General features: G+C 32.6%; 4 protein-coding genes across 4 annotated transcripts; 2 read left to right on the plus strand and 2 right to left on the minus strand.

Moving 5' to 3' along the window:
- Positions 1 to 7,252: 7,252 nt before the first annotated feature.
- Positions 7,253 to 33,326, minus strand: LOC132743058 (neuronal acetylcholine receptor subunit beta-3-like). Its single transcript, XM_060731570.1, has 14 exons — positions 33,115 to 33,326; positions 18,918 to 19,060; positions 17,990 to 18,034; positions 16,926 to 17,035; positions 16,329 to 16,434; positions 15,580 to 15,704; positions 14,775 to 14,890; positions 13,774 to 13,965; positions 12,717 to 13,160; positions 9,427 to 9,597; positions 9,008 to 9,169; positions 8,479 to 8,555; positions 7,913 to 7,981; positions 7,253 to 7,495 (listed from the first exon to the last, which is right to left on the minus strand). Exons 1-14 carry the CDS (start codon positions 33,170 to 33,172, stop codon positions 7,253 to 7,255), a joined length of 2,061 nt encoding a protein of 686 aa, XP_060587553.1. The 5' UTR covers positions 33,173 to 33,326.
- A 6,533-nt stretch (positions 33,327 to 39,859) lies between these two features.
- On the plus strand, positions 39,860 to 41,812 carry LOC132743060 (uncharacterized). The gene is made up of 2 exons (XM_060731573.1): positions 39,860 to 40,087; positions 41,068 to 41,812. Exons 1-2 carry the CDS (start codon positions 39,894 to 39,896, stop codon positions 41,795 to 41,797), a joined length of 924 nt encoding a protein of 307 aa, XP_060587556.1. The 5' UTR covers positions 39,860 to 39,893; the 3' UTR covers positions 41,798 to 41,812.
- A 314-nt stretch (positions 41,813 to 42,126) lies between these two features.
- Positions 42,127 to 46,989, plus strand: LOC132743059 (ankyrin-1-like). The gene is made up of 2 exons (XM_060731572.1): positions 42,127 to 44,777; positions 46,959 to 46,989. The coding sequence occupies exons 1-2, from the start codon at positions 42,127 to 42,129 to the stop codon at positions 46,987 to 46,989; spliced, it is 2,682 nt and encodes an 893-aa protein (XP_060587555.1).
- A 4,292-nt stretch (positions 46,990 to 51,281) lies between these two features.
- LOC132743054 (acetylcholine receptor subunit alpha-1-A-like) lies at positions 51,282 to 55,407 on the minus strand. Its single transcript, XM_060731567.1, has 4 exons — positions 55,282 to 55,407; positions 54,001 to 54,116; positions 52,965 to 53,165; positions 51,282 to 51,927 (listed from the first exon to the last, which is right to left on the minus strand). Exons 3-4 carry the CDS (start codon positions 53,131 to 53,133, stop codon positions 51,461 to 51,463), a joined length of 636 nt encoding a protein of 211 aa, XP_060587550.1. The 5' UTR covers positions 53,134 to 53,165; positions 54,001 to 54,116; positions 55,282 to 55,407; the 3' UTR covers positions 51,282 to 51,460.
- Between the last annotated feature and the right edge of the window lie 1,843 nt (positions 55,408 to 57,250).

A 57,250-nucleotide genomic window follows, 5' to 3' on the forward strand; every position in this document is an offset into this window, starting at 1 on the left:
ACATGAAAAACACAAACTTTACAATGTTTAAATAAAATGATGCAAATACTTTGGCAATGTTTCTCAAGTTTCACTCTGTTCAAAAAGCTTAAATTATCATATTATTAGGCTAATTATTTTTTTTTCAGCAGCTACTTAATTTGATAATCAAAAATGTCTTGGCTGAAAATCAGCAAATGCTTGGGCTGAAAATCAGCAAATGCCTTCCTGTAGTTGCTGAAGATTATGGGAGTGTGGCTTTCAATTAAAATAAAATGTAAATACACGTGTATTTTATAATCAATGTTTATTTAAGTCTAATAATGGTTGAAATTGACTAATAAACCCAATACAAGAATCAAACAACTTTTAACTGACAGTATAGCTGGATGCTGCAAAACTGACCGAGTGGAAAGAATTATTTTGTGTAATTGCTGATAACACTGGCAGTAGAATTTATGTCCAACAAAAAGCTGTTAAAACCATTTAGTATGTTTTTGGCCAAATAAAAAGATATTTCATTAGTAAATTAGTCCATGGAAATCTATTATTAATTGTTTCAAATCTTTTTACAGCTCAGTGTAAGTATATTAGTATAAGTACCTACTTTAAATAAGCGCTTGCTCACACAGGTTGTAAGGAAGACAGTTCAGGATTTGACCAGGATGGGTGGCTGTGAAATGCTTGCAAATTGAAAAATATAGCTTCGAACCTATGTTCAATTGTGGCAACCTATGTAACAATTGTGGGCGTTAAAAAAATAGGACAATTTCTAACACGTTAATAATTGCCATTGCTATTCTAAATGGACAAATAAGCTGCTGTTAACATTACTTAAGATGTTTAAATTTGCCAGTTTCTTGCCTTGTCGGAAAGAATATGATGAATTAAATTGTTGCTAAGTTTTTTTTATCGCATGGAAGCGTAAGTGTGTTTACATTTCATGCGATTTAACCTGATTAATGTAACCAATTATTAAACAGTTGGTTGAATTGGAAGGATGTCGAACCCATTGGAGTGCAATTGAAAGTATCTGCTATGGGAGTCCATTGCAGGTCTTCACGATTTCTTGATGGTCCAACGATTGTATTGTGCTATGTTTCGGGCCGCGTTGGTGGGTGGCTGCCCCCCGGGGAACCTCGCCCCACTTTGCGGACCTCCAAACTTTCAGAAACCTAATATTGAAATTGGTGAAAAAAAACGTTGGGGTTATGGAGTTCAATTATTATTTGAGATGATGCTGAAAATGTAGCAGCGAACGTTGGCAATAACCTTTTTTACTAAAAATATGTATAGTATAAAATCATTTTTTTTATTTTTTGTGGGAAATTGAAGGGTAATGAATTAAAAGCATTTACCCAAAATATTAAACATGTTTCAAAATGAAAAATTACTGCCAGTTTACATGTTTTGGGGTGGAGAGGGTTGTGGGTGGGTGGCTGGATTCCAGCGCGCCGAACACCTATGGCAAGAGTGGTTCAGGAAAGCTATATTTGAAAAGTTGATGTGTTGATGCATAAATTTAATTAGTTCAGTTGATTGAATGCAACTTATTGTATACATGTAGTCTAGGCAACATTATGAAGCAGTTTGGAACGTTATGTGCTAAATTAATCTCTCGAAAAAATGCCCACTGTCACAATGTTTAACATTTAGCTAGCACATATTTGGAGCAGTTTGAATGCTTTTGCTTAAATTCTTGTCAAAGAGAAATGCACTTGAACTCGAGATCCTTGATGGTTACTACCCCAAATTATTGTGTTTTCAGAATAGTGTCATATTTGATTAATGAGCGCTGAGTATATGCATTATTTGTTGGAATGCTGCTTTATTTGCTAAGTTAATTAAACCTTCTGGCAGTGTTGTATTATAAATCATAGAATGGCTGGGCACCGACTAATTTTTTTTCAAGTATTCAAATTCGCCCGGAAGCCAATAATAGTATCGATATTCGGCGAAGCCAAATATATAATGTATATTGCGACGAAGCCTTCGGCACTGGAAACGGGAAATTTCCCGTTCACCATCCGGAAGTCTAGTGGTGGCCGCGAATAGGACAATTTTTTGATAGCTGGCGATTACTGGTTTTCTGCTCCCAGAAACCAATTTCGCCGCAACAGTGTCAATGTTTGTTTGTCTGCTGGCGAGGATAATTGTGAAAATTGACTCATTTTGTGAATTGAAGAATTGAAAGGGAAGCTAAGTATTGCTGTGATTCAAATTTTTTCTAGAAACATACTGTTCCCAAAAAAAAGCTATTACAGTTTGTTCCATTTGCTTGTTTTGATTTTGTGTCATTGTTTTGCTTTGCTATGGATTGCCCTAAACAGGTTTTGTATGCCCGGTATCCAAACCTTTTGGCTTTTATTAATGGAGTCGTGCCCATAAAATGCCAAAGATAAACTAAGACATTACTCAGTGAGATAAATTACATATGCCACTATGTATGACTATAAAATAAAATTAGTTAAAGTATGATATTGTTTTGTTGTTGTCCCAAATAACTATCCTTTACATTTTATTTTTGAACTATCCTTTACATTTCATTTTATAATGACAAGAACTTTTCTTTACATTTAAGTTTAGAACTATCTTAGAATGACAAGAACTATGCTTTTCATTATATTTTGGAATGGCCAATGAGATTCCCAGATTTCATTTTGTTATTCTAAACAATGACCAATGAAAACTCTTCTTATATTCAGCTCTTATGATTTATACAGGAAGTGAAACTGATGTTAGACCGGCTTTTGGCCAGTTAATGTTATAAATATTACCTTAGTTAGTATGTATTTTGGGGAAGAGGATATCAACAGAAGCTTTAGATCTACATTCTTTGATTTAAATGAAACATTTGTCAAGATGATTGCTTACACTTAAAAGTTCTTCTCGGAATCTGATTTTAATTAAATACTAGAAAATTATTTCGAGACAGAATGAAAACTGTTTCATGTTTCATACAATATTTATCTATCTTCTTTGTTTCATTACAGCTAGGATCTTATTAGAATATGATAAAATAAACATTTAAACAGATCTCTTAAGCAGATAGAACGTAACTATAGCGAGATAGTCGACCCCGGCTTGAAAATGTTTCTATTATGATATACTATGCAAAGTTTAAATGAATTCTATGAAATAGTGGTCAAGTTTTAAAACTGCTTTTAGATATATTTCTATATTGAAAACAGTAGCGGGTGCTTTTGGCAATCACAGATTTATTATACAATAAAGTATATTTACATGTACATTATCAACTAGATTGTCGCAAATACACACTTACTTTTACTTATGAACAAATCAAACTCAACAAATTTGATAAAATCATGGCACCATGCTGAATGGAATAATTAGAATCAGGGATATATATAAGATGGCTGTTGTCCGAGGAAATGTGGCCCAGTTCATTCTTGTTGGCGCCTCCCATAGCAACGGATATGACGTCATTACTCATCTGATGTAGCGATTGAATTGCTACGTCTTCTTTGTTTTGACTAAAGAAATGAAACGAATGACCTTCCGATATCAGAATGACGACATCCGGCACAGAAGGTCGGTTGCCTTGATAAAAATAGTGCAGAATAGACTCTACGGCTGCTAAGTTGTTTGCGTAAAGAGCCCAATGGTCGACGTATATAGAGTTAACAGCTGATATTAGACTTGCTTTGTCAGCATAACTGTAATATAAGCATCAAACTATAAATGTTTATATCTTATAAAAAGAGTGTTTAAAGGAACTCAACTGAGGTCCAAACGCATAAAATATAAATTTTAATGTCCTACGTTGATCAACAAGGGCACTTTAAAAACAGAAAGATATGCAAAGGTTAATTAAGAAATTTCCTGAGTCAGTTTTGAGAGAAAAGCGTTGGAACGGTTTTCAATTTTTGATCATTTCAAACAATAAGAATAATTATACTGGAGAAACGTAACGAGGAAATGATTTGAAAGTTTGCAAACAAACTGGGATTACTTGTTTAAATATATATCAAATGGATCGTTAATCTCGAAACATTATTTCCAGTTATATCATGTCCGAAAACCTCAGTGGAGTCCCTTTAAAAATAGAATAGATAATCAGAGCTTGTTATCCCGCAAAACATTTAAATGATGGGAATAAAGGGTTATGGATATGTTAGCTTATTAAATTAGATCTAGCTAATTTTTCACCTTTTTTGTTAAAACCGGGTTCACTATATCATATTTTTCAGTTATCATTTGCTGTTAAAATGTGTAAATAGAAAAAACGTTCATATGACAATTGGATGTTCATAATTAAAATGCCTTTATTTTCCATGAAATTTTTTTTAAATGTATCAAAAAGTTAAAGGGTTGTCTTATTGAATAAGAAAAATAAGTTTTCCAATTCAATCGCATACGTAACCCTTAAATCTAATGAAAATTTAAAACCAAAAATAGGGCCACGATATGCAAGAAATAGTCCTGAAGCGTTAAGTCACGCAGTAACATACGTGATTGTGTGTGGAAAGTTTGACGAATAACAAAAAAAAAACGAATTAAAAATTCATATAACTTCAATATGTTTCTTTGAATTGTGAAAAGTTTTAGTTTTCTTAAACTCTTAGCGCATTTGTTTTGAAATATTTTGGATCATCTCGAGACATACACCTTAAAATACAGATTGTTTATACTTCATTACAGCCTATAGAGCACTTGGGTTTAATTCTTTTTTTCAACAGGACAAAATGCAATTAAACTGATGCCCTTTAAATCAATAACTGTGACTAAATAATCATAATTATAGTCATATGTACATGTATGTTCAGTACAACAGATAAATGAATGATTCAGAATAATACTATCCGTCCAGACTACAAGTTATATTCCTTAAAGCTTCATGCCTATAGATCAAGCCAAAAATATCAACTCTTGAGAAAAATGTTAGTAGTTAAGAATTTGATTAAGTAAAAATATTAACAATTCAAGTATACATTTACTTGCTACATGCAATGAATGACTGTTTTAAGTATTTATAGAATATTCATGATCTATTTTCATTGTATCATTGGGCCTCCGGCATACAATGAATCATCATAAAACCCCCGATTGCATGCCCAAAATTAGTAAGCATTCATGAATTACTGAACTTCAAAAATTTATGAGGTCACCTTTCCGTTGATACTAACATTTAAGACATGAATAGTGACATGTTCGGGGTCCGTACTCTCAGTGCCTGAAAGGGCGGATGGAGCCTCATTAAGCCTAGACTACATATACATACATACAAGTACGATACGCCACTTTAACAGGCATAAAGATTAACACTCGTTAAGTCACCAAAGGCACGGGGGGAATATAGAGCTAGGCGAGCGAAAATTAAAAGTCAATCGCCCGGATTAATTGTATTTGAGTTATTATAATGGAAAAAAAATTTGACATAATCATTAAACAACAGTTTTGTGTTGTTAAATTCGAAGTTCCAACGCTTTGGCTAAATTCCAAAAAAAGCCCCCAAAAACAAAAGCGTGTTTTTCGTACCAAAGAAGATTGATATTAACTAGTTAAAAAGACTGTATTTCCCCCAAATAAGGGCCCATTTCCGCACTTTTGTCTACCTTATGATAATTCCCCCTTTAACCGTAATAAAGAAATACATAAGGGTTTTTTATGAATCGGGTTTGTTTACATCGAGTGCTTTGAAAATAAATAGTTTAAAGGGGAGCGGTGGCCGAATAGTTAAGGTATCTGCCTCATGGGTTCGAGCCCTATTCGGGTCACGACAATGTTTCTTCATATGACACCAGTACTGGTTGGTTCCAGAAAAAACGACTCGAAAGTGATGAGTTGCAAGAATTTGTTTTGCAATCGATCTTAAAGGCCCATTATGCTCTAGAAATCTTTTTTTTTTCTCTCTAAAGACCTTTTTTTCTTTTGGCATCATGTTACAGTCTCCAACAAATTTTGTATAGATATATTTGCATTTTGTATCAGTAAAAACCTTTATATATACTTTATATACATTTTGGTACTTTTACGACACACTACCACACATTCCGGGTTACTTTTTTCAGTTGTTAAACATCAAAGATGCTCTAAATTTATTCTTATTTAATCATTATTAAATACGTGATTAACATTTCTAACGAATTAAAAAGATATGGATATCTGAGGCATAATGCGCCTTTAGATAATTATGTTTCAACTAAATATGATAATATAATACAATATAATATAGTGAATTGGTATTTTGTATGGAAGTTAAAATACTTTTTTGTTTATATTTTGCTACCATTACGACACATAACTGCATTTTCAGCGCTATTGTTTCAGTTGTTAAACATCTCATATGCGTTTTACGCATTATTTAAACATTATTAAGCACATTTTTGACATTTCTAAAGAATTGCAAATATAGATTTCTGAGCCATGATGTGCGTCTAAGAGAATCCATCTTTAACAGAAACGACTACACTCAGAGGAACTTATAACCCGACACTTACTTTTTCAATATAAGTTGGTTATTTGTGAACGGGTTTTATTAAACTTTGGATCATACAAAATTAAACATAATCATACTGACTACTTAGAATTTTATTTACAATTCATTGACAAGAAAATAGAGAAAACAACAAAACAAATATGCTACTGCAATATGAAAAATCACAAAATGGTTGTAAATATCGGAACAAAATGAAAAGTCTCTGAATCTCAATAAATCTGTATGTTAACCAATTCTAATACTTTGTGTGTCATCCCAATTGCTTCAACAACGTGTAAACACAAGTCTCATGCCATGGAAATGGAGAGTAGTTTCTCATGAAAGCTTGGGTAATATATCTCCATTCCTGAATAAGAGCTTGCTCGAGTTCAAGCAACTCTTGCCTCCCAAGTCACCAGATCTAAACATCACACTTGAGGGCTGAATTGAACAGGCATAGGAGAAAGCAACCAGAAGCCTCTACAATTTGGTGGAAATCGAGCAAGCTCTTGTTCAGGAATGGAGGACTATGAGACAGAGGTGTTTACGTTGCCAATTGGGAGGACATACAAAGTTTAAGAACTGGTTAATATACAGATTTAGCAGTAGCATATTTGTTTTGTTGTTTTCTCTATTTTCTTATCAAAGAATTGTAAATATAATTCTTAGTAGTAAGTATGATATGTTGAATTTTTGTATGGTCCAAATTTGAATAAAATCCGTCCACAAATAAACTATTTATACAGAAAAATGTAAGTGTTGGGTTATAGTGCCTCTGAGTGTAGGTGGACTTGAATTACAAATAACGAAAAATATATTCGTAGTTACTCAAAATTATAAAATTGTGTTACCGTATGTATTTTGAGTGACATTTACACCGGTTTTAATAGTTGACTTGGGACTTGTTGTAGATGTTGTTGTTGTTACTGTTGATGTTGTTGTTACTGCCGGTGAAACGGCAACTGGACTATTACATAAATCTGAATCGCAGCAAACAACGCTGTTTGTGGTATCACGTGACTGCATTCCGAACGCATCCGAGTACTTCCGGTTTCTTTTTCGTCCATTTGGGCATGTCTGTAAGGTAAAACTGTTAGTACTTTATCAATTAATTTTGTTGTCAATATTTCTAGCTGTAAAAGAACAAATAATTGGTTTCCGCCTCTATAATTATTTGAAAATCTTTATTTGCACAACATCAAAGAAATAATAATGATAAACAAAAATTATAAAACACGTTTACATTAGATGTTATAACAATGTGTTGACTATGTATGTATATTGTTGGAAAAATGTTTATTCATGAAAGCGAATATACGATTATAGTTGTACGTTGTTTAAATAGGGTATTAAAGTAAATAAATCTAAAAGGTCAATATTTATTTCAAGGTCAAATACATTTTATCAACGACATTACCAGAGTACTTTTCGAAGGCTTGAATTTATTTACAAAATAAAAAGCTGACCGATTTGTTATCATTTTTGAAATCTCACCGTTTTAGGACCACAAGACATACTGTACATGTTTGTATTTCCAACTCCGCTTGTTTTCAACAAACATACCTGAAACATTGAGACCATTTACGTTTTCTTTTTGTTTTGAGAGACTGCCGCAACGTTTCATAGAGGAAAAATGAAACATAAAAATCAATACGCAGTAATTTCTTAAAACAATGGTATACTGTCCATCACATGATTAATCTGAAAAAAAAAAAAACAACAGCGTTTTGTTTCGTCCCGAAGGCAATGATTTTCATTTTCAGTATGCTCTAATCCTCCAAACCGTTTAACCCTCAAGACTTTGTAAGTGAAGTATTTACAAAAAAAGTCATACGTTCATAAGTGTTAGATCCATTAGATACGGCGTTTCTGTCAGGTTTGAGATATTTTGACGATGTGTGGCAAAAATTGTAATTATTGCCGTATCACCCTGTACTACAAGTGCTCGTTTTAAACAAAATTAAATCAAATTGTAAATCAACTTATCAACCATCTACTGAATATTCATTTTCACTATTGCAAGTATACTTAAAACTTAAAATTTCTGATATTTCTGATACCTCTCCATTTGCGCACGAGACGGTGTTACATTGGTTGACGTCAGGCATTGTTACGTTACAGTTATAACACGTTAACGCTGTAATGTAAATATGATTTTGTAGCAATGTTATATATAATATTTCTAAAAATTTACTTTGAATTATTAACAGGTTTTCTTTTTTTTTGATAACAGTTGTTTTTATAGTTTCTATAGAATATCAAAATAACAGCATATACCTCGGATCAACCGGCCTGTTTCTAGTCTGTGTCAAGCTTCATGTGAAAGATAATGTACGATATCAAATGAATAAAATAGTTCGTAACTTTCAAATGATAACATATGTTGAGCTAAAGAATATTTCGACAAAGAAATAAAAATATTCAAAACAAAATGTTCATGAAAAATATATCAAGGCTATAGAGAACAAGGTGTCTTTACCACGTGACATCTTGTGATGTACGTAGGGTACGGAAGACGGTCCTCGTTTTATTTACTATTTACGAGAACTCTGTGTCACGTGGGTTGACTACCCTGCTTTGTTCACTTACGGCACAATTTGCAATATGCGGGACAAGCATTTTGAGCTAGCATCTGGTCGGTACAGAGGGCACTGTTCTGTTTGGCCATTGCTATACAGGCGGCACTGTCTAGATCCTGACATGAAGTTTGTGCTTCTACACCAAACACGATCATAGCAAACAACGGGACAACTGAAATATTCATCAGTCATCGTGAAAAGTGATAAAATGTTTTCATATATTTTGTTCTCGATTTAAAAAATCAAATATTAGAGAATAAATAAATACATTGTATTTAAAAAATTATCATCCAAATCCTGACATCCATTTATCATAATCATCATCATCATCATCATCATCATCATCATCATCATCATCATCATCATCATCGTCGTCGTCGTAGTCGTCGTCTTCTTCTTTATGATCATTAAAATCATTATCATTCTCACTATAACCATCACCTTCATCAAAATCACAATTATAATCTGCATCATCATCTTCATTATCGACTCTATCAAAATTTCGCGTTTTGATGATGATGATGATGTTCTGGTTATGAAGAAGAAGACGATGTTGTTGTTGTTTAAACATGTACCGATAATGGAACTGATAATGATGTACTGATGAAAAACAACAACTACAACAAAATATTAAAATACAAATCAAACAAAAGCATAGTTTACTTACATGTAAATACATAAAAAGACGCCATTGTTGTCAAAATGTTTAGCGTCAGTTGTGGAGTAGTACTATTTACATACACTATCTACATGTCGTGATAAGAAAGGTATTATAAGGTTCAAAAATACGAACAAGTTTTATCTACTTAAAGACTCTTTATGCCTAAAAAAATCCTTGACTTTTAATTGTTTTGAAATGTCAAACATGTGTTTGTTTGTTTGTTTCAATAAAGATGTTTTATAACTGAAGAAACAGCGATCAAGACGTGAAGTAATGTGGCACATGTAGTAAAGGGTCAACAAAGTAGTATTTTGACTTCCATACACAATACTAATATATATTCACTATATATATACTAATTGCCAAAAGAGCAAAGAAAGCATCAAATGTTTCAAGATTCTCAAAAAATATTTTCTGTCCTTTCATGTCAAAAATCCTCAATGGAGTCAATCTAAATTGAGTAGTCAAGATAATTTATCACAGACGGTACGGTACACATTATATCATTCACTGTTTTGTTATAATATATTTAAAGTAATGACATGGAGCACATTTCCTTGATTTTAAAGGCTTCGAATCTGGTTTGTTTCTAAATATCACCAGTGCACAAACAGATTATAAATGTGAGTGGCGGCCAAGTGGTTAATGTGCCTGACTCCCAACCCAGGGATGGGTTCGAGCCCCACTTTGGTCACGAGCATGTTTCTACATATTGCAGAACTAGTTAGTTCCAGGAAGCGGACTCGAACGTGATTAATATAAGTTGCAAGAACTTGTTTCACAATCAAGCTTAAATAAATACGTTCAATAATAATAATAATAATAATAATAATAAATTACAAACGCAAAAATCAGAACCAATAACATTTATTGTAGATAAAACAACATGGTATAGAGGAAAGTCAAACAAACAAACAAACATAAAAATACACATCGAATGTTTAACACCAGAAATTCAAACTTGTACATCGAGAAAAAAAACATTCGTAAACAAATTAAACAAATTGTCAAATATGAAAAAGTTCTAAATAATCATGTAATTAAAACATCTTTAACTATCACCTATTTTAGCTAATCTTTGAACGTGCGTCATAGTTTTTATATTAGCAAGTTTTTCTCGTCGCGCATAAACAATCTCGCTAAATGAATGCTTACATTTGGTATTTTGTTTTCTTTTCGTGTTGTCTTACATGTGTATTAAATTAGTAAGAATTCATACAAAAAAGGTTCAATTTAGTTCAGGAATTAATGTTACAAGTACATGTTTGGAAATTGAGGCGTAGAATGATACAAATAATATCACTCCCAAAAAAGAGACTGAGTGTAAAGCAAATATCGGTATTTTCATATATCAAAATTAACCATAATATATCTTTAAATGCATTGTACAAAATCTATTGAAGACAAGAATAAACAATACAAAAACTAAAGTAAACTGTAAAAATCACAAAACACATTGCACATTTTATCACCAACTCTTCAGCTACAAAACAACTGTGCACTTCGTAGAAGTAATAAAGTATCGGTTACTATACTAAAGCCAAATTTTATTTCATTATACAGCAAACCTGTGTTAAAGACCACTTCTGAATTAAGATCACCCTGTAAAAAGACCACTCTTTGACAACCTTTCATCGATTATAAAGACAAAAGTTACCTCAAAATAAAGCTCACTTGCATATAACGGCTATAGTTGAAACCTTTCTTTGATGGTCTTTGTTCACATGTTTCACTGTATATACAAACATCATATACCGGTAATTGCAAAAGTTTCTATTGCACGCTTTGAACAAAGAATTGAACGATATTTACATGATCAATCTACGAAAAAAAATACATACTAAAAAATAACAAAATTGTTATGACAAGAACTGACTGATTTCAACTAAACAAATATTAGTTTCGTCCTTTAAAAAACGTCATATCCATCACGGATATATATCATGGATTTATATTATGTGTCAATTAAAGACCCTGTTTTACTTATTCATTTTAATATTTCATTTACTTATTCATTTTTATGTTTCATTTACTTATTCATTTTTATGTTTCATTTACTTATTCATTTTTATATTTCATTTATTTATTAATTTTTTATGTTTCATTTACTTATTCATTCTTATATTTCATTTACTTATTCATTTTTATGTTTCATTTACTTATTCATTCTTATATTTCATTTACATATTCATTTTTATGTTTCATTTACTTATAATTCATTTTTATATTTCATTTACTTATTCATTTTTATGTTTCATTTACTTATTCATTTACATACGTCGTTTACATATTTTTTTTACATATCAATATTATATGCACCATTTACATAATAATTTTATATGCGTGATTAAAATATTCTTTGTATATGCGTCTTTGTATATGCGACATTTCTTATTCATTTTTATGCGTCAATTATTATTCATTTTCATGCATCATTTACATATTCCTTTATATAATAATTTTTATACGTCATTTTCATATTCATTTTCATGCGTCATTTACAAACGTCAAGAAAGAGGAGAGAGAAAAAACGGAAATATCAACACAATACATCCGGGCATCCGGACGCATGAACAGACAGACCCAGATCTATAATATGATCACGACAAAACCAACATAGTGCGTTTGCGACCAGCATGGATCCAGACCACCCTACGCATCCGCGCAGTCTGATCAGTTTCTCTACTTGTTATAGGGTTTGTAAGCGAACAGCATGGATCCTGATCAGACTGCGCGGATTCGCAGGCTGGTCTGGATCCATGCTGGTTGCAAACGCATTACGTTGGTTTTGTCGTGACGCGGCTCATATAATTTTTTCATTTCAATGAAACGTCTACTGTCAAACTTCTCACTATCAGTTTCTGAAGAAATATCGAATAGTTCCGTTTGGGAAAAGATTTAATTAGTTAGACAGGATTGTGTAGCATAGTCCACGTAGATATATGTAGCATTGTCCATGTGACACAGTTATGTGATAACGTGTAAACCAGTATTGTAAGTTAATAAGGTACTGTATTTTCTTAAGTCGTTTAATGTTTAGAGGCTGCAGCTGACCCACCCACTGAAAGTGCGAGGACAAATGTAAAGTTCATTATGATAGTGGTGAGGAGGAAAGCGTAGAAGCAGAATTTGTCAAACACAACTGCAATGAATTTCCATGTAATTTCTCTTTCTTCTGCATCTTTCAAATCTTTTAAGACCTTTTCAAGGGCATGTGTGACGTCCTTTTCATCATTCTTTTGTACATTCTTCTTTTCGAATCTTTTATTTGCAATATCGGGCTTGAAAGATTTGACAGTTATGCGTTTTGGTTTATGTGTCTCCACCTCACGTGCTCCGATTGTGGTCATTTGCCAACATAACAGCCTCGCCATGAACTGTCCAAAGGCGAACATCTTCGTGCCCCTAACTGGTGCGCCTTCTCTGTGTGCGATGTGCAAGACAACAACTGTTGAAAGAATACCGCAAGCAGCCACTATGAGAACCAAACCGAGCCATAACGCTGAAATAATTGAATACGTTGTATTTCAATATCTAATGACAGTAGGTTTCATCATTATCAATACATGTTACATATATAAAAACGTTATTAAAGTTATTGTTGAAGATTACATATATAAATACACATTTATTTTTTTTAAATAGAAATTGTTACTTTTTAAAGTTTGTTCGGGCGAATTTTTCTTTAATCCGCCCGGATTTATCAAGTCCGAGTGGACTTACCGAAATTTCCATTGGATTTTTTACCAACATTATCATTTATTCCAACGGGAATTTCGTTTTCTTTCAAAAACCTTTAAAAGTAAAAGAAAAATTTCAATAATTTGCCTTTTGGTGACTTTCTGAATAATTTTGAAGAACTAAGCATGAATTCAAATCCCAATTACATGATACAAATATATTTTGTAACCTTAGTGTTCTTGTAGAAACAAACATAAGTAGTTTCTTTCCTAATTGTTTCTAGAATTTTTATAAAGAGTTGCTCACTTATGTTGTCCATTTTGTTGTCCATTTAATTTTATTTGTAAGCAAAAAATTATAATTTTGGAAAGCCGAGGTATGCATTTTTGTACGAACAATTCAATTCGGGCTGGTTAAGTCAAACGAATATTTACCTAGAACTGAAACAGTAATCGAGGTTGGAGGAACTACGATAGTCAACAGCAGAAGAAGGGCCAGGAACTCTGTAAGAATGTAGGTGATTTTCTCCCCAGAATCAAGGGGAACCAGGAATACCAGCACGACAAAGAATGACGTCATAACAATCGGCATGACCACGTTTAGATTGTAAAATCCAGTTCTTCGCTCTGTAAAATTGAAGATTTTATAATAATATATTAGTTACATAGTGAACTGTCATATTTGTATGTCAAATAACATGAATATTGTTTCTTTTATTGGAGGCCCCGGCAAACATTTCTAATCAGGCATTCTTTACAATAAATGAACATTTTCATTTTTCTAAGAATAACAAAACAAGCTTTTCCAGTTGCGTATTTAAATATTAACCTTAAAACAACATATATACGTATCTCCATTATGCTTTTAAAACACCATTATAATCTATGACTATTTGTAAATAGAATATATTAAATTTGGGAATATTATCAATGCGTTAATTTGACAAAGGTTCATCGGGGAAAGTATTTGTTTTGATAAGATGTCGTTTTTATAGATCGTGCGAGGGGAAGGAAATTCAAAACTATTCTAATATATGGAAAGATCAATCGAAACGTTGCAAAGGTAAAAATGCAAACTAGAATTTATTCAGACTGCGAGTCTGTACATGATAGATAATGTGCAACATCTCTCACCCTCCATCAACAACGGTTTATGCAGTATTCAATTGTCAACACAATAGCGTATTGGAACCAATGAACCCTTTTGACCATGAACTATAACAGCATTGACACGACGTACGGACAAAATGTTGATATTAAATGCAGATCATGGTCCAACATGGTATTTTCGAAATCGTGATCATTGGTTAGACTTATTTATTATTATACTTTAGCTTAATTAATTGCTTCAGTTTGGCGTTGTCAGCTTAAGAGATGGACAAATCCATTTAAGAAATTAAGGGTAAGGATTAAGAAACAATAAAGAGATAACAAACGTAGTGCAATCCAGAAGTTGAGTTGAGGATAGACTCTAAGTGTTCCGTCTGGTAAATGCTCGGTCAGATTTCTGTCTTCAATCTCCGTGAATAAAACCTTCCATTCTCCGTGCTCTCTGAAAACAGGGATGAAAAATCAATTTATGTTAAAAGTTCAAAATAATTTTTTTTCAAAGGGTGTATTTTGTATAATTTAATTTGTTCTTTCATAATCCACCAATAATTTTGATTTCTAAAAGAAAAAAAGTAGAGGATATTAGTTTTTGAGTGAAACAATTTTTCTTTTTTTATTAAATGTCTTATAATATAGTAACAGCAATAATTATTTTCCACTGTTATCATTGAAAAGCGAGAACAAAAAACACAAGTTAAGAGGCTGACGTATGACGTTCAACGGCTACTTGGACGCTTCGCAAACAAACAAGTAATACAAGTTTGTATGTAACTTTGAACAATATTAAATTTTAAAAAATAATGCTATTTGAATCGAGAAATATGCCATTTAGAATAAAACGCAAAAATTACATTTTATGAAAATTTACAAATTTAAGGAATAACAAATGTTAAAAACGTATGCCAAAAATATTTTGGCATAAATAGATATACACCATCATTATTAATACTTACTTGAAATATCTTCATATTTACTGAAAATATCTTGACGTTCGTACGCTCTGGAAATATCTTCATAGTTATTGAAAATATATTCGTACTTACTGGAAATATCTTCAAACTAGTTACTGGAAACTTATTCATACTTACTGAAAATAAAGTTATACTTACAGGAAAAAATCATCGTACTTACTGAAAATCCTCAAGGTTGATTTCTTCATAAAGATGATCCAGTATGACTTCATCTATTGTATATGACCAGCTTAACAATTCTACAGCACACTTCTGAGTGTCATACGGGTAAAATGTTATGTCGATCTAGTGAAAAAAACCATTTCAAAATTTAACTTCCTATGTGAGTTGTGAATTTTCGCGCCATAATCAGTAATTGTTTGAGTTACATGAAGTCAATAACATTTCATAGCACTTGCGTTTTATTGTTGTAAGTTCCAACCACGCTATCAACGTTGTTTTCAGAACAAACTATAAAAAAACAACGAAAAAACAACAATATAATGAAATCATTATGTTTCAGACACCTTTTTATCTGTTGGTTTTAAAATGATATTATAAAGATATAAAATTGTTATTATAAAGATATAAGACTATTATAAAATGTTTTCTTTTGTTATAACGTTTTTGTCCTACGCATAATGTGCACTTCCGTTTTTTTTTTCTTTGGAAGTATCGTATTGTAAAAAAGTCTATTAACGGGAAGTTTGTGACGTCTTCCTAGTGATCGGGCACTGTAACCATTGGATCACGTGTCTCAACCCATCAAATACTAAATCTAATTTGTAGGAACAAGGTCAAATTTATTGAACCACTTTATTTATTCAATAATATAAAAAATACACTACAAGTACGGGTAGTTTTGATGGTATTTGATATCAATAATTTTGATTTCATAAAAATTATTTTCAACAATATGTGTTCACCAACCTCACAATGTGTCACAAATAGCCTAGGTGGTTCCCAATCTACAATGCCGTCATATCGTAAACGCAGAAGTAGAGCCTGACTTTCTATAATTTCCAGATCCTGAAGTCTGCATTATGTAATTTCAAATGTTATTTTTTGCTGAAGATTGCTCAATTGTGATAAATTATTTAATGACTTGGAACAAGCAACATTTCAGTATTTTGAATTTTTCTTTTATCATTCAACCAGTAGTGTAACATACAGGAGTTCATTATGACATCCAAGGTTTTTTTTATATCAAACTACGGACATTTCTTATATATTTCGAACAGCAATATTGTGCAATAAGAACAAAATATTTTGGCCTGCCCATTAAGTTATCTGTACAGCCAAATGATTCTTGGTTTAAAAGAACTTTAGTAAAATTAATGTCTTAAGATCATGTTTGGCAAAGTTTTCTAAGAGTTTCGTTAGTTTAAGCTTTTTTGAGCCCGTTTTGTCCGTAAAGTACGGACATATATATATATTCAACAAGAAACTAAACGGTTCCAGCGTTATTTAATACACATGTAGAAGATCTCTTAAACATCATTAATGGAAAAAAGGAGAAAAACTTACGCATTATCAATGATAAGTTCTGGTTTCCAGATATTCTCCGGCTTAAAGAAGATATATTTCAGATCATTGTGCTCCGTCTGATTCCACATTATACGAGTGTCCTCCCATTCCTGACATAATAATCATTTGGCTTTTATACAATGTCACAGCTCAAAAAATATTTGTAATAGGTAAGTAAAACCTACCGATTACGGTGAAGCAGAGTAAATCAAAGTTGCAGTTACTCATAATATGGACATTGTTACAGAAATCGTGATGATTAATTGGAATAATTTTTAATTACATTTCAGCGATTCATTGGCTGAAAATGTAGGTTATGATTTAATCGTTATTTCGAATTGTTCGATTGTTTCTTGAGTGTTTAACAATAAAATCGTTTCAACATACAAAACAAATTCATACTGTTAATTGTTCAGCCGTTAAAGTAAATCACATAATTAGCGAAAGGCTTGATATAATTTACAAATAGTTAATGGTCATTTAAATCAGATACTTATTTACTTACTCATATATGAATTTAATCCTCAATTAAAGTTATCATCTTTAACTATATAATTCCAACGATTTACTCTTTATTACTCCTAATCTTTCTAAATACAGTAATTTATAGTTAAGTTGTCTTCAGCGGAAACCCTAAATTCTCTAGAAAAATGTGTTTTCTTCTTCTTTTTTATGAAAGTGCAAGAGAACAGAGATTTCATTTTAAAGGTAACCACCGATTATTGCGCGCATACGACCACTGGTAAATGCTCTTTTCGAATGACTTAATTGTTCATTTTGGTAAGTGTAACGACGGTGCAACTTGCAACGCTCTGACCTCTAGTTTAACATTGATATTACTGAATCAATAGCGAGCAATAATTGTTGTAAGGAATATGTGCCATTTTCTACTCTTTTTTAATCAACCATTTATAATATAAAACGCTTTTTAAGCACTTAAATAGTAAATAAAAAAAGGCATAGATATTACATATTCTTTTTTGTTTTGAATGTTGAAGAAAGAAAGGGCGTGAGCAAGATACATTAATTGGTATGAAAAAAAATAATTAAAATTGTCTACTTACAAAAGTCATCCAGCCTGCCAAAGTAAGTTTTTGTTCTCTCAAATTCTGTAAATACATAATATTATTTAATATATTAGCTAACTGGTGACAATTAAAGTGTATAAAGTTATATATTCGCTGTCCGTGGATTGTAAAATTATTGTTTATATTGTGAGAATGAAATAAAAAAAAAACAGTGTATTTACTGACAGCGAGGTGGCCTTTCCTAACCTAATTAAATTGTAGCGGAATATTTTTATTCTGATTAGATACAATATTCATGTAGAGTACATTACATAGACTTTCTATGCTACAAACAATGTATTCGTATATGTGTGTATATTTGTTATATTGCTCTTTTTTTGTTACAAAAAATGTTGTCAAACGTTTTGTTGAATAGAAGTAATGCCATAATAGAGAAAAATATTGGTAACATTCGCGTGATGGGAATTTTACGACAATAAGTAGGACAATCTACTACAAAATAAAAACTATAATCAATGGAGTTAAACTATCCTTCTAGTAAATGCTGAATACCTTGTTACATAAATATTACATTGTATAGCTTAAAGAGATGTTTTTGTTACAAAGTTAAGACATATACATGTTAATTGTCCGTTGATGTCATAGAGAGAAATAATAGATCCCTAAAGAACGCACAAAACGACAACATTGGAAATGTTGCAGGCTCGGTTTAATAAAGCCTGTTCTTGGACGGTATTGGAAAGTGCAAGTAACCGTCCACGCCCCCTAGCACCGGCTTAAGCAGTATTCAAAATTAAACATGGAATTTAAATCTTTGGTCAAATAGTTTCTTTAGAGAAATTTTCTTAAAAAATATCAACGATCCAATAATGTTTATAAAGCTAGTAGTGAAGCTTTATGCCAATTAAATGCTGAATTTTCATATTTTTATGCAAGCCACACATGTGTGTCTATTCCAACTTACCAGCTCATCAATGGCAAATATGTTAAGCCCCGCTTTAATGTGTGTCAGGGTTTCAGGTCGTGATACAGGGTCGTATGATGCATTGTTGATTATACTTCGTCTTATGTCCGTCTCTGTTGCTGGGCTATAAGCTGCATTGACACCTGCAAAAATTGTTAATAATTTATCTATTTGCAACACCAACAATCTAGTTAAGATTTATACTGCCTCTTAGCTCGGTTTTATTCCTTAAACTTATGCACAGTGGTTAGTTTCGAACCCGTGTCCTGCACTTTAACTAGTATTAACATGACGCTATGGTCGTGGTTATGACATCATGTCTAAAAGCACGGTTCTTTAGCAGTCTATGCGAAAGTCAATTTTTTTTTCAGGCCACAAGGACCGAGACCCTTAGGTTTATTTCCGGCCCGGATGATATTTTTCCGGCCCAGACATTTCAAGCATTATGTTATATTAACACGGTTGAATGCAAAAATGATTGTCTTTCTTTAAATTAGTGAGACCATCCATATAGAAACATAATTAGATGCTGACCAATTGAAATAACTTAAGCAGGGTGCTCACTAGGATTTTCAAAGGAGGAGTCCTTGGACTCCCAAGCACAGAAAAGTAGGAGCACAGAGCACTTTGAATATGTTAAGCCATCTTTACTGCACTTATGCAGTTGACGAATATGATGTATATTAGTGGAGTAAGCTAGGTTTTGAAAAGTTGGAGTTTGAACAGAGAAAAAGCTTATTCAGGAAAATGGTAGTATGTCCCAAATGGAATACACTGTACCATAAAAGTGATTGAAAAGATTTGAAATATAATCTAAAAAACCCTACATCATTAGACCATTATGCTGTTTTCTTCCAGATTCACTCCACACACCCCCCTCCCATAAGAAAATATTCATTGTATGTGACAAACACATACTGGTTAAATACCTCCATCTCAACTTATGTGAACAATATCTTTAGTAATTTTAATTCTTAAACTACATTTAAGTGTTATTACACACATTTTAACAAAACAAAGTTTCCGTTTGGTTACGATGTTTTTAATTATAAAAAAGCGGCATCGCGAAAATATGTGACAATTGAAAATTTGTCTGTTTCCTGCAGAAACATTCACAATTCTACTCGTTGTTGATTTTGATTATATTAGATTAAATATTTTTTGATTATTTTAAGATTGTTACTAATCGGCTATTTCAACAAGCATCATAAAACAAAATTTTCAAATCTGTAATTTACGGCAAAATTTACCGTTGTTGATGAAACTTTTTGAAGACAGAGTTGACTGGTATTTATTTGACATGTACAAAATAGATCTAAGGTTGGTCAATATCTTCTTTAATAAATTCTTTGCATCACCGGGAACTTATCAATCAGGTCATTGATATTTTTAACTTTTTGAAATTTTATTCGGACATGAGGACTGACAGAAAGGAAATTTTCTCGGACCGCACGAGTTTTATTCAGCCAGGACCGAGGACCGACAGACTTTCGCACAGACTGTCTTTAGTTAAACAACATAAACCCGGCTGCTTCGAAAATGGTATAATAAATGAATTAACGTTTCTGCCCAGCAAAGAGGCTTGGGTTAAGCATGCAAGCAACCGTTTATATACGACCATGTAAATTTATGTCAAAAAATCTTTATAACGAATTTATAATACAATAGACTTTCTTTATTTGAGAACAACATGAAATAACTTCATAAATTGACAGCATTCGTGTATTTATATAAACGCCACGATTATCCAATGAAAAGCGGCGTTACAAACGTGCAGTATAATAAAGCAGATAAAACAAAACATTATTATTTCATTATTTCAATGTCAATACTGAATCAATTAAAATTTATCAAAATTTTGCGTTTTTCTTCTCAAGAAATATTTAATAGATATCTAATGTAAATAAGTGCAAACAATTTGTTTTTATTATTTCATCAATATATAGAATACGTGTGGAAAATGTGCCCATTGCAGACCAATCCACTTTAATGAAATCATTTATTTAATAATATTTTATTACATCTTAACGTTATGTGAACTTTTAGATATACTTGCTCTCTGCTTTGTTGATTAATCAAAATACCAATATGTTGTGCATTTGTGTGCGTGTACCTGTTGCTTTTGTTTTGCAGTTTTGTTGTTGTTGTTGTTGTTTTTTCTGTTTGTTTTTTTGTTTGGGGTGGGGTGGGGGTTGCTTCGCACCAACATAAGAGAGTTTCATGGCGACTTCTCGGCTTCACTTGTGTAGGACGATCTTTTTATATTCACAATATTTAACAAAAGTGATTTTTTGTCATTTTGTAAAATCACTTTTTAAAATACACTGTAACTGTCAAACAGAGATTAGCACTAATTGTTCCTTCAGCTATATTCATATCTTTGATGTTCCAGGAAATTTCGCCATTCAAGTCTAAACAAACAATTCCATTTTCTGAGTAAATGCATAAAAGTTTTCAAGTGTTAGGCGTCATATTGATTCGTTTTGAATTTACCCGACTGCTACAATTATTCTTTTTTTGTGATTTAAAACTTAAAATGAAAGTTTCGCAAATCATATCCTGACAAATGTTGTCTTAGTAAATACATATGAATGAATTAGGCTTTAAATACTGCAAATAATGATAATAAAAGGAAATAATAATAAAAAAGGATATTCAAGTTTATTTATATATGTACAGTATTTATTTTTATTGAGTTGGTGGTATTCTATGGCAATTTTTATTTCACAAGATGAAAATAAATCCTGTATTCATAGAAGACTTGAATTTACTATTTTTTATATACAATTTCTCTTTTTTGACCTTAAATTTCTTGAGACTTCTCCTTTATTTTTGTGCATTAGCAGAAAGAAGTAGAAAGTAGTCCGGCAAGTCACCAGTTTAAAATACGGAAAACATGTTTTTCACTGCAATGAAAAATAATTTTCTACAGTGAAAATACGGAAAAAAAACGCATTTTGTTTCATCAATATTTCTCAATATTTCGTTTATAAATAATAATAATAATGATAATAAAAGAGAAAAAAAGAACATTATGCGCGTATCAAACCATTAGTTTCCACAAACAAAGTAACTGTTATGTAAAGAATAAATATTTGATATATTGTTTGATTAAATATTATTATCAGCAGGTGATTATATATGTGTCATGGAACGACATTGTTAACAAAGATCAAAGACTGCCATAATTAGAATGATCAGTTGTAAGTCATGTGAATTGCGCGAGCTACATAATAAATATTGAACTATTTGTTGTTTATATTGTTCTTAAAATAAAAATGTCTCTTTGAAAACGTGCAAAGTTTTAACAATCAGAAATGGACATAAATAACGTCACTGTTTGCTTTGGATCTTGCTAAACACTTGAATAGAGTGCCTAAGAAATTTTTATTTTTCATTCTTAGTACAGCTAAACTTGATATTTATAAAGTTTAAATGATGTTAGATGATAATCATCTGATTGAAGAAAAAAGCGCTGAATTTACAAATATTTGGCATTATTAAGTGACGACCATTATTCATGTCAAAGGGCCCCAGATGTCGTGGGTTCAAGCTAGAGGATTGTCCCAGAAAGATTCAGTTAAAAAAATAGATAAGTATTGTTATGCTGCGTGTCGGCCTTTCATCTACAGTAGGGTGAACGTTTCGGTTGTCAAAAATAGCGTTTTTCGTGCGTCCGTTTTTCGTGTAACGTGCGTGCGTATAGCGTGCAACGTGCGTTTGCTGAAACGCTTTCTCAAGCGTGTATCGTTTTCAAGCGTGTAACGTTTTTCGTTTTCCGTGTATCGTTTTTCGTTTATCGTGCGTCTGAAAGCGTGCGTTTCTTATTTAGCGTGCGTCTGCGTTCGTCTAAGTACCGTGTTTTGCGTCTGTTACTATTCAGAAGTAAAAGAATATCTTAGATAGATATATTATGTAAATTTCTTGTTTCTTAAACATGTAAGAGATGTTCTGTGTCCCTGTCAAAGAATAGAAATATTATATAAAGAAGTATTATTGTGATGTTTACATTTAAGTTTTAAAGTTTGTGACCTCGCGGTGAATACTGGTCAGATTTCTACATGCTTTACGCCGAAGATTAATTAGTTTTAATCCTAGTTTACATACGCATATAAGATTTAGTTACTAATTAATTGCAACATTTTTGATATTAAATTCAGCAAACACGTGTTTATATGCGTACCAATATATATTAGATATGAAGTTCGTCAGACATCAAATGATGGTAATCAGACTCGCACCCCACCCCCTTTACAAGTTCATCTTCTGACTTTTCATCAAAGACTTCCGAACCCAATCCGAATCCTATTTAGGGTGATAATTATTTTAGACAGTTCCTCCCTATTTTTCTTGACAGATTTATATTGATATGTAACAGCCTGGCAGAGACTCGAACCCCTGACACTCGGAATACCATTCCGCGGCTCTTGAGTTCCTCCGAGCTATTCGGCCGCTTACACGTTTTACTTGTTAAAATACTGAATCGTTATAAACCTACTGTGTATGCAAATATTTCTTCGAATTTCCCAGGGTTACTTAATTAGCATTGTGATTTAATTTCTACCTGGGCTATACAAATGTTATATCAGTCACAGGCTGAGAAAAAAAGTGAATCCTGACATGGACTCGAACCCGTGACCCTCTAAATACCGTACCGCGGCTGTACCGACATTTGTTAATAGTTTCATTATTTGTACATGTATAGTGAACATTTTACTAATCATACATTGTACTATTTCTATATTTTTGTACAAATAAAAATTGCTATATTTTTTCTAGATAAATTCTATGGTGGCTAAAATATACCATGATGTACTTTTTAGACATGTAATCACAACAGACAGGCTAAGCCACCCTTTACAAAATTCCCCTATCTGTCAGCTCATTATCAAAGCATAGACTACTATTTTTGTATGTGGCCTGGGCTTTTAAAGCCCTTTATTAAATTGTTTCAAGATCTGTCTGACAGTCATATTGATGTATTGTTATTACTTGTGATATTTAATAAATATATGTTTTGTTAAATAATGATACCTTGATTAGGGATTTCTATGAATTTCAACCAGTCCAATCAAACAAAGAGAATACAATGATATAGCAATATTCCTATTATGTACAATAAAAACAGTTACAATTATTATTTTAGCAATCTTAATAAAATTGTCAATCCTTGTTTCCTGATCCCGTTCAGTGTTTACATGTTAAAAGTTAAATGAGCCGCGTCACGACAAAACCAACATAGTGGTATGGCGACCAGCATGGATCCAGACCAGCCTGCATATCCGTGCAGTCTGATCAGGATCCATGCTGTTCACTTACAAACTGTATATCAAGTAGAGACACTGTTAGCGAACAGATGCGCAGGCTGGTCTGGATCAATGCTGGTCCCAAACCTATTATGTTGGTTTTATCGTGACCCGGCTCAAATATATCTTAATCTTATATGAGGTCCATATTATAACCCACTTTGATAAACATATATAGCTTTTTTTGATTTTTATTCTGTATATTATCTAAAATCCTTTTAAAGATTTATCAATCCGTAATCATTACTTAACATAATACCCCTTTAAGATACCCGAGATGAGCCTGTGTCGCCCTTTGCTAACTTAAAAGTATATAACCTATCCATATATAACCATATAATTCTTTGAAGATTTTTCTCAGCTAGGTATGCTGTAGTCCCAAGTCACTTGTTTAACTTCCCTCAAGTAAGTTATAACCTCAAAACTGATAAAATTTTAACTATAATATACCTAAATATCACCTATGTATTTATTTAAATTTACAAAAACCCATTTTGCATACTTATATCTTTTGGGACATGTACAATTTCAATTGATTGTAATTTTAATTTTCCTACAATATCAATTTTATGCTTCATAGGTAGGTCAGTTCATTAAAAAGAGCTTAATACAAGATCCCTATGAAAAGTAATGTAATTGATAACTCAATCCAAATAAACTTTATTAATTAAAAGCTTTAATTAGATGACTTAAAAAAGAAGATTTCAATATTATTGTCCATGAAAAATATAAATGTTATAGTAAATTCCATGTGGACCCCAACTATTAAAGAAAGCAGTGCCACATAAAATGTTGATACACCGGGTAATTTTACCTTAAACTTAACCTCTTAGGAAATGATACAGAATTTTTTATATAACATAAATCTTTTATATTAATATACAAACATATTTAATTGACTAAAATAAGGTAGTCCTAACAAATTTCATTTCAAAATATGAGAATTATGGCAAATCTCCTAAGATGCCTAAATGTCCAAGATAATGCACTAAATCACTACAAAATATGAAAATTTTACCTAATTATAAGAGCCTTGGAATTTAAACAAAGCTATAAGAGGAACATTAATCTATCATATTAATTAACAAACGTATCTAATTGACTAAAATAAGGAAGTCCCACCAAATTTCATTACAAAATATAAGAGTTATTGCAAATTTCCTGAGATACTTTACTGTCTTAAAGCCTCGGTCTCACTTACTCCCGGCAGAGCCCAGGACCATCCGGGTAAGTTACCGGGATGATCCGGGACGATCCGGGATGAAATTATTGTTGCGGTCACACTTACCACGGCAGCACTACGGTAGTTCCCTACTAACCACCCAGGATGCGCTCCGGATCATCCAGGCAGAGCCCAGGTGAAGCTACGGTTCATGCCGGTGCTTCCTCGGTCGTTCCCGGATGACGCCGGAAGAGCCCCGGTTGACCCAGGCAGAGCCCCGGTCGATCCAGGCAGAGCCCCGGCAGAGCCCAGGACGATCCAGGAAGAGCCCCGGTAGAACCCCGGTGGATTGAAAACGCCTGAAAATGATAACTTTGATAAATAATTTTTATTTAATTTAATATCTATTGTTCCAGAATAGTAATTCATGATGATTTTCTGAAAAATCCTTATGCAATACTGGATAGAAGGGAAATGGGAAGGCTTTTAATACAAACAAGTTCAATCATCACAAATTGTCCTTATTTTTTTGAAATGATCCGGGCTTTGCCGGGGCTCTGCCGGTATCAACCCTAGCTCTACCTTTATCCTCCAGGGCTCTGCCTGTAGTTACCTGGGCTCTGCCGGCATATACCAGGGCTCTACCGTAGCTCTATCGTAGCTCTACCGGCTATATCATACCCCGGATCATCCCCGGTTTGTGCCGGCAGAGCTACGGTGCTTTCCCGGTATAACCACGGTCGTTCCCGGCAGAGCTAAGGATGATGCCGGCAAAGCTATACCTTCCCGGATCATCCCGGACCACCCCGGTGATATTAAATATTTTATTCCATCCGGGGTCGAATGCCGGATGTTCCCGGATCATCCAGGACGTTGCCGGCAGAGTTACGGATGTACCCCGGTTTTTCCCGGTCGTTCCCGGATCACCCTGGACGTCTACCAGGGCTCTGCCCGGGCTCTGCCGGGATGTAAGTGAGACTGTAGCTTAAGATAGAACACTTAAATTCACTACAAAATGGGGATTTTTACCTTATTATAACAGCCTAGGACATGAAACAGAATTATAAGTGCAACATAAATCTATTATATTAATTAACAAGCATATCTAATTGATTAAAGTAAGAATATCTCAATAAATTACATTGAATATTAAAAAAATTATGGCTTATTTCCTATTATGTATAACTATACAAGCTTACACACTAATTCATTAAAAATGGGAGTAATATTACCTGATTATAACCTCATGGTAAATGAATCAAAGTTAGTTTAGCAACATAGTATTATTATATTAAGTAATACCTACATCAAATTGACTTATATAAGAAAATCCCAAAAAATTTCATTGAAAATTAAGAAATAATGGCTAACTTTCTATAATGCCTTATTAATAACTTTACCACACTAAATCATTGAAAATTTGGGTAAGTTTACCTAGTTATAACCTTCTGGTCAAGTAAAGCCAAATAATGCTATACTATCAAGTACAACTACATCTAATTGACTAAAATAAGAAAACCCTATTGAATTATATTGACAATGAAGAAAGATAGGGTATATTTTCTATGTTGCCTATTTGTTCAAGCAAATACATTACATCTTTAAAAATGGGGGTAATTTTACCTTATTATACCTCCTAGGAAATGAAACTAAGTTAGTAAGGCAACATATTACTATAATATTGAGTAACAATTACATCTGTTTGATTGATATGGAAAAAAATCCTTCAAATTTCATTAAAAAATAAAAAAAGGTATGGCAAATGTCCTATAATGCAGACACTGAGGTGTTCAGATCCAATATCAGTAAGGATGTGTTCCCTTCCCTGTCAGGGGACCATTACTGGCATGGTATATGGAATCACAAAAAGGATACTGCAGTGTTTTCTTCTTTATCTAACTACTACCCTAAAACGGTACTGTTCCCAATAGAAAATAGACATTGAAATTCCCAATTTCCAATGTTTAAATTCCCAAAATGGCTGTTCAAAATAACCACAAGGCCAAGTGATTTCTCTGAAATCATTTAAATTCAACATATTCACATGAATCACCACTCAAAAGTTCTCCCTGGACAGTGGAAGCTGTTAGCTATCTATATTCATGATGACTAATCTTATTTCTAGCTGAAAAATGCTTAAAAAAAATCCCAATTTCAGTCAAAATAATGCATTTTTTCCCAATCAGTCTGGTACCGGCACCATTCCCAAAGTAGAGGAAAAAAACACTGTACTGTAGAAAACTGATTTTTTCATTTCTACAGCTAAGAACTGTTCACTATTGAGGGGAGGAGTATGCAAGCGGACTGATAGCTTAGCCGGTAGTCAGCTTCGACACTGTATTCAAGGGGTCCCGGGCTCAAGTCCCAGTCAGGCTGCATATTTAAAGTGTGACTTTACACAATGTTTGTATAACGCTAATGACCTCATGTCAATTATATGCACAGATGTGCAATACCATATTTACGGAGTGGCAAAATTGGCACCAGTGTGTGATAAAGCATTATATTATCACACACCAGTGCGGATTTTGCGACTCCGTAAATATGGTATTGTACGGCCGTGCATATATTTTGATGTGACGTCATTAGCGTTATACAAACATAGTGTAAAGACGTGCTAAATGTTAGCGTTAAACTATAGGCGCGTCATAGAAAAATGACTCTGATTTCACTTTAAACGGTCTTTATTTTTAGTATGTGTTAAATAGAATATTATATTAAATTTGTGTATGTTCATTACTGAATTTATTGCACTCATTGAATAAAGTAAATCATGTAAATATTATGCTCACCAGAGGCCGCATAATATAATTTTATTCAACTTGTGCAATAAATTCAGCGTTGAACTTACACTCATTCAATATCCTCTTTTTAATATATATTAAGCGCACGTCAATAAATTTCAATTTTAATTGATATGAAAATATTTTCTGTTGCGCTGTCTTTGTATACTGGTCGGAGACCATCAACCGGACACTTTTGGAACATTTGCCAGTACAGAGTTCATAATTTTTAACCTAGAGACCAAAAAAATTGACACAGTTCAGCTAGGTTCTTCTCCTAACTAACAAACTAGTTTGTTTATTTCTGATTGTATTGACACTTACATCTGAGGCTCGACAAGGAGGGTATCAAAATTACCTAAATTGTCAACACTACAGTACCATGTGTCCGGACAGCTATGTGCATGATATGATTTAATTCAGATAAAAGCTTGGGTGTTTTGATTTTTGATTTGTAACATGATATATACAGTATGTCAGCAACAAATGCTGAACTTTTGGATATTCTATTATTCACTCTGCGAATGATTATAGCTGGTATATGAGGTCAGGCATTGCTTTCTTTACCCCCGAATTTCAACGTCAACATTCTTGAAATATAAATTAAAATATTACCATTTACGGAGGTTGAAATACATTTATTTACTTAATTTTAAAAGAAACATGCACTTATTGTTGATAAAAAGTGACTGACAACCACCGAACAAAGAAAATACTAAATTAAGCATTTTCGGGGCCGTCCGGATTCAGTGGTTGTCCGGTTTTTGTGGTCCCCAACCAGTATCCAATAACTTTACATCACAACCGGTTTCCTTATTTTCCTCATTTTTTTCCTCTCGACTACTGTTTCAGACCTAAATTAAAATTGCGTTCTTAATATTTATATTTATTATATATTTAGAAATGAAATATTGAGAAATATTGATGAAATAAAATGCATATTTTCATTTTCCGTATTTTCACTGTAAAAATTTATTTTTCACTGCAGTGAAACATATTTTCCGTATTTTCACTGGTGTCTTGCCGGACTACTTTCTTTTAAATTCTGCCAGTACACAAAATTTAAGGGAAAGTCTTTCAAATTTTAATGTCAAAAAAGAGGAAAATGTATATAATAAACAGAAAATTCAAGTTTTTTCTATAAATACATGATTTTTTTTCATCTTGTGGCATGAAAATTAACATATTTCACTCGTGGCTACCGCCACTCATGAAATATTTATTTTCATACCACTCGATGAAAATAAATCATGTATTTATAGACAAAACTTGAATATCCTCTATATACTCATATATTGTAATGCCCTAGAAATTTTACCTTTTTTTGTGATTTCACTGGATTTCAGCTGTTCAGTAGACTGTTTATTTCTACTTTCACTTTCGTTTTGAGAAGATTTTACTGGCGACAAGACAAGATAAATCATGCGGTGTCCTAATGAAACATACAGGACATCAACTTAAATCTACGTATTGTGCCAGCAATTAAATCATTCCTGATTCTGGAAGCTTTTCCCTTAATGTTATCCATTTCCCTTAATGTTTTCCGTGGTAGAATCCTGTGTTTTTAATCTGTTTTCGTGACTTCTGTCAAAATAGTTTATTCCTTTATTTTACACTCAAGATTATATAGTTCGATTGTTTATGATGCAGCCTCACTTAAAATATAGATATGCCTCATAAATCCATCTGAATTTAATTGTTAGCACTGTATATTTATAAAAATTTGCAATGCATAATTCAATGTCGGCCATGTTGGACTATTACGTAGAGATTACGTAGTGAATGCAAGGGATAGTTCTTTATTTGATTGCGCATAAAAAGGAACACGTTATCCTAACTATTTTACTTTCGATATTAGCGCACGATAGCTTATAAATATTTCTAAAAATCATTTGTTGAGGCTGTGACAAAAATTAATTTCGGTGCTAGGTTGAGTGCATTTCAGTTCTTACATAAACTCGTTTAAAATACATTTCTAGCTACCATACTGTACAGTACAGTATAGATCTATATGATAATCAAAATTTATCGCTATAAACGATCTACATGTAGCTAAAGTTGTTAAAAACCTAAAATGATTACGATGTTTTAATAAAGGTTTAGAAACGTTTTCATTTTGCGTGCGTTTTAGCGTGCGTATATCGTTTAGCGTATTTCGTTTAGCGTATATCGTTTTGCGTGCGTCTGCGTATTTCGTTTCGTTTTGCGTGCGTATAACGTGCGTTCGTATAGCGTGTAACGTGCGTTCGTATAGCGTGTAACGTGCGTTTTGCGTGTAAACTGACACGTTCACCCTACTGTACAAGCATGTTTTACAGGTATATCTAGGTTTACTATATTAGTTATATCATTAATGCAAACAAACCAGATTAGTTTTTCTTTTTTTCTTCTTTCTTTTCTTTCATTGCCGCGAGGGTTTAAACCCAGGGTAAGACGTTTGTATTGTTAGCAAAAAAAAAAAAAAAAAAAAACCAAAAAAAAAAAACAAAAAAAAAAAACAACGTTACACACAGTGGTTGGTTCCAGTTCCAGTGTTTTAATACGCATAGAGTTTCCAACAAATAAGAACTAAAATACATTTGTATAACCTAAAAATAATAAAGTTAATATTCAGATTGTAAAACGCTAGTACTTACAGCAATACATACAAAATTAGCAGTCTTTTGATACAAATAGATTTGTTTGATGAACCAACAGGGTTAGGACATATATAGTGATTTTTCAGCCTTACTGGTGAAGAAATACCTCGGGGTGCCTCTCCGTGCATTATTTCAGGCACGAGCGAGAACCTGAATTTAACCAACGACTTTCCGTAAATTAGCTGGAGTATTTTCAGATGATTATTATATGCACCTAACATGTAGCGTATTTGCGTACTATACCTCAATCATTCGCTTTTACAGTTTAATATCAATCAAAAAGGACATTTTAAAAGCACATTTCGTCTTGAGTCAGCAGATTTAGGACATTCCTTTAGGCCCCAAAGTTACTTATGATATACAACCATTTACTCTGTGATTATTGTAATATTATAGCAAGCTTAATTTTATCATGAATATACACCTTACGACATTTAACGGTAGTGTTGCGTCATTTAACGGTAAGACTTTAAAGGTTACAGTCGCGACATTTAACGGTAGTCAATTTTGCGACTGTTAGCGGCGATTCCGACATTGAGCGGCAATGGTGCGATATTTAGCGGCAATGGTGCGACAGTTAGCTGCAATAGCGACATATAGCGGCATTGCGACATATAACGGCGCCACACTAATCTTATTCATTTGTTTATTATTATAGGTCTCAAGCCAAATCGATGCTATGGTGTGTTTCTTTACAGTATTTAAGCATTAAAAAGATATTTAAGTTAAATAATATTTTATTGCTCTTTGAATACAACCTAAGAACTGTATTTTCATATAACAACAATTTAAACTTAGGGCAAAAGGGTTGAACAACATTAGCAACTGTATAAGAAAGCATGTCGCATAAGCAATTTCAAAGATAAAAGTTCATGAGTAAATGTAAAAATGACACGTGCGTTTGGTCAAATTACAGCATTGTTTCGTTTTATTTAAAGGCATATTATGCCTCAGAAATCTATATTTTTTATTAATTCTTAAGAAAGGTGAAACATGTGTTTAATAGTAATGGATTTAAAGCATTAAACAACCAACGAAAGTAGCGCTGAAAGTGCACTAGTGTGTGGTAAAGGTAGCAAAACGTATTGAAAGAAGCATTTTGACTTCCATGAAAAATACTTATTCAATATAAGTATACTAAGTGCTTACATACGGAATGCCGTTAGGGCCATCGCCTATGAATGGTTTGATCTGAAACGCGATACTCGACAGTACGATGATGAAAACGCGAAATCACGAAACTACGATGGTGAAAACGCGACAGTACGATGATGAAAACATGACAGTACGATAACGAAAACACAATAAATCGACAGTACGATGATGATAATAAGATAAACTATCGTGTTTTCATCATCGTACTTTCGCGTTTTCACCATCGTAATATCGTGATTTCGCGTTTTCATCATCGTACTGTCGTGTTTTCATCATCGTACTATCGCGTTTTCACCATCGTACTATCGCGTTTTCATCATCGTACTGTCGTGTTTTCATCATCGTACTATCGCGTTTTCACCATCGTACTGTCGTGTTTTCATTATCGTACTATCGCGTTTTCATCATCGTACTATCGCGTTTTCATCATCGTAGTATCGCGTTTTCACCATCGTAGTTTCGTGATTTCGCGTTTTCACCATCGTACTTTCGACTATCGCGTTTCAGATCAACACATTCATAGGCAATGGCCCTAACGGCATTCCGTACTTACAGGATGGCAGAAGCAAAAGATATTTCATCTAAAAAGAGTATTGTTTTTTTTAAACTGTAACAAAATACCAAACATAAAAAAGTTTTTGAGAAATAAAAATGGTGGCATTTCTGAGTCATAACGGGCTTTTAAAAATCTAACATTGTTTAGTGACTTAAAACAATAAATATCAAAGCTGGAACTTTTATATGTATTAATTAGATAGATGTAGTTTTTAACAAAATGAATGAATGAATGAATGAATAAAAATAAATAAATAAATAGATAAATAAATAAATAGATAAATAAATAAAAAAATGAACAAACAAACAAACAACCAACCAAACAAACAAATAAACAAATAAATATATAAAAATAAATAAATAAATAAATAAATAATTAAATAATAGTACTTTCTTGATTATATCTGAATATATTATTGCGATGTAATAAAATGTTACAGTTAAATCAAATACTGTAACACTGTAAATTTTAACAGTAATTCATAATAAGTGTAACATAATAAGTGTAACAGACAATTTAATTTAAATAAATCAAATATTAAAATCTACGCACACAAGAATACATGTATATAAGGAAAATGCAATCCCAATATTTACCATAAATGCTCTGCCATCCTTGATATCCGGCGATCAGAAATAATGTAATTAGAAGCATTTCTACTTATTTTAACTTAAAATATTTCATCGAAACTGTCTGAATAATCAGTTTTTCAACGGATTTTGTAATTATTGTTTTTCTTCCTTTTTTTCCTCTTGAAAATGAAATTTTATAGTTTTCTGTTATTAAATCTAGACAGGCACCCTTTTTACGCGCGGCTTCAGTGCATCGGATCGCTTTTGTAATTATAACATAAATTTAAAATGATCTAAGGCCACTGTAATCAAATTATTTGGTATTCATTAACTTATCAATGATTAAACTAATATAACAATTAGTCATTCTCCAGAAATGATAAATGATTTTGTTCATCCACCTTTTTATGTACTTGCATTATATGAATGTATACTTTCAAATTGAAAATGTTTCGTTATCAATTTTTTTCCCAACTGTAAACAATTTAATGCATAAATAAAAGTTCTTAAAAAGCGTAATCAATATAAGATTCGTTAATAACCAAGTTACTTTTTCCTTTACCTGCTGTATATGTGAAATGTGGTTTCCCAGTCGGAACACCTTGTCAAGTTTTCATAATAATCTCGGAGTTTATATGGATAGGCAGTACATTTTAGTTGTACCATAAACAAAACATTTTATATACTTGTAATGAGTTTAAAAAATTGTTTATTTTACACCGAACATCAAATAAGGTTAAGTTTGGTAAAGTCTGATTTAAACATATGTCTGACAACCAGAATCAATTGAAGAATGTCCGCCGTGTTGTCAATAGGTATACAATTTGTACTTTCGGTTTCTAATATCATAATAGTTTATAAATAATGTACTTTTACTATATAAATTTACAAGATCATACACGATGTAAAGAACATACACATCATTCATAAACTATTTGTTTAAATATGTTTAGTTTAAGGCGTAAGTTAGTCCGGACTACTGTATAGAATCTGTGCATTATTACGTTCGAGGTTCTTATCCGAAGTTTGACGGAAAAAGCCGAGAAAATGTAAATGTATAGGTTTCCCTGATTTGACTTTTGAAAAGTTCATTTGACCCCCAATACCAAATACAAGAATTCAGCTTCCGATAGGAAAGGGCCTGGCCATACTGCAAGGTTATGCAGGACGTCCTGGCTCCATACTGGTGGCGTAAGATTCACTTCCGGTTCTGGCAGGTAAAGTGTTAGATGTGATACGACATAATTTGTTTGAAAATTACAAATACTATTATTTATGTATTTGAAGTAAAAATTATTCACATATTCTCAGTCAACTTGATGAAAAATTAAATCATTGCAAGTGATTTTATCCCATTAAGTTACCTGCATCTCTTTAACAGTGTGTTTAGAAACAAAATACTTTTCGTTGGCCTTAGGACCGGATATGACGTAGTTATCATTTCTGACCAATACAATCAATCCTATCCTCATTCATGTTTTTGGAAACCCGTTTCCTTTTTATTGTTGTTTTATTTAACTACTATTTAAAAATGTGTTTATAGCAATCATTTTGAAAATATTTAAATTCCGATATTGATAGTTTTTGTATTAAACACGCGTGTTTAACCAACACTAGAGACTAGATACATGCATTACTTACAATATTTGTAAAACACTTACCGCCAAGTTTGAAACTTGTTTCTATTGATCCGATAAATGCATTTGTATTTACCTTTTGATGTATTTATTTAAGAGAGCATGCCACCACACCCGTCTGTTTATTTTTCCATTTTCCATTAAATTCAAAGTTTGTTTAGTTGGTTATTTATTTATTCAAAACTGTGGTTAGAAAAATGAATACAAACCATTCGTGTAACAAGAAAGAATTAGCACAAATTTTAAAATCATATAAAAAAATATACAATAATTTTCTAAAACAGTCCGTAAGAAAACCATGGTATGAAACCATTGCCAAGAAGCTAAAAGCAATACTTTGGAGGTTCGTTTTTTAAGGCAATATAAGTCACAAAGCTCTAGGTAGATCAAGGAGTATAGTCATAAGATGTTTTTGTATAAAGTCTTCGAACTTTCGCAAAAAATAGCAAAAATTTATAAAGCCCGCCAGCAGAAAACCATGCGTCTGATGTTATTGCAAATTAGCGATAGCAATATTTTTAACGTTCTCTTTACGACAAAATAAGTCGAAGAAAAATGGCCTCGAGACACCCGGGTTTCATGATCGCTGTATGGATCTCTGATGTATTATTTCTGCTAATTTATAGAACGACTGACTTTTTGCAAGCATTTTATAGAGACACCAACCTCAAGGCTTGGCGATTTGTGACTTTTCTATCGTGTATAATTCGCAGAGACACTCATTCCGTGTGTCTAACATAAATAACTGACACCGATCACGTGACAAGGGTGGCGCGTGAAGTAAAAATGTGCCATCTTCGAGATAACATTTTATTCCGCTATGCATAAAGTCTTGAAATTTCATTTAAAAAAACAACACATTCCTATGGTGGCTGATTTGTGCAATTGGTGTTTTCGCCACGCGAGCCCGCCAAGCGAAATGTCAAGAATTAACAAGTTAAAATGGCGGGGCACGGAGGAAAAACACGCAAATAGCGGAGGCAGGCGCGGGGCAAAATCAAATAAATAAGACTTCGCTCCGCTAATAAGCGTGTTTTCGCACCGCGCCTGCGACGTTTTATTTCTTGAATTTCGCTCCGCGACCCAGCGGGGCGACATTTTATTTATTTAGTCGTGCCCCCGCTAATAAGGTTGTGTCCGCTCTGCGACCCTGTTATTTTATCTTGTTTATTCTCGACATTTCGCTTGGCGGGATCGCGGGGCGAAAACACGAATGGCACAAATCTGCCACTGTACCTTCCGAAGCCCAACGTCAGAAAACCATTAGTTTGATTCCGTTGCAAATTAGCCATAACAACAGTTGGGAGGTTCGTTGTAACGGCAATTTAAGTTACAAAGCGTTAGGTGACAGAGGCCCGCATGCCATGGTTTGCGATTTGTTCTATCTATAAAGTTTCGAAAAAGATGGCATGATTTTGCGCAGAATCAAAATACATACATGCAAATGTCTGTTTTGTTTAGTTGGGTTTCACGGCGTACAATCACAATTCAGGTTAAATGTCAAAACGATAAATCTGATGATTTTCGCTAAAATTAGCTGTTACAAACGGGAATGGATCTAAAGACATCATACTCTGAAATACACATGGAAACGTACGTAGTGCACACTTACTAAATATGATCATATCTATTATAGTAACAATAGTAATGCTGATAATGTTCATATTTTCACAGTGATGTTTCTATCTCCATACACAAAAATGACGAGGGGGCAATATTTCAGCCATCCTTAACACTTTCCCACTACAATACCCTCAACTACAGGCCGATAGATTCCTCATCTACGATAATGACGGCAATGAGTCCACTACAGAGATGATCCTGGTGTTCGCTTACGAAATGTGTATTCAGCAGTTAGGTACCGCAGATACATGGTTCATGGATGTTACACACTCGACAGGTTTGTTTGTTTTATCATTTCAGATATCTATTTTTCGTATTTTAGTTCGCAAAGTGTCGCGTTCTGCCTTAGGTAAAATAAACAACTCTATTAGCAAACTGTTTCATAATAGTCTTTATTTTTATATTATGCTGATTTTTATCCCCGAATTTATTGTAAATATTTCTATCAATCCACAGCGCCACCACAATTTGCAAAACTGTTTTCCATCCGTGTACCGTTTGGGGAAGCCTGTGTGACTGCAGCCAGTAGAGTGCTTATGAATAAAACCTCACAGCTCTCCTAGCGGATCGTTGCTGACTACGAGTTAAATATTCATAACGCTGTGAGGTCTGTGGTCTCAACACATATTCATATTCATATACAGGTAACTATCTTCTATATTAAATCTGAAATATAAAAAAATGGGAATATCAAATTTATATTAAGTTATTATGCTAAAGATTACTATATGCTAAAGTGACGTCTCTATAAAGATATCATACTCTGAAATACACATGGAAACGTACGTAGTGCACACTTACTAAATATGTTCATATCTATCATAGTAACAATAGTAATGCTGATAATGTTCATATTTTTACAGGTATATTTCTATCACCTCACACAGTCAACTTGGCGGAGAGTACAGGCTGAACGTCTACAGACAACCTACCGCTCAGACGTATCCATCAGAAAATTCTGCGAACACACAATTTATCAAACTTGTTCTATTTATTATAAAATCAAAATGTTTATACAATATCTTTTTGTATATTTGCATTATTGTTTACATTTATAATATGACTTTCTTTCTGTCATATTATATATATATATAAAAAGGAAGATTTGAAACATCAACATATATATCTACCTAAAATTTTAATGCTGAGTGCATTGGAAAAAACAAACAAACAAACTACAACAACAACAAAAGAGAAAGAAAGAAACTCCAAAAAAAAAACAGGTATTTAACAAACATAATTGTACATTTTTGTTACGGGCTTATGGACTTATGTCCGCCCTGTCATATAGTCATATACACGGGAGGGCTTTTGTCCATATAAATAACATACATATCCACTTACCTATAGAAAATACGTGCCGATGATGTAAATATCAATGACTCGGTAGCCATTGTGTGATGCTTGCAACAATCTTTCTTGCTTGAACCAAGTGTGCAACCTCTCCACGTCCTGCCCACTGATTAAGCTATATCTGTTAAGCTGTAAACGACACTTCAAATTTACTCCGCTAGAATCGTAATAGATTAACCAGTATATGGTCAAGCCAGACTGAACGTCAGTGCTTTCTGACTGTTGCCTGGCGAATTTTCTAAATTTCTATCTTGATATTTCCAGCCTGATAATGGACAGCTCCAAAAAGGGAAACTTGAAAAATCCGTTTAACAAATTCACCAGGTTAAGCGTGGGATTTCGAATCTGTCTTGTCAGTGTTAGCTCTATCGTCTGCTCAAGTTATGCAGCACATTGCACTATCTGTTATATTAGAAGAAGGTTAAATTCAGTTATGAAAGTAAATGCGCAACTTGGCAAAAATATTAACAAACGAAGTGTGAAATATAACCACCACATATAATAAATATAAAACGTTTCTGAAACGTTCATGTTAAGTAGAAATAAAATAATGCTATACCATGTGTATACGTTAAATGAAAAGTGGAAAAAGATTTTCAGTAAAAATAGAAATGAACTTAAAATTTCATAGTAAAATTAAAAAGACAAATAGAGGTTCCCCGCTTGGTTTGCGTAAATAATCATGAAGCTTAATAAAGAATAAAGTCTGTGATTTTATGTTTTACATCATGCGAAATTATATGCTTGGTGGTATATTTATACTTTACTTAGTCAGCAGTTCTATGCGAAACAGTCTGTATTTTTCTGTTGGTGCAACAATTGGTTGAGATACAGGTTTGGGCAGCTTTGTGGACACTTTAATTAAGACACCAGTCGATGCTGCATGAACTTTTATTACTGTCCAAATAAGATCTCTAAGGGGTTATTGTAAAATAATAGCTAGGGCATGTATATACTAAACTTAATTTTATTGTCTTGATATTGTCCTAAATAATTGGTTGAGTTTTTAAAATAGATTCAAGAAAACGGTTAAACTTTGCACACCCCCCCCACACCCACACACACACTCACACACACGCACGTACGCACGCTCACGCACACTAACACACGCACACACAAGAGTGCTGAGTATTTATTTATTTTTTAATTTATAAAACATACACTTATAAGGATATAAAAAAAACACCCGGATTTAAATGTTACCAATCGTAAATATCTTACCTAAGTAGAAACGTTTTAGTTATCGAATCTATTGTTCTTATATATAACTTTACTTTACCGGCATATGCAGAACTGTTGCCCTTATTCCATCAGCTCATACCTGGATTTGGATTTTGCTTTTATATGCCAAGGTTTGATGAAGTTACATAATAAATTAAAGTGGTCATATGTATTAAAAAACGCTAAAAACGGAAATTTGTGAGAACCTTAAATCGTGTCGATGACATTTTGTTTTAATTTAAAACTTGGCGTATCACCCATTCGGACGCGGTTAATGCATTTGAGGATTTACTTACTTGTAAACAAAAACACCAAAACTACCGTGAAACATAGCGTCACGGGTTAAACAGAAGGAAAATGATTCTTACTTTGGGCCAGCTCAATTATGCGAATGGTACTAATATTGTTTGTTTTGTATAGTTACTTAACTTATAAAAAAAACTTGAAGAAGTAAATATATACTCGTACTTTCAAACAAAAGGTTAAGTTAAACGGTCAGCATTTGCATGTTTAAAGGTTGAAAACTGATTTCCATTTTACTAGGGGAAGTTTTGCATCAACCACCACCGTTCATTTATAGGACAAGTCACAAATGCGTATTAACATGGTAATAACACTGTTATAACGTTCTTAATGAATCCATTTTTGTTGTATTTTCTAGTATGCTTAATTAATGGCATTGTTTACTACCCGACTTCATACAATAAAATAGAAAGGGTATTATTATGGTTCTCTGAATACTATAGCAAAGTCTTAGAACTATTTTTGCTCAGCGTAGATAGCTTACACAATAGATGTGTTGAACTGGTAGTAAGCTAATTTAACGTTATTCCAATGGTAGCTTGCGCCTCCAAAAGTTACTTCTGTCTATTGGCCTTATATGCAATCCGTACTTTTATATTTCGGTATACTATAAGGTACAATATAGTTATACTTCCAATTAACGTGTCAACATAAGATATATAAAAAATGGCTAACTTAAGAAATGAAAGAAAATTTAGAAATTATATCAGTGCTTTAGTTGCTACTTTCAAAACAGGAGAAGCGCTTGAAAATTTTACTCAACAAGGATTATTAGCTGTGCATAATCATATACAAAATAAAGTAGGAAATTTGCCACCTTGCTTAAACCAATGTAGTCAAAATGGCGGAGATATAAACAGGTATTGATTTCAAAACATTTTACAAAATGAAATAGTTTAGTTAAATATGATAACGGCTAAATAGTAATTACAGAACAGTTATTTTATGGTGATGATTGCCGTTTCTATTTTTTTTCTTTCTTTCTGTCTTTCTTTTTTTTGTGAGGGGTGCAGATCATAAAATATAAAGACAAATATATAAAATTGAAAACAAGTAATGTTTCATTTTCCAATTCATGAGTGTTTATAGTTTACTACTTCTCAGGGTTAAGTATGTTAGGTAGCAACCAAGTTAGCTTGCGTTAGCTTATTTTCTGTAAATTATCATAAGTTAAAATCTAGATACGATTTATTTATATATTCTGATATTTTACACCTCAGATTTAAAGTCATAATTTGGTAAAGTTTTGACGTGACTAATTATATATTATTCCACCGTGAATGGATATCTCTGTTATATTGTAGTACTGTACAGTGTAATTTTTACTTTGTCAACGATTTAGATATTTGATACGAAGTTTGTATAAACTGATCGTTGACTAAATCAGTATATATGAATGTTAACACAGGTGACAGTCACTAATTGATCTACTGTAAGGAGATCTAAATAAAACAATCTATTATAGTCGGTTCAACTGTTAAATTATTCATTCAACTTTGCATTAATATCCACACATTATTTTACAATTTATTTACTACACGCTATTGTTCATCATCGAATTAGAGTATTATTAGTTATAAACTTTTATTTGTTTCCTTTCTTCTTTTTTTATAAATTTTAAAGAATCATTACTAAGTGATAAAAATGAAATTAAGATTTTAATTCGTTTGAATCGACTTAAAACGTTCGATCACTAAATTAATTTGGCAAACAATATCACAAGTCTTTCGCTTAAATCAGCTTTAAGAAGTATATCACAAAATTGCATGCACGAAGGAAATTCTTATTGAAAAAAACTAATCTTCTTTGTTTATAATGGAAGTGTAACCTTTATTTATAGGTGGTGTGTTACATGTATCAGCTGGCGACAAGAGTTAGAAAACTTCATTCCACGTGGCGTTCGAAGAAATTGGCAAGACACAGCTTCATGGTGTTGGCCAAATGGAGCAAAAGAAATCGCTGAAGTATTTGTTTTTAAATTTCCTGGACAGGGTAATAGGAACATTAATTTAAAAGATCTGAGCACAATATTTAATGTATGGAATCGTTGCAAACAGTTCCAAAGGCCCGTCGTAAATTTGTTGGAAATTCTCAAGGAGTCTCGAAATGAGCTTGCACATAACAACGCTAACATGAAACTTTCGAATGCAAAGAAGACATTGATATTTCAACAAATTAACAATGTTGTATCACATCCTGACATTCAGCAAACCATACATAACCATGCAGATTTTCTACAAACACTTCATGAATTGGAAAATGGAGAACTATTTATGGAGGATTTCGAACGTGCCCTCCATGCCATTGGATTGCAAAACGCAGAAATAGAAACTAGATTAAATGACCTTTCATCGACTGTGAATGAAACCAACAGAAAGATGTTGACACATATTTTTTGCTTATCTGTTTTCATCGTCATTTTGGTATTTGCAGTTCTGTTTAAAGAACCACCGGCCTACATTGCTCAACAGATTATACGGCTAAATAATATGCCTATGCAAGCTACAATGGATCCCATAAACGAACGTATGTCAAAGATGACTTTATCGTCGCAAGCGGGTAAGTTGTAACAAATAAACTCTGAATACGCCACAAAACAACGCGTTTTCCGCCAATTGCCTTGATGGATTATATAGCTCATCATCAACATTTTGTCGGTAGAGAGTGGCTTACACATTTAACTGAACGCAAATTGCTTAATGCAAATGAAACAAACAGAGGTGTCATTCTTGAAGCTGGAATGGGATACGGAAAGTCAGCATTTTTGAAAAAAATAATATGTTCATCCAGAAACTAATCCTTTGCTGTCATACGGAGTCGCCTTGTCGCTTTTCATGTCTGCAGATTTGATGCTTTAATTTCTAAGCAAATTTTCGTTTTTGTCTTTCGTTTGATAAACATGATGTTTGCACAAATGCCCTTTATGAATGATGATATAAAGACGTGTATTGATATTTTTGACAAAGACATGTGCAAAAGCGATCCATATGGTTGTTTAGATCAGTGTTTGATAGTACCGTTAAACAAAATGTCTAAACCAAAGGATATACCTGTAATCATTATCATTGACGGTTTAGATGAATGTTTTGATGACAGCAGAGGTGTGAACGACATACTCCGAATTCTTCAAAAAAGACTACATCTATTTCCACTCTGGATAAAATTTTTAGTGTCAACCAGACCAGATCCAAGGATAAAACATCTGACTGTAGATCTCCATGTAATGCGGTTAAATGACTTTTCAAGGGAAAATATGAATGATATAGTTATGTATAGAAAACATTTAAGTTCAAACATGTCTGTGAGTTTTACGAACAAGTACAAAAATATTAATGTTTCTAATTTTCTTCTACTATCACTTCTTAACCAGAGTAGCGGAACCATTGAGGCAGTTCAGTCTGGTGCTTTGTTCCCAAGTTCATTATATGTGTTTTACGAACATCAGTTTCAACGCTTCTTTACTTCCAAATATGAAGAGACATTTATAAATTCAAAAACTATACTTGAAGTTATTTACTCGTCTTTTGAACCACCCACAAGGGACAAAGTATGGTTGATTGTGTCAGATGTTACTAGTATGACTTTTAAACAATTCAATTTAAGTTTTCAGCTGTTGGACAATTTTTTTCACAAAATTGAAAACGAAATTCACTTTTTCCACTTATCTTTTCGAGAATGGCTTATAGATGAAAGTAATATCGACTTCTCTATTGATATTGAATGCGGACATGAATTAAATGCTTTACATATATTTCAGCAGATAGAATATGGTAATTTTGAAAACGACATCATAGATCTTGTCATGCATGTTGATCTTTCATTTTCAAAGGCCCTACATCAGCAGTTTTTGAGCGTTCCTAAACTAACAATGTTACAAACTGAACAAAATAAAGACGAATACCCTCTTTTTAGATTAGTGAGACGGCGGGACAGTTCTGAAGCTATAAACTTGCTTATGTATCATTTTGAAGACATTGATGCTCGAAATAAAGATAATGTCACGGCTCTTTATATCGCTGCATCGCTGGGGCACGTGAAAGCCTTCAATGCATTAATACTTAAAGGTTCTAACGTAAGCTTCCGGACAAATTCGTACAGCAAAATCATTAACTTTGAAGAAGCTTTCACGGTGTCAATTGAACATCAGCATTGGGATTATGGTATTATGGACATTGCAGCTCAACATGGCCATGAAAATGTTGTTAAATATGTACTGAAAAATAATAATCATCTATTCAATTACCCGATAACAAGGTACAATTCGATGCATTTGTTACCAATTCATCTAGCATGTAAAAAGGGACATACTACAATCGTGAAACTTTTACACTCCAAATACAAATGGATGCTTGACTGGCAGTGTTTATATTACGCCTCGGAAATTGGACGGTTGTGTCTAGTAAATTATATCCTCGACAATGGGATTGAGGACAAGTGCTACAAATGTGAATCACATATGTCATGGATAAAAAAGGGACAGCTTCGGGTACAAGGTCATGTTTTTCGCGATTCTGAAGTTATGGACAAAGGACTTTCATTTGTTCTTCTAGACGATTGGGCAAACATCACATGCGAGTCTGCATTGCATATTGCTGTTAGGGAAAACAAACTTGATGTTGTTAACATATTAATAAATAAATCAAAACGTACTTCATTTTGTTATGATAGAGGTGGAAAAACGCCCGTCATATCTGCACTACAATACGGCAATCAAGGCATTGTGGAGTATTTTTTAAGTATTGGGATCTTAACTGGTAACGAAACATGCGCAACAATCCGTCCTTTGAATGACAGCTTTAAACTTCATGAAAAGGAAGTGACCAGAATTGGCAAGTCCTTTTGTGAAAATCATATGACAGTTCCACATATTCTTGCAAAATACAATCATATCATCCTATCTCATATGTTAATACGGAGTGGAATAGCATTAAATTGGATGACTAGGGACATGGAAGGGTGTTATCCAATACATTTAGCTGCATGTCATGGTAGTGTGGAAATGTTGAGCTATCTTCTTAAACATCTCGTTATGCATTTTGAGCTTTTCATGTGTGCTAATGGTTCAACAGCTTTACATTCTGCTGTAGAATGGCGATCTCCATCAAGTACTAAAATACTTCTTATGCACAATAAAAATTACTCAGGAGAATCAAAATCCAAAATGTTTATGTATATAAAACTTGCAATGAATACAAGTTATGAACCGGAATTGGCTAGTAACTACATGGATATAGAAATAAGAATATCAAAAATTATATTCATGCTTATTTCAAAAGATTGGGACTTTAATATTACAGACGCATTCGGCAGAAACATTTTGCATTATGCAATTACTCAAGGTCATTTCAAAGTTGTTCTTGAGTTGTTCAAGAATTTTCGAGACGAATCAAATATTCTTCTTGAAGCCGAAGATATTGACAACAGAACTCCTTTACGTTACGCGTTGTTAAAGTTAAAACCATTTTCCTCGTTTTTCCTCCCAAATCAGTCATTTGGGAACTCAACTTTTGGACCTACAGATGAGTCTATAGATCAAATGACTGCAAATGAGTACACATTACTTCTTACATTAGTCTTTATGATAAAATCAAACATTCTAAGTTTTCGTCAAGATATATTCAGACAATTTGTTAAAAAACAGTGTGTGTATGTCGTTATATTTTTGTTGGAGGCAAAGGGTCATTTACGATACAGCCAAGCTGATATGCTTTCAGATATTATCCAACAAGATCGCTATGGAGTGCAAACGCTAGCCTTTTATTTTGTATATATAAAAAGGTTATTACCAAAACTGGTTGCTGACTATAAAAAAGATATTTCTGATCTTTTGATTTCCTGTAGCGCTTGCAACGAACTTTTATATAAATGTCAAACACATTCAATTGCTCTCAATTATTTGAAAATATCAAGTTTGCTACGCTTAATTGGACTTGACAAAATTGATCATTTTATCCAGAAATTTATTTTTCACAATTCTCTATCACATTTGATGAGCAAGTGTTATGACCAAGATGGTTTCAATGTGTTAGATAGAGCAATTCAAGGGGGTAGTCCAGAGTTAGTAAAATATCTAATTGAAAATGGCGTGAAAACCAATGAAGATAAAAATAAATTAATAGAAATGGCACTCAATGGTCTTAAATATAGGAAAGAAAACAAACATGTGCCTATCATATCAATAACCAAGTCCAATATTATCAAAATATCTTTCTTGAAATTTGAAACAATAATTAATGCTTTTGGCTCGCATAAAATCCATGATTTTAGCACATTTTATTTTTCTCCAAATATTAATATGAAGAAAGAGGATTTTTATGGACTAGTATCAATACGAAGAATTATCTATGATGAATTAGTATCAAATATACTCACATCGTACAGGTATGAAATATCTAAATGGACAATTTGTTTAAAATCAAGCAGAAAGTTTTCTATTATTCACCGGCTTGCATTTGAAGGTTTGAAAAATAGTGTAGTCCTTGCAGTAAAGTACTGGGGAAAAGATATACTGCGGTGTAAGAACATTGATGAATTTACGCCATTATATCTTTCTAAAGTATTTCAATATGACGATACAACAGATTTTATAGAAGCTCAAGGCATACCATTTACAGCTCCATCCAAATCCGCTGAAATATATTTTCTTTTCAAACTTGTGTTCAAGTATAACTTTTCAAGATATGAGAACAAACATGTATTGTGTATTATGTCGTATACAAAAAATGTCCCAAATACATCTTACAAAAAGATAAAAGCTTATAACTGTGCGAAGAAAGTAATTCGTACTTTTAAGTCAAGTGAATATCATCAAGGTGTCAACGACTTTAAGTGGAAATTGTCATTTTATATCGAAAGAAATACTTGGCAACATTTAATGCTACAGGTTTTAAAAACCTTAGGTGTGAGCTTGAAAACTATTAATGTATGGAATTTTTACGGGTTGAATTTACTCGATCATTATGCGTTGATACATTTAAATAATATTAGGCTTATATTCAGTTTAATTCGTAGCCATACTACTGTTTCCAGTACAGAACAAGCAAAACTTATTCGAATAGCTGACGCAGAAAATCGTACCTGCAATTATTTACGCATATCACTCAAAAAAGTGATATCAATCCTTAAAGGCGAAGCAAGTAAATGCTTAAAGAATTGTTTGGAAAAAGACATGATTTTGCATCAGATGAATACTATTCTTGAACACATTTCGAGGTACAAATGGAGTACTATTAATTGCTCTGAAATTGTTGTGTCGTGTTTGTACCGGAGAATGGAAATGGAGATTTTCAAATTAATACGGCACACATTTCCTGCATTAAGAATAAACATGTTATCGAGTGTCTTAAAAGAGGGATTTTATGTACCGTTTTATCTTCAGAGAACAGATTTCACACAAATTGTAAAAGATCCTGATACTTGGTTAAGACTTTACAACAAGTATAACTATATGAATGTGCTTCAGATATCACCAATTCTAAAAGAATCTTTTTTGTACAAAAGTAAAAGTATTGATACGTTTTCTCGATATACCAAAGGCATGCGCAATAATTTGCAATTTATTGAATGGAATAGAAATGCAGAGAAATTGTTCGAACAGTACATGGCAAGCAAGGATACAAAATGATAGTGTTCATACAACTACACACCATTTTTTGTTCTTATTATTTGTTAATTATTTTGCGTGTGAATTCTTACTAGGTATATTTTATATATGTTCATGTAATCATTCAGTTTCGGCAGAGATGCAAGCAGTATTGTTTAATATAACTGTTGTTTTTGTAATAAACGTCAGCGACTTTAGCACATCTTTTTAAATTGTCATCAGGTATAAACCCTATACTAACGCTCCAAAACTAGTTATAAAAAATTTAATTCATTCATTATTTGTGTAAAAAGTTTTAAGTTGTATGAATTTAATTAATTATAAACCCTTTACTAACGCTTCAAAACTAGTTATAAGAATTCAATGTCATTCACCATTTGTGTAAAAAAGTTGTGCTGACAATGCAGTTGTATGTATTTATAAAAATATATTAATTAAAAAGAAAAATAAGTATATTAAATATAAAACGTTCATTCTTTTTGCTATGATTATGCTGCATGTTTGATCACAAATTGAATTGCTTTTTGTTCAAAACTTAGTATTTATTTTGTTGTAAAACATTTTTTTCTTATTCTGTCTCTTTGCCTATCATATGGATTACGTATATTGTTTGTTGTTTTTGTTTGTTTGTTTGTTGTTTGAAGTTGTTTTTAATGTTTTATGAACTTATGATATATATCCTGATATTTGAACAACTTTATTGTAAAGAGTGTTAAGCATTTCCTTAAATTGTAACATGTATCATAATAGATATAGTTTTCTGAGTTTGAGTTTACGAATTATAAAAAAACTATTTTCCTTTGTGTGCAATCGAGTCACGGATAGATGATTTCGCGCTATTTTCATAACTCAGTATAGAAGAATTGAATGTGTTCATTCAGCTTTGCGAGGCGTAACTGAGCTGACAGTAAATTTATTCACAAATATAAGTAATATTTCTTATTTGTTGAGTTAAGAATATATATATGCTTATGTTCAATTAACTGCGCTTTTCTGTTATATATAGTACTGAAAATTATTTGCACCGTTGTTTTTGATGACTGTATTTAATCTGTATAAGCATGTATTATTGAGCGTAACAAAATTAATGTATAGGTGTTTGTCATGTTCATGTATACATGCATGTTACGCCTCGCAAGTGCTTCGTGCTTAACGAAAATCAAATTATAATTTGAAATGTTATCATGTTTAGTTAGTGTTGTTAGTTTCATTTCAGGTTGCAACGTAATCATCGATAGTTTTGCCTAATAACGTCTAATAACAATATATGTACATATTAATTTTTAATCACCATTTATCACTTTGTAGAAATCAATTAATTTCAAGTATGTACCGACTAAGTATTTTAGTCAAAGGGTTCAAATTATCGTTTAATATTATTAATTATAGATCTAGAATTTAACAATCGCTTACCGTGTGTAAGATTTTGAGATTCCTTCATTGTAAACTTTGTATCTCTGTACATGTATGGTTGCTGTTGAAAGTATTAAATGGATTCTACAAAAAAACCTTATTAAAAATGTATTATTTTGAAGATGTCATATACATGTATTTGTTTGTTTAGCATTTCTGATCGGTATATATATTTTTGTGAGTGAAGACACCGAATGATTTATTTTCACCTGTCGGTACGCCACAAGTGAAAATATAAAAGCTGGTGTCCACGCAAGAAATTTAATTTGATCTTAAAATTGATATTTAGTTCATGCTTTTTTAGTGATTTCAGTCATTTTTACATTTTTTCTGTAATAAAGCACATTGAACTCCAGTCAGAGTGTATTTTTCTACGATCTGTCCACTTAGTTAATGATAAGGATACATTCTGTTCATCCGAATTCAAACAAAGTCCAACTACTTTGAAAATTATATATAATATTTTAATGTCAATTGAAATACATGTAATTAAATCATGGTCGTTGTAACATTGCTATAGTATTATTACTGGCTAATGAAGTTTTTAGCTTTGAAAAAAAAAAAAAACAATATCGTTTATAAATACTTTCAATTCTAAGATTTGTTATGTAAATTGAAGTTTTTAGTCAATTATATCTTGGAAACGAAAAAGTCAAAAGTTGCTTTCGTTTGGTTATATGTTATATGTGTTCATGAGATGCTATACAAATATGAGCAACACCTCTCATATGCCCTAGTCAGGCACCGTCAAATTTCCGGGCCCTAAAACGCGAGTTTTGTTCTTAAAAAGGCTTTTTAGTGCATTAGAGCATCAAAAAAATGTGAAATGTAGCAATAAGTGTTTTTTTTTCTTTCGGAGAATTCATCCTCCTCAGAATAAAGATGACAGTGACTTCATGTCATTAATTTATAAAATCTAAAAAATATAATTATTATTTTTTGATGGCTAAGTTTTAATCATGACAAAAATGTTTTAAAATGAAATAATTGACAAATGTTTAAGATAAAAACAACAACACAAAGATGTCTAAAAAATCTTCCCAATCTTACGTTACGCCATGACAAATGCTTAAGATACAACCTAAATTTTTAATTATAAAAAAAGACTCCCCATTCTTACGTTACCAATAAATAACAAAGACGTTAATCGAAATTGCGTGAATTATTTACTTTTTTGTGATTAAAAACAATTATATTGAAATATATTACTAATTAGTGATTTCCATTTGGACTTTTTTACAACAAGATAATTTCTTTCATTTCATTGAACATAACCGCTCGATTTATTGCTTAACAGTTAAGGTATAAGTAAATAAGGTTTAAATGATGGTGCATGATTAATTGTAATTGATAAAAGCGAGACAACTCTTTGTTAAATTTAGTTAAAAGAAATGTATTTCTAAAAAATGGTTATACATATTTTAAAGGGGTATTTGCATCGTGTGTGTGTTTGTTTATCTCGTGCGCTCGAGATACTTTGCCCATAGCAAGTAGATGATTTTTATTCATGTTTGAGGTCATAAGGTCAAAGGTCAAGGTAACTATGACACTTCATGTAAAATATTTGTCTGAAGAATAACCTGAGAAGGAATATGCTATGATTTATATCACCTAGTATAAACACTGCATCTGATCCTTAAATGACACCTATTTATCAAGAAAAAAGACAAAGAAATAAAGAGACATTATACATTTTTATGCTCCCCGAAGGGAGAGCATAATTATAGTCGCCGCCTTGTCCGTCTGTCTGTCCTTCTGTCCGGCTGTTGTCTTGTCCGGAGCATTACTTGAAAAGCCTTTGAGATAATTTGTTTAACCTTCACACAGTGGTAAAAGGCATTGAAGCGGATTGCTGTGTCAAAGAACCATAACTCTATTTTGCACCGTTTTTGAATTATCTTTCCTTTTAGAAAAATCTTGTCCGGGACATAACTCTTAAATTATATGAGATATGAACAAGAAACTGTGTAGGTATATAGATCTCAATAAATAGCTGTGCAGTGCACAAGAACCGTAACTCTGCCTTGCCTTATTTTGGAGTTATTGCCCTTTGTTCATTTTTACACTTTGAACTTTGTCCAGAACATAACTCTAAAATTAAAAGAGATATCATCATGAAACTTTGCAGATAGATAGATCGGGTAGATGTGCAGTGCAAAAGAACCATAACTCTGTTCAGCCCATTTTTGAATTATCTCCCCTTTAAGAAAAATCTTGTCGGGACATAGCTCTAAAATTATAAGAGATATCAACATGAAACTTTGTAGGTAGATAGATTTTAATGAGTAAATGTGCAGTGCGTAAGAATTGTTAATCTGCTTTGCCTTATTTTGGAGTTATTGCCCTTTGTTTATTTTTACACTTTGAACGGAACATAACTTTAAGATTATAAGAGATATCAGCATGAAACTTTGTTGGTAGATAGATCTCATTAGGTAGAAGTGCAGTGCAAAAGATTCATAACCCTGTTTTGCCCAATTTTTGAATTATCTCACCTTTTAGAATAATCTTGTCCGGTACATAACTCTAAAATTATAAGAGATACCAACATGAAACTATGTAGGTAAATAGATCTCAATGGGTAGAAGTGCCGTGCACAAGAACCCTATACTATTTTGCATTATTTTGGAGTTATTGCCCTTTCTTCATTTTAACACTGAACTTTGTCAGGAACATAACTCTTAGATTATTAGAGATATCAACATGAAACTTTGTAGGTAGATAGATCTCATTGGGTAGAAGTACAAAAGAACCGTAACTCTTTTAAGCCCTTTTTTGAATTATCTACCCTTCAAGAAAAATCTTGTCCGGGACATAACTCTAAAACTATAAGAGATATCAACATGAAACTTTTTAGGTAGATAGATCTTTATATGTAAATGTGCAGTGCACAAGAAACATAACTCTGCCCTGGCTTGTTATGGAGTTATTGCCCTTTGTTAATTTTTACATTTTAAACTTTGTCTGGAACATAACTCGGAATGCATAAGAAGTATCAACAAGAATCTTTGTAAGTAGATAGATCTTAGTAGATTAGAAGTCCAGTCCAAAGAACAGTTGCCTAATTCTGGAACTATCGCACTTTGAACTTTGTCCTGGGACATAACTCTGAAACTACAAGAGGTGTACTTTCCTGTGTCAAAAATCTATTCGGAGGGCATCACACGGTTCAGACCGGGCTCTTGTTAGAAATAGCTTTCAGAAGAATATTATCATTTTAGTGCCCGTTAGTACGTCCACCTGTTGCCAGTGTAACTACGAAAGAAAAGTTCATTATAACAGTTATAATCAAAAAGAAAAAGAAACAGAATCTGTCTAATATCTGTGCAATGATTTTCCAGGTGATTTCATTGGTTTCATCGGTACCATCGACAGAATTGTCATTGTTCTGAGCGCTTCTTTTCTTATCCGTGACGTCAAACATGACGTCATTGTTTGTATCCTTTGACACTACGGTGCATACTTCCGCTGTTTTCAGTGACGTTCTCATTGGTGAAACTTTGTCGTCTGATCTCGTGTTCAAAGCAGACGAGTTCCAGCAAATAATTTTTGCCGCGTTTCTTGTTAATGTGATGATGAAAGAATTTTCGTCGGGCTGACCTTCTCTATGGAACATGATAAGTATTAATATCGTTATCAAAATACCAACCGCAGCCAGGATCAACACGATGCCGAGGTAAAGACCTGTCAAATACATCATTAAATATAATGTTAGATCATGTACCAATATGACAATTATTTATTTCTTATTCCATGCATACAAAAGTGTACTTAAAAGGAACACCATCATTTGTACTCAAGTGTGTGTAAACTATCAACATTTTGTTTGTAAACATGTTGGTAAATGTACATGTGTCCTTCTGCTAGTGATTTTAAGTGTGACTAACTTTTACCGTTTTAATGTACAGCAAACTTTCTAATCGGAACATCCTCGGCTATAATCAATTATAATCTCGGAGTTAATACGGTTTCTATCACGTGCTTTCAGATGTAAACAGAAACAGAGAGTGTAATCTTTGATAATGTAAAACCAATGTATATTATGTACATTTAGGTGGACATTAATTTGATGTATTTTTTTAGAAAAAAACTTGTCAGCAACTCCCAGCATTAAAGTAATAGAAAGAGCACCGAAACATGAGGCTATCTGATTTGTACGAGGGGGCGTAGCCCCCGAGTATTAATCAGATTGCCGAGTGTTTTGGTGTTCTTTCTCTTTTGTATCATAGTCAAACATGACAGCACGTTCCCTGTTGTCATAATACGAAACCCCAGAAAAAATGAACCAATGAACGAGCATTTGAATATGAAATTTCTGCCCCTTTCCCTTTCTCTGCCGTCACAATAAGTAAACCCCAGCAAAAATGAACCAATCAACGGGCATTATCTGGAGTGCGGGTAACTGATACCTGCACCCCAGTTACCGCACTGTGCATGTATATGTATACGATTTAACTCTGACACTTTTTCAACAGAAAGGTCTCCAAACTATGATACAATTACTATTTGTTTGCATGTTTAGTTTCATAGTGTATGTTAGACCGAAATACCTTATGCTATTGTGTTCGAGGTCCTTATCCGAAGACTGACGGAAAGGTCCCAAAAGTTGCAATTGCAAACGTTCAAGTAATTGTTGGCCATCCCACGTATATAAATGAAATTACTAAATAGTTGAAATTACTAATTAGTTGAAAAAAGTAATGTATTTGTAATGTAATTACCTAGCACCGACAAAGTAATCGAAGTTGGCGGCAAAGAATCTGCGACGATGGTGAGAAGGACCGCAAGTGCGAGAAATACCGTGAGAACATACGAGAGTTTCTCCCCGGAATCTACCGGAACTATAAACACCAAGGCAACCATTAGTGACGTCAGAATGATAGGCATCATCACATTTAGGTTGTAAAACTGAGTTCTTCGACCTGAATAAATATTGACATTTAAAATTAAAATCACCCAAAAAAAACATAGATTATTTACATTACACTCGGAGCACCTCGGGCGACTTTCTGGTCAAAAAGTTGTCCGAGAAAGCCAAATTATAACGACCGATTTGTATCATACTGACAAAACAAATGCAACCAAAACGGGAATATCTTCGTTTTTCAGCGTTCGTTATACAAGTGAAACAACAGCTCCTACTATAACTGTTTTCACAGTGAATTAAATTCATGTTTTTTGTTGTTTCACAAGCACTATCTTTTTTTAATACACCGCCATTAGTAAAGTAATTTTCTAAATGAGATTTCATTTCATATCAAAAACAAATGTGTGCAAAGCAATTCCCTTTTTTTGAATGTTTTAAGATATTCATCCGATTAAACAGTCAAATTTCAGGGCTAATGCTGTGCATGGATCAATCGATTAATCAATCAATCAATCAATCAATCAGGGATATATAATCACATTTGAGCGCTTTTTATAACTACATTGTATTAAGGAATGACAAAGATGTTATCAGCGGACTCAATTGTTATAATAACTTAGACAGAAACATTTTTCAATCATCCAAAAGCCATTTTTATAATGTCCCTTAGGGATACTTGCGCTTGTATATTTGTTACTTTAAAATAATTCTAGTATTTTTTGTCTATTTATTACAGGTAAATTAATTCTCTTAGGGCTTAATCTAATGTCGCTGGAACTCGTTGCCAAACTCATTTGCTTTTTTGTTATACACTCATCACTTGTATAATTTTGACATGCATTTGATGCTATAAAATATGTTTAAACTATAGTACAGGAAAACATACTTACGTAGGTAAATCCAGAAGTCAATCTGTGGAAAAACTCTGACCGTTCCGTCGGGTAGATGTTCTGTCAGGTTTTTATCTTCAATTTCTGTACGAGTTATCTCCCATTCTCCGTGAGTTCTAGAATGAATGAAAGATATAAATGATATCTCATTTTATAACAGAAATGTATTATAGATATCACATTTTATAACAGGATTGTAACTGTATTAGACGTTGCTATCACTGTTATAAAATCAATTCATTTCTAACCACGACAAATAGAGTGTAATTATAATTTTGATAAATTAGATAAGAAAATGTTAGGGGAAAAAACAATGCAATGATAGCGGGTCAAATGTGTGGTAAATTAAAATAGAGTGCAATTGTAATTTCATAAATTCGATTAGAAAATGAGGAAAAATAAATAAATACAAATCCAAAGCAAACAGAAGCGGGTCAAATGTGTGGTGAATGATTTTTATAATCATTATACCAGAAAGTATAAGGTCGATGAAATCCAGTCCATTTCTAGTATCTTTGTTTTATTCGAATTCGCGATAAGGCAACGAATAAACATTTGTTTGCATTTTTCACAACACTAGATAATATTTGTGTGGACATTGCAAGTTATTGAACCCGTTACCCCAGTATGTATAATCTAGTAGTATTGCCACTCAGTCCGACGCAAAAATGAAGGATACATGTTCGGTTTTCCAAAGATTAATACAAAGTTGTAAATCAATGAGAGTTTTCTTTAAATGAAAATAACAATTAAATCGGATAGGTCGACAATTGACACATTTCCCATAAGTATTTCAAATATTGATAACAAAACAATAGAAATGTATCATTTGGATTTTCTAATTAAATGCTGCTTTCACTGATGAAGTACTAAGTGATTTAGAATGGCCATTTATCCGATGAATAATATCATTTTGTTCTAGAACACTTTATCATCTGCTTTAAAAATATCATTATGTAATATCGAATAGTACACTTGCCAACAACTTCCATGCATAATTCATTCGTCGTTGGTTTGTTGTTATGATTGTGTAATGCTTAATACTATCAACATGATTATTCATACAGCCCTTCCATTATAAACAAATTCACTATACAACAGAATAATCACCGAATGTTCATATTTGTATTAAAAATATTTGCTTGCTTAGTAAAATAGATCAGATGATATTAATAATCAACCATTTTGACTGTTCGAATGTTCATATATTAAGGAGGGCGTCAGGGAGGCGTAAGTCTCTAGGGTAAATGTTCAGCTGCTGACAAATCAAATCACACTTACTCAAAATCCTCCAGATTTACTGTTTCAAACAAATGTTCGAGTTTCACCTCTTCTATAGTGTATGTCCAGCTGACTATTTCTATGGCACATTTTTGTTGGTCATACGGATAATATGTGATGTCAACCTGAATTTATAATGATATCATATCAAAATAATATTTCAGCATACTATTAAAACAGAGAGTTTCGTCCTGGATTAAAAATATAAATTATACCAAGTTTTTATGCTAGGATTGCAATAAATATTTAATGTCAGCTTTGATTTAAAACATACTGGTAAATGATGTCAGGATTTAAATAAAACAGGCATATAGTGCCATCCTGGATTTAGAATATAAATTATATCAAAATTATTTAATAATCATATATTTGTATTAACAAATGACACATTTGAAAAAGTATAAATGAAATTACATTTAGGTTATACAGGTATATCAGGTTATATTTCAAATACTACCTAGTTTAAATATATGGAAAAAACTGATGAAACTATTTTATAGATACATCGTGAAGATATTAATTACATATAAACACATTATATTTTAACTAATGATGTATCAACACACGGAACGGATATAATATAATAAAGCATTAAATGATGTAAAACAACGACTGCTCAAACAAATAAATGTAAAAATACAGCAAAAAAAAATGGTTTGAAAAACATAGAAAGAAAACAACAAAAGCAGTGATATAAAAGCCCAAAGGTAATGTGTGCCATGAAAAGACAACTGAAAATGAAAAAAGATACCATGATCTTTGACTGAAGATTATAAGTTTGTTGCAATTGCGAAATGCTTAGCGGGGGGAGGGGGTTGGGGGGCGGAGAAGGGATATACATTAAAATGATCACATTTTCATTTATAAATTCCAATTTGGATATTTGTTGAGCAATGAGGTTACTTGTTACGCATTATTTTTGACGATATATTCCGGATAAAGCCGATTAAAACTGACTATTTATGCCAAATATACCAGACGGAAATTGACCAATTTATATCGAATTTATGTAATAAAAATTAATGATTTATTAAAGTTTAAATATATAAATAACAGAGAAAAAGTATGATAACTACGAGAATAAACAGTGCACGATATGAGATGACAATTTACTTCAAGATATAGCGATGCATTACACGAGATACCGCTGTTAGAAACAAGCAATGGCTGTATAGAAAAAGCGGATGCACTACAATTAAATAGCGGTGTTATACCAAAAACAGCGGTGTAATACAAGAAATAGTAGTATATTACAAAAAATAGTGGTGTTCCACAAGCAATTAGAAAAAGCGGTGTTCTACAACAAATTGCGGTGTCATACCAAAAATAGCTGTGCAATTGAGAAATAGCGATGTATTACAAGAAATAGCGATAGACACAAGAAATAGCGATGTTATACCAAAAATAGCGGTGTAATTCAAGAAATAGCGGTATATTACAAGAAATAATGGTGTTCTACAAGCAATAGCGGTAACCTACGAGAGAAAGCGGTGTTCTACAAGAAATTGCGGTGTCATACCAAATATAGCGGTGCAATAAAAAAATAGCGGTGTATTACAAAAAATAGCGGTGCGATACAAGAAACAGCGGTGTTATACCCAAAAATAATGGTGTAATACAAGAAATAGCGGTATATTACAAGAAATAATGGCTTCCTACAAGAAATAGCGTAAACTATTAGGGAAAGCGGTGCTCTACAAGAAATTGCGATGTTAAACCAAAAATAGCTGTGAAATCAAGATATAGCGTTGTATTACAAGAAAAAGCGGCGCGCGGTGTTATACCAAAAATAGCGGTGTAGTTAAAGAAATAGCGGTATATTACAAGAAAAATGGTGTTCTACAAGCAAAGGCGGTGAACTACGAGAGAAAGCCGTGTTCTACTAGAAATTCCAGTGAAATACCAAAACTACCAGTGTAATACAAAAAAAAAGGTGATGTAATACAAAATAAGCCGTGTAACACAAAAA

Source organism: Ruditapes philippinarum, unplaced genomic scaffold, assembly GCF_026571515.1.
Source record: "Ruditapes philippinarum isolate M1 unplaced genomic scaffold, ASM2657151v2 ctg4168_1_1_1_1, whole genome shotgun sequence".
NCBI classification, from domain to species: domain Eukaryota; kingdom Metazoa; phylum Mollusca; class Bivalvia; order Venerida; family Veneridae; genus Ruditapes; species Ruditapes philippinarum.

Coding starts and splice junctions, on each gene's coding strand:
- LOC132743058 (XM_060731570.1), bottom strand. CDS start 33,172: ATGCTTCTAATTACATTATTTCTGATCGCCGGATATCAAGGATGGCAG. Junction 17,036..17,989: donor TGGCAGGCTGGATGACTTTT/GTAAGTAGACAA, acceptor TTATTATGTCAG/GAATGGGAGGACACTCGTAT. Junction 8,556..9,007: donor CGCATATTGCAAATTGTGCC/GTAAGTGAACAA, acceptor TTTACATTACAG/CGTTAACGTGTTATAACTGT.
- LOC132743060 (XM_060731573.1), top strand. CDS start 39,894: ATGGCTAACTTAAGAAATGAAAGAAAATTTAGAAATTATATCAGTGCT. Junction 40,088..41,067: donor AATGGCGGAGATATAAACAG/GTATTGATTTCA, acceptor CTTTATTTATAG/GTGGTGTGTTACATGTATCA.
- LOC132743059 (XM_060731572.1), top strand. CDS start 42,127: ATGATGTTTGCACAAATGCCCTTTATGAATGATGATATAAAGACGTGT. Junction 44,778..46,958: donor GATCAAATGACTGCAAATGA/GTACACATTACT, acceptor GTAATCATTCAG/TTTCGGCAGAGATGCAAGCA.
- LOC132743054 (XM_060731567.1), bottom strand. CDS start 53,133: ATGATGCCTATCATTCTGACGTCACTAATGGTTGCCTTGGTGTTTATA. Junction 51,928..52,964: donor GATTACTTTGTCGGTGCTAG/GTAATTACATTA, acceptor TGTATTTGACAG/GTCTTTACCTCGGCATCGTG.